Source organism: Melozone crissalis, unplaced genomic scaffold, assembly GCF_028551555.1.
Source record: "Melozone crissalis strain CALT ecotype California unplaced genomic scaffold, PUWL_Pcris_2 ptg000081l_1, whole genome shotgun sequence".
Classification (NCBI taxonomy): Eukaryota; Metazoa; Chordata; class Aves; order Passeriformes; family Passerellidae; genus Melozone; species Melozone crissalis.
This window is the reverse complement of record NW_026535858.1, coordinates 13,057,755-13,129,058: the sequence shown is the minus strand read 5'-3', so window position 1 is coordinate 13,129,058 and position 71,304 is coordinate 13,057,755. Positions and strand designations below refer to the sequence as shown.

The 71,304-nt window shown below is 45.7% G+C and overlaps 1 protein-coding gene across 1 annotated transcript; it reads left to right on the top strand.

The window, feature by feature from the left end:
* The first annotated feature begins 42,355 nt into the window (after positions 1–42,355).
* FOXN2 (forkhead box N2) lies at positions 42,356–71,021 on the top strand. The gene is made up of 6 exons (XM_054290260.1): positions 42,356–42,428; positions 54,181–54,731; positions 61,378–61,502; positions 65,060–65,124; positions 68,115–68,183; positions 69,194–71,021. Exons 2-6 carry the CDS (start codon positions 54,195–54,197, stop codon positions 69,718–69,720), a joined length of 1,323 nt encoding a protein of 440 aa, XP_054146235.1. The 5' UTR covers positions 42,356–42,428; positions 54,181–54,194; the 3' UTR covers positions 69,721–71,021.
* The last annotated feature ends 283 nt before the right edge of the window (positions 71,022–71,304 follow it).

Genomic DNA, 71,304 nt, shown 5'->3' with positions numbered 1-71,304 from the left:
CGCAGGCAGCGCCCAAATCCCTCCTGCCTCCTGCAGCACAGGTCAGGCTTTGCTGGCCCTGTCCCTCAAGCTGTTTACCAGATTGGATCCTTGGTTGCATTCCCTTAGCACGTGTTTTTTATGGGAAGAGGTTGGTGAGTGATTTCTTTGTTTCCATTGTGGGGCTGTTTTTCCTGGCATCTTCCCAAGCACCTGTCTGAGAGGGGCTGGCATGCGGATGCTCCGTTCCAGATCAGTGGCATCCCTAAAATCCTCCAGCCTGTGCCAGGAACAGAGACATTACATGGGAGAGATTTCCTGCAGGGAAAAATCCAAACCCCTCTATAAACCTTTATAAACCTTTATAAACATGGTAAATTTTTTTTTTGGTTGGTTTAGATACTTTTCCTCTGCAGAGGCTGGGAAGAAGCAGCCTCCTACCATGCCACCACTCTGGAGACATAGGCCCCAAAAAGATTCTTACACTTAAAAATATAAGATGAACTGCAGCTTTTTATTCAGAAACAGACCATCTAAATAGCAAGAAGCAGTTATGCTCTGGACATTTTGAAATCATCTCCTTCTGATCTAATTATGTGCTAGCAGTAAAACTGACACAGTTATGGTTATTAAGCACTTTTCCTATTTTCCTCCTTTTACCAGGAATCCTATCTTAGGATTAATAGGCACTTGCATAATTTCAGTCCTGTTTGCTGTACTAAGTAGCATCTACATCACCAGCAAATATTTTTATTGTGCTGACGCTGCACACAAAGTGAAATTTGAAGGTACAGAGCTTTGGTTTTTTTCCCCTCTGGACTCTCAACATAATTTGAATAGCTTATGCCTCATAAGTTCCTTCACTAAAGAAGGAAACCTAATTCTCATTTAATGAAATTAATAACTTCGAAGGAAGGGAATTAAAAATTACTTCTGTCCAACATAGCTGCACAGTTTTGTAGCAGGACCTGAATATTTGTATTCTAAGTACTGATGATGGGGAGAAACAGAAGGCAATATATTTAATAAGACTTTTGGCACTAATTCATACATACAAGCAAGCAAAAATGCAGTTTATATGAAATCATGATTATCAGTGTGTATACAAATAGATGAAAAAACTCTCAAAGCATTATTGCCAATGACTCAATGTCAAACTTGAAGGAAATTTCAAGAGAGCGTTCCAAGCAGATGTGCAGAGATCTTCAGAACTGATTTCAGTCAATATTTTTATTAGTGATTTTCAGGATAAATATAGAGTACTCTTGTAAATTTTGCTCAGTCTGGCAGGCAGGATCAGAATGCCAAATGCTAAATTGAAGAGATGGTCTCAGATCAACAAGATGAAGTTCACTAATGACAAGTATGAAGTGCTACACTGCAGAGGGAGATATCAAATGCATAAATATGAATTGGGAAATAATCAGCTCAGCGTCAATATGAGAAAATTATACTCTGTGTATAGTGGTTCATAAATTAAATATGACTCAACAATGTGATTATGCTGCAGAAATTGCTAATACCACCTGGAGTTCTGTTAATGGAAGCGTTGTATTTGGAAGAGGAGAGATTGTGCAGGCATCCTGCAGCTCCTTAATGACAATCTGGTCACCCACGTCAACCATGCTCCCTGAGTGCTTTCTGTCACCTCCCAGACCTTCCCTGAGCTCCCTCTCCAGGCCCTGTGCTCAGCCACAGCCATTCTCTGCTGCCTTCCTCTATGAAGGATCCTTAACCTCCTCTTCTCTTTGGAGACCTGCCCATGCTCCTGCTGCCTCACGTTGCTGCTCCTTATAAAAATAAATTACAGGTGATGCCAGGGGTGGTCTCCGTATGAGTCCTATAGGCACATCCTATATGGATCCACACAGGGAATGTGTGATGCTCAGAGGAAGCTTGTGAAAAATGTGTATTTTATGATTGGCTTTTCGCAAATATTAAAATTAATATTATATGTGTTATGTTAGAAAGTTATGCTGTATTAAATCTCTTTAGTAGTGTGTTAAATATAGTTTTAGGTTATAACAAAATGTTAAAATAGAAACTATGCTATGTACAATACTTTTTTTAAGATAGCAGCCCCAGGACACCTGAATCTTTCAGAGAAAGAGAATTTATTGTCCCATTATCAGAAGAAATGAACTTCTTCCTGCCTTGCTCAGGCTCAAAGGCGCCGTCAGGATTCAGAGGAAGAAGCTGACACTGACCAGACAGAATCCTGTGTTTGAATGGAATTTGTGCATCATGTATGAGGTGTATGAATATGCAACAGGCTGTTGCTTTTAAGGGTTAATCCTCTGTTAACGTGGGTCCTTTTTCAGGCTTATTTTGCCCAGAAAGAGGTACCCGGACTGTCCGTAACTCTTTGTTTCTATTGTCTCATATTGTCCTAATCCAAATTGTCCAGATTTGTATTACTCTAATTATATTGCTATTTTTATAACCATTCTATTACTATTAAACTTTAAAAGTTTAAAACCAAGGGGCTGGCGTTTTTCAGAGGCTGGCTCCTGGCAGCTCTGCTCTGGCGCACGGGAGCATCACCCGGAGCAGGGCACGGCTGTCGCTTCCAGGTGCGGCTCCTCCAACGGGAAACAAAACACTTGAAGGAAACAAAGGAGACTGTCCCCTGGGAGTTACCCCGGTGCGAGGCACGGCAAGAACGTGGAGGGAACTGACTGCATTTCACTGCATCGTCTTTTCATCCCAGAGAAATTTTTTGGAGGTGTTTGGCTGTGGGAGATTTTTAAACTCCCCAGGATTTAGTGCTGCCCGGAGCCGTCCCCATGCACCGCGGGACAGTGACAGCGCCACAGCCAGCAGCGACAGCGCTCCGAGCTCCATCCACCGCTCCTGCAGGCGCACCGGGATGGCGGCAGGCTCAGAAATCCTGTCTGGGTCAGAAATCATACACGGATCGCCCTAAAACCTGAATGGGGTGCGCGCTGCTCCCAGGAGCCCGAGGCTGCCGCTAGATGGCAAACGCTAATTTCCAATTCCTGGAGATGCCGGGATCCTGCCTGGGGCCGTGTGCGGCCAGGGATGGGATGGGATTGGATGGGGATGGGATGGGGATGGGGATGGGGATGGGAATGGGGATGGGATGGGGATGGGGATGGGATGGGGATGTGCATGGGGATGGGATGGGATGGGGATGGGGATGGGGATGGGAATGGGGATGGGATGGGATGGAGATGGGGATGGGGATGGGGATGGGATGGGATGGGGATGGGGATGGGGATGGGGATGGGGATGGGGATGGGATGGGGATGGGGATGGGATGGGATGGGGATGGGGATGGGGATGGGGATGGGATGGGGATGGGGATGGGATGGGGATGGGATGGGAATGGGGATGGGGATGGGATGGGATGGGAATGGGGATGGGGATGGGGATGGGAATGGGGATGGGATGGAAATGGGGATGGGATGGGATGGGTTGGGATGGGATGGAGATGGGGATGGGATGGGATGGGATGGGATGGGATGGGGATGGGATGGGATGGGAATGGGATGGGGATGGGATGGGATGGGATGGGGATGGGGATGGGGATGGGGATGGGATGGGGATGGGAATGGGATGGGGATGGGAATGGGGATGGGATGGGATGGGAATGGGGATTGGATGGGGATGGGGATGGGAATGGGGATGGGGATGGGATGGGATGGGATGGGATGGGGATGGGGATGGGATGGGATGGGGATGGGATGGGATGGGGATGGGGATTGGATGGGGATGGGGATGGGGATGGGAATGGGGATGGGATGAGGATGGGGATGGGAAAGGGTAAGGGGATGGGGATGGGATTGGGAGCCAGGTGCCAGCCCTGCACACACCCAGGTGCCCCCTGGCTTTCCAACTGCCCCACTCCTTCTGGGCACCCATCCCAAAGCTTTCCCCGGGAGTCTGTGCACAGGAAAGAGGTGGGAGATGCTTTGCCAGGTGTCTCCCTCCAAAGCAGGGAACCAGGGCTCTCTGCGCTGCCGTGTGGAGACTCCTGGTGATGCTCTGAGCAAGGCCAGGGGGGCAGAGGGGGTCAGAGGTCCAGCAGGTGGCTCAGTCAGGCTTGGGGCTCTGCAGGACCCCACCAGCAGCTGGACACTCTCCAGTGAGCCACTGCCCCTTCTCCTCCAGCTCCAGCTCTTCTCCCTCCTTGGCCCCAGCTGGCACTGGGTGCTCTGGAGAACAGAGGTGTTTTTCAAGGCTCAGGACATTGTACAGGATGGGAAAAAGCCTTCTGTGCACTTCCCTCCCTGATGGTTATCTTGGAAAGCATTACAAGGTAAGCTAAGAAAGCAGCTCTGCTGAACCTGGTCTTCTCCAGATCCCTATCAATCCCCGAGGAAATGGGCACAGACTGAAAATCAGAGTGGTGCCAGCATTGCAGCAACCTCAGTCTTGCCATATTGTGAGATGTGCACATAAAGTCTTAGATATATTTTAGGAAAGCCTAAAAATTGTCTAAATCAGCCTTTGTTTTCCTATGAACTTAATGAAAATATTCATCTTCCCCATTAGCCACGTGAGTTGCCTTATTTTAATCAGTTAATTTATCTCAGTGTGAGGATACTGGGAAGCTCCAGCCCAAGTGTGAGATTCGTGCTCCCCTGTACAGAAATAAACTGATTGATTGTGTTTCTCACAGCACAGGGTTTAGACCAAGAGCTGACCTCATGAACAGCAATGCTTCTAACATGGAAATGCCAAGATCCTTCCAGGGGATAAATCACATTTCCTCCACAAATACAGTTCACTATTCCATGTCACACTACCATGAAAAGCATTTCCTCACTACAGCAGGCAGTTTTTATGGCAAAGCACAGTGGTTAACATGGCAACTTCTGTGATCCTGAGGGCTGTGTACGGCTCCACATGGTTTTCCTTGCCTCTGCCAGTGGTGGCAGTCCTTTTACATCTTTTAAAATCTCACTTACTAAGTCATTCAATAGCCACCAGTTGTTCTCTACATGCTACAACTCTTGCAGAATTTTGCAATGTGTTATGAAAAATGGGGCTCAATTTTACTGACTCTTTTCAATTGCATGGCATGAGTGCTATGTGAGCTGTATTCTTCATCATTTGCATTTTAATTCTTTTTCAGTTGCCTGGCCCTACATCCAGTGTCATTAGCTGAAACAAAATCAGAGAATCAGAGCCATTCCAGATCCAGCTGATGAAGGGCTGTCTCCTCCCCATGGTATTCAGAGCCTCCATTCTGAAGCCCAAAGTTCCCAAAGTGGGGAATGATCTCCCCTGACTCCACACAACAGGGTTAATCACCTGATTTCAAAAGTAACCTCCTGCAAAAACACAGGTTTTTTTACCAACAAAAGCAATATCTTCTGTCTAGAATTCAGATGTTGCAACCAAGTGAGGAGTTCAAAATACCCTTGGGCTGGATGAGGGGTTTCTGCCTCCATCCTCTTGGTGAATCCCTTCCCCTGAGGCGTGGGCTGGTGTTCAGAAGGCAGCCCCTGCCTCCTATCTGCTTTCTCTGGGATTGGGATATGTGGGTCCTCATCTTTTTCTGCAAATGCCTGCCCAAACTCATGTTTTCCAGATCACAAATTACGAGGTCAAACTGAGCCCAGGCACCTCCTTCTCCTTTTCCTTCTCCCTCCTCCCATCTTGGGAACCCTAAGCTCCTTCCTGAGTTTTTCCTTTCTTCTGCTGACGTCTTGTCAGGACTGGGAAGAGAGATGTGATATCAATGATATTTATTAATGCGGAAATTCAGTTTTAGCTAACACAGAGAAAAGACAAATAATGAAGCATTTTTCAGAGTCTGGTTTCCCTGATGGATTCTTGCCTCAGTACCTTTCAGTAACAAGAATCACGGGCAGGTGAAAAGATCAATCTAGGGTCAAATAACAAATTAGTAATATCTTGTTAGATATTATTTCCTACAGGTGCAGGCTGAAAACTGTACAGAAAGTTTGTTATTGAAATATATGTTCATTTTTAACAGAGAAGAGGTAGCTTAGGGAAGGCTGAGGGTGTGTATCCTTCATTTTCTGAGTGGAGAAAACACCAGGTAGTTACAAAAGGGCAGGGATTTGGTTTGGTTTACTTTGTTAATGTCTCATTCCATGCCCTTGCCTGTGGTCAGGATGGACAGGAAGGAGTCACCATCCACCTGCAGTAACCTGGCACACAATGCCCACACACTGGAACACCAGGGGGAAAATTCTATTGGGATGCTGTTAGCACTCCCCCCAGCATCAAAAAAGCATTCCCTGATCTCACCAACATGAGGGACGTGCCCTGTGGCTCTGAGCAGTCAGAAATGCCCAAGGGGGAGAAACATTTCAGACTGCCCTCTTACACTTGAGCAAGGAAAGAAGAGCACAAGCCAGTTTTCAAAACAACCTTCCTTTTCAAAGTTAGCTGTGCTGTGAGAGGAGAAGGCAGCTGAAATGCAATCTGGCCATGGAAAAGTGCAGCCTTGAACAGTGAAAAAATGCCCAGGAAGACTAGATCATGTAGGGGGATGGAATATAAGAAAATAAAGATAGTGTAGAAAGTAATCTCACCCCTAAGGAGCTGCAGCTGGGCCAATTATCAAAGATTAGGAACAGGCCTGACTTTAGCAGGCCACAGCTGTGACCAAGGAGAAGAAGAGGCTATAAAAGAGTGGGGTGGCTGGGTGAGAAGGGCACTGGAGTCAGTGGCTGCTTTGTGAAGAGGAAAGAGGCAGTGCTCTGAGGAGCTGACCACGAGAAAACCCCAGGAAGGTATGGAACTTTTGTGATAAGGGGACAGCAGTGTGGAGCCCCTGCAAGAAGGTGACAGCAGGACCACACTTGATAGCATTTTTTGAGCTCAAAATTATATTGTTTACTCTTTTTTCTTGAGTTTCTAAAAAATAACTTTTTAGAACTTTTTGTTTTCTTGTGTGTTATGGTGCTGCCTGGTTGCCTGTTGCCCTACATATTATGCAAAGAAGTACCTAGGGTAATATAAACTCTGACATATTAAAAAAGAAATCAAGTGAGTACTGGATGGAGAGAAGGGGAATAATTCTTTGAATTTTTCAAATTATTTTCCTTACTGAGTATAAAGCAATGTTTAAAGCCTGCAAAATTTGTTGTGAAAGGGTTTTAATGTTTCCTTGTGTTTTTCCTGACACATCTCAGACATGTTTTGATTTTCATTAGCTATTTGATAGCAGATTCCTAAGGTAGTGGAGAAAAGTCAAGAAAACAAAAGAGTGATATTGGTAATTGCTTTTCAAAGGCCTCTGTTAGCATTTGAACTGTTCCTTTTATGCAGAAGGGTGAATAAAATGAATGAATGAAGAACTGGCTTTATTTAAAAGCATTAATTGCTCGTGCAAAAGGTGGATAGGGGAAGGCAATAAAAATCCTTTATTGTTAATTTTTAACTTTATATTTCCTCATCATGAGTCTGTAAAAATGCAACATGCTAATTTTTTTTTTTTCATGCCCTAAGTACAATGGGCTGCATTGAAGAAAATACAAAAGCTTTCTCTTTCTTCAGTAATATCGTCTAATTCTCCCTCTACCCCCAGGTAATAGTTAAATATAGAGCATGCAACAGTGAAGGTCTGTTCATGGTCTCAGACTTGTATGAACTGGGAGCTGATCCATAGTTGTGTGACAATGTGAGAAAATGGTTGGGAGATCAGAGTAAAGGCTCCTGTTTCTAGGAAGACTCATTGAAAGCATGCAGCCCTTTTCCTGGAGAGATGCTCTGGAGCCTTTCACATGCTTATTTTAATAATTTATGAAAAATACACTGAATAGAAAAAAAAAAAGTTGAAAAAAAAAAGATGTTTCTAATTCTAGTAATTCCAAGCGGCGTCTCAAGGTTGAGCACAAAACAAACCATACATAAATAGTAGAAAACAGTCTGCATCTTGTTGCCATGACAATGCCCTACTTATAGCACATTAAGCTGATTCATGTCTTTTCTCACCTCACTGTTAATAAATTATGGTGGCTGATGAGAATTAAGCCAGCTGGAAGAGCCAGTGAATGTAAGCAGCAAATTAATTTGCCACTTAAACGTGGTGTCCTTCAGGGGAATCGCCCTCTACACAGCAAATAATATCTTACTGTATATGTAAAGCAGTAGGAATAAGTTGAAACAGCTGATCTTTGTTTTCTTTGTGATATTGATGTGTCTCACAGCTTATTGCTGTCCCAGCAAGGGCTGGTGCAGCCCCTCTCCTGCTGTACTCCAACTGCGTGTGGTGGCAGACAAGGCTCCTGCACTCCATCAGTGAGGATTACAGGGATAAATCTTTAAGCCTTGATTCCCCAGGTCTGAGTCATGTTTTCTCATGGGGAGTGAGGGACACTTGGCCAGCAGCTGCTGGGGGATGTCACCTGCAGTGCAGCACCTTTGTGCTAAGCTGGTGCCCAGTGCCTGCACGTGCAGGGTGACAATGGGGACAGATGTGCCAGTGGGGTTTATATGCAGGTCACAGTGCAAGAATGCAGCTGAGAGCAGGCATTCATCAACTGTGAGCAGGATTTAGGCTTCTTGATTAATGTATGTTCGCACTGAAAAAGATTTTCTTCTTTTTCTTCAGGGAAAGGTTCGACAATGGTTATGGGAGAAGGGAATAAACTCTGTACAGCTCATAATGGCAGCCTTTAACAGAAACCAGCCACACTTCATTCAAACCTTTGTCTCTACACTCACTTCAATTCAATAAACTCTAACAGCTGGAGCTGGAGCTCCTGTATTGGAGGACTTTCCAAGTCACAAGTATAAATCCCCTTGAAAAATAGCAAATGCTTGCTCTTGGGGCCTGAAATCTGTGAAGCACTGACTGAATTCTAATAAATATTCTGCTAATAAATATTCTGTGATCTTCAAGCATTTGCTCAAGTGCAGGAGCACTTCCCTGTATTTTTTCTTCACTGACTTTCTTCTTGAATGGTTTCACTTCTCTCTCAGCTGTAAATCAAATGCAAATTTTCTTTGGCATTGTGCTTCAGTTCGAGTTAACCAAAGAAACCTGATCAGAATCACCTGAGGAAGCCAAATTAAACAGTTGTTCTGTATAGCTTGGCTAAGCTGAGCCCTCATCCTTTTGATTCCTAATTTCATCTGCTCCTTTCAATGAAAGATCACTGGAGGCTGGCACCTGCTCAGTTACCAAAATGCCACTATGGTGTATTGCACTTTTGCTGCTCCTTGTCAGCCCCTTCTGGTTCTTCAGCCTCCCTTAGCAAGGCTCAGCCAAGAGGGTGCCAAGCACTCCTATCCCTGCCCCTGCCCCACTGCATTAATTCAGACTGGGAGATAGGAAAGACCCCAAGCCCAGATCTTCTCAGCAAAATGATGTTTGGGACCACCTTGTTTCTTTCCCCTGCAGTGTTCAGAAGCAGAATCTCCCCTGCCCCATATTCCCTACACACAATCACAGAATCACAGAATAATGAGGTTGGAAGAGACCTCTGAGATCATCGAGTCCAACCCATGCCCTAACACCTCAACTAAACCAGAGCACCAAGTGCCATGCCCAGTCTTTTTTTAAACACATCCAGAGGTGGTGATTCTACCACCTCCCTGGGAAGAGCATTCCAGTACTTTATTGTAGGGGGATAGAATATAAGAAAATAAAGATAGTGTAGAAAGTAATCACACCCCTAAGGAGTTGCAGCTGGGCCAATTATCAAAGATTAGAAACAGGCTAAACAACCCCAATTCCTTCAAATGTTCCTCACAGGGCTTGTGTTCCAAGCCCCTCACCACCCTTGTTTCCTCCTCTGGATGCGCTCAAGCATCTCATTAAAGGGGGATGATTTGTTTTCCACACATTTTGGAATATTCTCCCCGAGAGGCTTTTGGAGAAGATCTTCTGCCTTGTGCTGGGGACCTGAAGAGGTGATTCCGCCCTGAAGCAGCTGAGTTCTCACCACGATCTGTGAGCCGTGATGAGTTTGGGGCAGCAGCAGCACAGCTGGAGAGCTGAGCCTGCAGCGGGATGGATCCTGCCAGCAGCAGCAGCATCGGCCTCGTGGTGTCCCAACACTCCTGCCCATCCTTTCACAGCTGAAGTGATTCCATGGATTTTGCACTCCAAAAGTGGGCCTGTGCACCTCACCCAATGGCTTTGGAGCCATAAGAACAGGCACGCATTGGGAGCTGGTGCTTTATATTGCATGCAGCCCTAAACTCTCATTCCTCCCATTCCTGTAGTGCTCATCAGCTCCGTAGCAGTGTTAAGCTTTCTTGCTTTTTATTTCTCCACCAGCAGATTTGGAGCTTGGTGAAGAAGATGAGCTGTTCTATTGTCACCACATTTCTCCTCACAGAGAAAAGCAAGGCACAATTCTTCCCAAGAATATTTCTGGGTTTCACATTCTCTGAACCTCAGAGAAAGAAAAAATAATTCTTATCTTATTTGCAGTGCCTCTGTTTGTGCCAAAGTAGAATGCAATATGGAGATTGTTTACTCAAAGTGATGGGGTTTTGTTTCCTTGGTCTGTCAGGACCAAGTGTGTGTGTGTTGGGACTGTTGGGTGACAGTCACAAGATTCTGTGCAGTGTGAGCAGAGCTGAGTGCTTGGCAGATTCAGTTTAGATGTAATGTAACATAGTGTAATATAATATAGAACAATATAGTGTAAGAAAGTAATTAATCAGTCTTCTGATAAGAGGGAGTCCTCCTCATCATTCTCTCCCCTTTGTCAGGGTTGCCTGCAAATAGTATATCCTTTTTTCCTTTTTTTTTTTGACTTTATAAAACAAGATGTGAGCACAGCTGAGAGATTTTCCTGAATGGATTCAGAACTATCAGCAGCTTTAAATCCACAAAACTAAAACTCCTAGACTTCTTGCAATTTCAAGGCACAACATAAAATTTTATTTTACATGAGATGAATTTATTACCAATTAATTTAGATCCCTACTCTGAATTATGGAAAAATTAGCCACATTAGCTAAATTGGAAAAATTAGCTAATATGGAAAAATTAGCACATGATTTGGAAAAATTAGCTGCAGGAATTGTGCATTGAAATCTGCTGAAGTCTTTCTGAAATTGCAGGAACTGATGTGAAGCTGACTTCCAGCCTCTCAAACAATGAGCCTTTGGGAAACAATGAGTTAATCTGTACCCTACTTTGAGTCTTCCCTCTCCTGTTTTGCCTTATGACCAAAGTATTAATGATCCAAATTGGCATCACACATGAAACCAATCCCCAAATCTCACGGAGGACAAATGAGCAGCACCTCCTGCCCTGAACTGCCATCACCCACCCTGCCCTGCCAGGGCATCAGCTGCTGCACAGCGGCTGCAAACCTCTCCCCTCCAGTGCAGCTGAGCACATTCATATCACATCTATGACCCTCCTTTGTAACTTGCTGTGTGTGGAGGCCTCTGGATTTCAGGGGCTGGAGCTGCAGAGAGGTGACAAGCCATTCCCATGTTTCCTTCTGATTGTTTTCCCTATTGGAAAAAATGAGAGAGAGGAGATTTGGTTACTTCTAAAGCAGGTACTGGGCAGCCACAGAGAAAGAGGATGTGCTTTCAGAGGATGTGCTTTTAGAGGATGTGCTTTCTGAGAATGTGCTTTTAGAGGATATGCTTTTAGAGGATGTCCATGCAGCTTCTGCTGGAGCCTTGCCATTTCTGGGTGCAAAAGCAATGGCAGAGAGGGCTTTGTAATGACAACTGTTGTGTTTCCTTCTGCATGCACTGAAAATATCAAAATCTCAAATCAGCCCATGCATGTGAAGGATCACAGCCTCCAAAATCTGCCATTACCTCCCTGCCCTCACCAAGAATGTTGATTTGAATTAAGATATGTCCCACTTAATGCATCTTGGATGCCTGGGAAGTTTTTCCTATTTTCTCTGCTTGTACCTCTGAAAAGAGGGAGGCATGGGGTGGAGAGCCTTTATAGATCAGCTTGCCATCTTCTCCATCTGTTCCAGTAAATAGTAGATAGAAATCATGAAAGGCAAAGCAAAAAATCAATGCATTCCTTTGCATGACACTTAGCACAAGGATGTCTGACTTATAGAGCCTCATTCTAAAAACCACTTTATAGATGAAAGATTTTTTTTTTTTCTCTTCTCCCTGGGTTATTCTAGTTCATCTTCCTCATAATGATTCTCTCCTTCATTTTCTATTGTGTGGCACATGATGTGATTCTTGGGGCTGCCCTGTGCAGGGCCAGGAGTTGGACTGTGAGTCTGTGATTTTATGTATTGCTATTTTAAATTAAAGTGAAACAATTTTGTACTGTAAGATCACAGAAACAGATTCACAGCTGCTATATTTTGGCTTTTCCTCATTTCCTCCAGCACAGCTATGTACAGTGATATCTTGGGGTCTGACTTCTTGTGTGCTTTCCTTAAAGCATGTTACATTAAAAAAAATCCATCAAGTGTAAGTCTAAACACAGCAGCAAATTGTTCATTAGAAGGTTTGAAGATAGGTAGCCTTCAACAACCTATGCTATTAATACGACTTAGAATCACCTTTGAGTAGTTGTGTTGTCAATAAAATGCAGAAGGAAAACCAGTTTCCAGTCAACTTTTCAGATGCAGCAACACCTGAACTCAAAATTACGAAACTGTGTGATTTTATATATATAAATGCCAGTGGTTTTATCTGAAAGTGCCAATATTACATGCTAATACCAGGATATAAATGATACTCTTGCTTGCTAGCTTTGAAAGTATTAATGCTTTGAAAGTATTAATGCTCCTGATGGCTTTTTGTTTTCTGGGATACAGAACTGAGGGGGTTCAGTTGCAATTTTTCAGACATGAGCACTCAGGTTGCAGTTGATTAGTTCAGCACTCAGAACAAATGGTCTCAACATTGCCCTAATTTCTAATTTTGTGTGCACCTTGTGTCAGAGGCAGATGTTGCTGATCAGCAGCTGATAATGCAGGCACCATATCAGCATGTCTGATCTTGCTTCCCCAGAAAATAAGTGGACATTTTTTTTCTTCAGTGGTTAGAAGCAGCCCAAATCTCCCTTCCCACACTTCAGTATCTTGTTCTGTGTGGTGAGGGGAGAGGGGAGGAGAACCTCTCACCAGTGTGATTTTTATGCTGTCTTTAGAGTGTCTGAGCCTTTGGTTTCTCTTATTTTCAGCCACATCTTGCACATGTGGCAATTACAGCTAAGACTTATTCTGCAGAAAGCTTGTTGGGGAGGTGTGTAATTTCTGACACCGTAAATATGGGGAGAACCATTACCAGAGGATGATCAGCTCCTCGAGGGTTAGGAGCCACCACAGGGTTTAACAATTCTGGATCCATGTCACTTTGCAATGCTTTTGCCTGGGGACTGTATGAGTGCTTTTCTTCATCTTTAAAGATTTTTTGCTTTGAAGTTAGTTGCATTAAGATAGTGAATGTCCAAAGCTGTGCACAGTGAGCTATGGCTCCACTTATTCCTTCTTTTTTTTTTTTTTTTTTTTTTTGAGGGGAGTGGTGTCTTTCCCCTGCAGAACAGAGGCAGAACCCAGGGAGAGATGCACGGCCAGAGCTCAGCATTTGGCCTCTGCTGAACAGCCCCTCTCTGTCTCAGGCTTCCTAAGCCAGCTCTTGCCTGGTGCTGAACCAGCAGAAGGGTTTGGACCCCTTGGACCCAAAGGAGGGTGTGAAGAGGGGTGGCACAGGGGGTGACAGCAGCAGGTGACAGCCCCATGTCCCAGCAGCTTCTGCCTCTGCTGATTTCTGCTCCTCTGGCCAGCTCCCAAATGGGTCAACCCCAGCCCTGGGGTGGATTTCAATAGCGCTGTTACCTAGAAACTGGCTCTGTCTCTTCCTTCCACTGCTCACTGGCTGGAGGATCAAGGGTGAAAGTTTTGCATGTGTTAGAAAACCTCAAAAAAAAAAAAAAGGAGAGAGAGAGAGAGGAAGGGATCCAGCTTGGTTAGCATTTCTAGACCACTGATAGTGCTGTCAACTGCTCTGCAACCTGCAAGGGGCCCCAAAATCTCCACTGAACAAACGTGGGCTCTGCAAGACACTGATAGCTGGTGTTTGAGTCAGCACTTCCCAGCGTGTCCTGCTTGTCCTCTCTTCCAGTGAAGCACACACTGAAATAGGAGCCCTGAATGTCTCCTTTCCTGATCTGAAGCAGTGGCAGAATACTGTCATTGACTGGCTTCTGTGACAAAATCTGCACTGTGGCTGACAGCCACGACACCAAATGCTATTTGCCCTTTTGTTGTTGTCAGCAGTATTAACTCCTAATGAGCAGAAAATGACAAAGTGTGTGTTCCCTTCCAGTGCACACATCCCTCTGCCTCTGCTGTGGGGTGAGCTGTGGTACCTATTGCTGTGAGCAATCCTGCCTGTGCTTCAGCTGCTTTTCAGCAGCAAAACCTTTAACAGGATGTTTTCTTTCAGACTTAAGGTGTTTGCTGCCCTTCTTGAAGGTAGATTAGGATCAATAGTGCCTGTGGTTACTTTAAAAAGTCCATTTATAGGTCAGGTCTGGGGTAGCTTTGGTCACAGTCTGTCCTTTGGCAGCAATCTGGTTTTGAAAAGTGGGATAGGGTCACACGAATATTTTCAAATGATTGTTTACTAAATCCTCTGGTCCAAGGTGTGTGTGTGTGTGTAAGAACTTTATTTCTAATAACCATGTCAGTTTATCTGTGCTTTCTGAACAGCTTGGTACGCTTGGCACAGTTTGACATGGCTTAAGTCTGTCTACAGCTGGCCTGTTGCTCAGTTTTTCCTTACACTAGAAAATATAAGGAAGTTCTTTTTCTCTCTGTGACAGTGCATGTCCTTAATTATCCAGAAATCATCTGAGAAATCTGAACACAGAAAAACACAGTTTGATATCTGTGTGCTTGAAACAACAGAGCTTCTGCAGAGACACTTAGCTTTTATGGAAAATCCATTATGGTCAATACATATCCTTCTAATTATATGATCAGGAGCCTGTACAAAGTGAAAGTTCCCCATCTGGTTCAGTCAGAGATGCTTTTTCTATTTTTTAAAAAAAATTTTTAACCTTGCTGCTATTTAATTTTCTATTGGTTTTCTCCCCACTGGACTCCTGTTTCCCTCTGCTGTTCCATTCCATGTCAGCTTGCTTCCCATCTTTTATTCCTTCCACAGTTACAAGAGGCTCTGTCCAGCAGGTCTTACATGGGTTCTGCCATGTGCTCATGTGCTGACACCAATGTCTCTGCTCCAGGAACTCTCCCTTTCCTGACCCTTCCTGGCCTGCCTTAAAAATTGCATATTGTTTTCCTGGGTTCTTCCTTTTTTCCCCTTTTTCCCCTTTTTTTTTCTTTTTTTTTCTTTTTTTTTTTTTTGTTGATTCAGTCATGATGGAGTAACGAACAAAGTTAAAGGATGCAGCTCCAGAAGTTGTTTGTTGATTTCTTAATTCTTGCGGGTTTAAAATTATTTTTTCCCCCATGCTTTGGATTTTATGCCTGACAACAGAATTGAAACAAATGAAGTGTTATAAATTTTGCTAAGCCCTCGCAGCATTTTGAGAGTAGCTCAGGAATCATGAGACTGTTTTTAAGAGATTAGAGCTCTTTTTATTTTGTCTGGGTTTTTGAGAAGTCCTTTGGCTATATTTGGGTCACATTCTCAAGCTTTGTTCTGCAACTGTGAAGGCTAAAACTTTATATTTTATAAAAAAATTGGAATTTAAGGGAGCATCACTTCAAACAACCAAATACTACAAGACATAATTTGAGAAATGCCAGTTCTTCTGATCTCCCAAAATGTGTTTTTACAGTGACCCCTTCACTCATTGGAGGTCTCTGGGTTTTTATTTATTCAAGCCATTTTATTTATTCAACCCATTTTTTCTGGGTATTTATTTATTCAAGGTTTTTTTTTTTTTTGTTTTCTGTTTGTCAGTTTTCATCCATTGCTTTTGAACACAGCACATGTGTGCAACATGGGACAACTGTAAATTTCGTGATGGATTGGGAATAAATATTTCCATACTTAGCAAGAACTGTTTCTTGCATTGACACTTCACCTCCCTTCCCTGGGGCTATAGGATCATTCCCAAATCCTCTCTGTGTGCAGCTGATCCAAATAGCACCTAATCCTCTTGATGCAGTTGGGTTCACTCTGAATCAGCATTTTCAGTGCTCTGAACCCCCACACTGCAGCCACACCTGTAGGGGGGCTGCTAATCTCATTTTGATCCACAGTGGTGGCAGCAAACAGGTCACTCAGGGAGTGAATGTCAGCTGCTCCTCTAATTACTGCAGGAAAGTGATCCCGTCATCCCGGATGGAAATGTCTCACTCCAGCCTGCAAAGCACTTTCAGCGCACTAATTCTGTTAATGCTCCATTACTGCTTCACTGGAGCTGTGTAGTCCATCTCCCAAAGTGAGGCAGTAAATCCCCAACCAATTCCAGGGAAAATGTACAGACTAAAACATCATTGACATTATTGGGCATTGTTTCCTGTCGGGCTTGCTCTGTTTCTTGAAGTTTATCTGGACAGATCTTCCCTGCTAACTCTTAGCTTTAGTAGTTTTCATCCTCAACTTCACCTTGAAGGGAGTGGGATGCCAAAAAATACCCTGTGGATGTGGATCTGATCTCTCTGCTCCTTAGATATCAAAATATAAAATAAGAATATAAAGCTACACAATTGCAATACCTTAAAGATTATCAGAGTCTCAGAAAACCTGACAGTGCCACGCTTATAAATATCTATAAACCAGGTTTATACATATATGTATACTAACTCCCTCTAACACAGAAGTCAAGAATGCCTTGAAATATCTGGGTAGGTATCCCTGAGCTTGATATCTTCCTTCTCATGGCATGAAAAGCTCCACAGCAGTCTCAGTCCATGAGAAATAACCCGGGCACTGCACAACAGCAAATGTTATAGGAATGACAGAGACAGGATTCCACGCTGCCCTTCATCCAAAGTCCCCACTAGCTATGTACAAAGGTGCTTATCTTCCTAAGTTTGGAAGACTTTAATTTTTATGGGTTTGTTTATGTAAGTGGGGATCCTCAAACTGGCATCTTTAGAGATTCCTTGGATTTCTTCCAATCATCCTCACTGCCATTCCTCCTGAAGCCCAATTGTGTGTCTCCTTTGAGATGTACAAATTGCTTAGGAATTTGTTGTCAGGAAAAGTGCTTTTGAAGAGCAGAAGAAAATGTGCTGGGAGCTGCTGACTGGCTTGGTTTTGAAAGGAGCTCTAAATAAGGTGTGCTCACTGTGACAGATCAATAAATGTGCCCAGATGCCTGAGCTGCCTCTAGGCATCCCCTGTTCACTTCTCAGCTGAACTGCAAGGACCCTTGAAAACTTCCTTGGAAGTTGTAAGTGGAAGGCAAAGTGAGAGCTGCTGAGCTCCTTGTAGCTCCTGGGATAGCAGGGGCTGGCTGATGGTGGCTCCTGCAAGCACTGCTTGACTGATACTCCCTGCATGCCCCGTGCCTGGGATCTCTGTTAGCCAAAATTCCCTTGCACTGAGTCTCATGGAGTTCATGCCTCAACAGTAACTCCAAGCTGCTTTTATATTTCTGCTCCTCTTGTTTTGAATGTATGAGCTGCATAACAGTGTTATAAATTGCGATATCGTGACTTAACTGCATTGCACATCCTGCAGAGAGCAGAACCTAATGATCAGAGCTCACTAATTCTGGCTATAGAAAAAAATGTTTCTTCAGCCCCTTTCAAGCTTAAAAAAACCCAACAAACCCTTATGGTTCTCAACAGGAGTCTAGTATATAAAATTGCTGTCTGAGAGGAACTTTTTTGTCAATGCTTAGGAACCAGTGAAGTGAATGGTTATAGATGAGGTTGGAATGTAACCTTAATGACAGGATGTGCTGCCACTGTGCATTATCCTGCTGTGGAGTGGCTTTATTTGTACAGACACAGTGGAAGCCCCTCATGTGAGAAGGTGAGGGAGTGTCAGAGTAAATCCTGTGACTTGGTCTGAAGGTGTGACTGCATCTGGTGGGGCAGTGCCTGATTATCCATAACACAAGGTGTTCACGTCTCCTGGGACTCGGATTGTGATAAACGCCCACATGGAAAACTGCATCTCTGTTTCCATAGGGAAGGACCCCCCTGATATAGGGAAACACCAGCCCAGCAGGTGACGCACACCTTCAAGGAGCCAGGGCTGACAAGGAGAGCATGGCACGGTGCTGTGTCCCCTCCTGCTGAACAAGGACTCGTGCCTTTATTCCTCAGTGCTTCCCAGAGCTCCTTGGCTGTGCTCTGCTGGCTCTGCCTTGGGCAGATGGCTGATTTCCACAAGGAGGGGCTGATTTCCACAAGGAGGGGCTGGCTGTTGTGGCCCCTGTGTGACCACCCTGGCACCAGGCACAGGCAGCTGTAGCAGAGCACGTGAGAGCCGCATTCGTCTTCCCACTGATGCCGGGTCCAACCTTTCCTGAGGAAAACTGGTGGTGTCCCTTGGAGCAGATGGTGAACAGGAGCTTGGTGAAACATCTGTGGTGTCGTTTTTAAAGAGTCCTGTCAGGCTGTTTGAGGGCTGGAACCAGGAGATGGCTGCTTCTCCTCATTCCAGAGGTGAGCTGCCGCTGAGGGCAGCGTGCAGCTGATATGGGATGGAAAATGTGACTGTGCCTCCGTGCAAGAAATTGCCAGCATTCCTTTGTGATGTCCTGAGCTAGGTGAAATATAGACTCTCATCTTCCACACTGTTGGACCTGGCCAAATTATCCAGCAGAAAATGTTCAAAGCCCAGTTGTCATGAGGGGTCTGTTGGACACACTCAGGGAAGAGGCTGCACGTGTGGATTGCTCGCTGGCCCTGGGACAGCTGTAGATGGAATTCTGACAAACCCACCCTTGTCAGCCCTGCAGCCATTCTCAGGAGCCTTTAAAATCCCTTTTGTTGTATTTAACTGGATATTTAGCAAATTCAGCCTGACTGAAGAATCAATGTTTCATCTCCCAGAGATAGGAGATGTCTAAAGAGAAAATGGGCACCCCTCTGTGATGGGCTGGGGAATTTGGGAATCCCAGCTGATGGGGTATGAGCCATTGCTGTGAAAACTGCTGTGTTAACCACCCATACCTGTCCAAGGACATTTCTGTGCACATCTGAGGTGAGTCCTGGCTCTATCAAGGCTCACAAAAGCAATGGTGGCAAGGGAAGGGGATGGGAGAGATCATGGACACAGATTGCCCAGAGGAGCTGATGGTGCCCTGTCTCTGGAAGTGTTCAGTGGATGGAGCTCTGAGCAACCTGGGCTAGTGAAAGGAGTTCCTGCCCATCACAGGGGGGATGAAACGAGATGTTCTTTAAGGTTCCTTCCAATCCAAACCATTCTATGAAATTTTGAGCAGCAGAAGTGACTGAGGGGAGTGTTTAGAAGGGTTATGGGGAAAGGCTGAAAGCAATGGGAAGTTTTCATCAGTGCAGAGTGTTTCACGTTGCTGGGATAACTGGGCAAGGTGAGAGAAAACAATCTCTGTGCTCAACATCCCTAGGCACTGTGAATTACCAGAGCCAACATGCACTTAGATTTAGGGTGTTTGTGCTTCTGTTGGTGCTTTCTGAGCCTGCACTGATTTCCCAGCTGTGCAATCTGCTTTGTGTGCTGTTTGCAGCTGACATACAGCTCCTGATGTGTCAAGCCTCTTTTAGGAAGCTCAGATGCTTTGGGTTATCACTTCTACCAATAATCTTATATCCTCCAATATTTCCTGGAAACCTGACAGATTACTGGAAATTTTGGCTTCCAAAACAAGAGTGCCTCTTCATTTTGTGTGTGGTGAACCTGGCCTGCTGAGAGTACAGGAGATGGGCAGTGCCCCATAGATGTAGGAGGTTTCTGTGCACATCCAGGGGGTGCTGCTTTTTTGTGTGCAGAGTTTAAGAGTTGTGCCATAGGTGGGTGCCTGGAAGAAACCCCATTTCAACTTCAGAGAATACTTTGGAACTGAGGGAAGTGGTGACAGACAGGCTTGTCACCAGCAAGTGTCCTGACAGGGACAGTGTTGGCAAGGGCAGGTGTTCCTCCCAGCAAACCATGTGAACCATGTGAGAGGCTGAGGAGGAGCCAACAAAAAGCATGAGGTAATTGCTATTCCTGTCAGCTGGTTTATTTCTCAGTATAACCACCCAGTGTTTACCTGTGATATCCACACAGCACCTCTGTGTGCTCAATTGTGGCAACAAAAAAATGACACAGGGATGTGCCCATTTTCCCCTTCCCCTGGGCATAAAGGGAAATCAAAGCTGGCAAACAGGTCCCTAAGAGGTATTCCTTCCCTTCAGAGGCTCCCTGGGACTGGCCCAGGTCGAATATACATGTGGCTGTACAAATGTGAAAGAAAAGAAGTGAAACATTGTGACAGCAATTCAAACCCTGGATTGTCTCTGTGAGGAGTAGGATAAATGTAGGGGGATAGAATATAAGAAAATAAAGATAGTGTAGAAAGTAATCTCAGCCCTAAGGAGTTGCAGCTGGGCCAATTATCAAAGATTAGGAACAGGCCTGACTTTAGCAGGCCACAGCTGTAAGCAAGGAGAAGAAGAGGCTATAAAAGAGTGGGGTGGCTGGGTGAGAAGGGAACTGGGGCCAGTGGCTGCTTTGTGAAGAAGAAAGAGTCAGTGCTCTGAAGAGATGCCCATGAGAAACCCCAGGAAAGTTTGAAACTTTTGTGATAAGGGGACAGCAGTATGGAACCCCTGCAATGAGATGACAACAGATAAAGGGTGACTGGCTGGTTTGGCTGCAGTAGCAGCTGTCTGCAGCAGTGGGAAGGGGATTGCAATGGAGTTAGTTCACTGAGTGAATCACACATCCCCAGAGACCTGCGTGGATTCTCCCCAGTGGATAGTGTGAGCATCCAGGACAGTTTATTCTCTTTGGAATCTCTGAGCATCACTCTCATAGCAAAAGCTCCTTTCTCACACATTGCTGGTGCTTCTGCTGCCTTCCTCAGTGGGGACTGGTTTGTGTCCCCCAAGAAGCAGCAACATGTGCTGAGGACTTTGCCTGTGCCTGAGTTCACACATCCCCAAGCCTGCACCCAAACTGCCATGTTCCCTTTGCAGTGTCTCTCTGCCCCACATGTGCTTCTCTCTTCTTTGTCTGCTGCCTCTTGGCTCCTCCACACTCAGGGGATGTCTGCCCCTTAAAACACTGAGCCCTAAAAACCTGCTGGAACAGCTGAAATACAGCAGTGGAACACCATGCTCAGCAGACTCCCTGCTTTTTTGCCTGTTTTGTTCTTCATCACCAGCTCTGCTGTGTGCCTTCAGGATAAAGCTGTTTGTGTCTCCAGCATTAACTGTGGCTGTGAAACACCATCCTCACGCTGCTCAAATGACAAATTCTTGTCCTTAGGATGAGTTGGCCATAGCAGGGTCTGCCAGAGCCCAAACCCACCAGGCACAGGCACTGCTGGGAGTGCTGCTGCTGCTCCAGGTGCCACAGGTACTGGACTGCAAGCGATCACTTTTGTTATCAAACACAAGGCATCCAGGCTGACTGTTAAGTTTCATCTGATCACAAGGCAGGCTTTTATTAATCCCTTATCAATGTAGTGCTTTTGATTGAAATCTGTCTCTCTCTTTCAGTCTCCTCCCCCCTTTTCCTTGCAGGACATAAAAGACAATGGAAGGGAGAGGGCCAAACTGCTCTTCTGCAGACAAGAAGCCAATTGTCTAAAAACAACACTTCATTCAAGACCACGGGAGACTGAGGACAGTGGCAGGAGCATGAATATACAAAAGTGCCTACTGTTAAGGCCACAGCTTTAAGTGTTTAAATTCAAATCACATTTCCATTTGAGGTTTGAATTTATGGCAAGAACGTACACACAAGGGTTTCAGTGTTCTAAATAAATCTCATCTGACTTCTCAGGGTATTCCTCATGGCAACACATCAGAGCTGAGTGCAAGGGAGACTCGCTCTCCTTGCTCTATGAAGGAAAAATATTGAAGGAGGTTATTTTGGTTTGGTTTGGGTTTGTGTGCTCTGTGTTAGTAAATAACACAGCCTGTCATATCTAGGCTCTGGTTTTCTGATTGTGAGGTTAGTCCTTTGCTTGGAACACTGTTGTTCTTGGACCTTTGCCTTGAGCTGGAGGGCTTATATGTGTGGAGGAAGAGGAGGGACCGAGCTAAAAATAAAGTGGAACAAAACTCTGCTTATTGCCATGGAGTAGATAATGTTTTCCTAGATGTCTCAGCAGCCCTGTCCTTGCAGGCAGTGGGGACTGGCACAGCCTGCTTTCATCACATATGAGGTGTGATTATCTGTGTCCCATATCGCCCTGCGCACATTCTGCTTTGTGCTCTATCTAATATTTTGCTCATGCTGGTCACAGCAGCAGCAAGAGAAACAGGCTCCACTTTCCATTACACATCCAGCAAGGGGCATTTGCATTGCAGATGTAAGAGGCAGGTCAAGTTCCTTGGCTCCTTGGTGTCCCTCAGTGTGACCCTGTGGTGTCTGCTCCTGCCACAGCTCTGAACTGATGGCAGATGCTGAGAGCTGCAGGGAATGCAGCACAAAAATACCTGTGTGTTCACAGAACCTGGGCCAAAAGCACTCTCTGTGTCTCTCTGTGGAGAAGCACCGAAGGCAGGGAAGGAGGGACTTCTTGCACAGCACTCTCTGGGACAGGACTTGGCACACACAGGAGCTGAGCAGATGTTAGATTGCTTATGGGAGCCATGAGAATATCCCAAATTACATCAGATCAGCTGCAACCCCCCAGATGTGAGACTACTGCCCTTAGTCAGGATTTAGAAGAAAGCTTCTGTTGGACTGGACATTCCCTCCTTGCTAGTTTTTGTGCTTTCAATGCATGACCCTAAACCCTCACCTGTGAAACCCTGTTGGTGCTGGGTGTTTGGCTGAAAGCACAGGATTGATTCAGTGCACAAATGGCTCTGTTCAGTATAGATGTCAGAGAGGCAGGTAAAATATTCAGATGTTCAAATATTTTCCATGAAATCTCCCAGCTGAGGTTATCTTTGACCAGTGTATCAACATCCACCATCACACAGATAAACAGTGACCAAGGAAAGATCACAGAGGCCACATCCTCTGCCTGCCCAGCCACACTCCTCTTGCACTGATAAAACATTCCTGCAGCCTTACAAGTTCAAAGAAATGGGAAAAGGGCTTCTATCAGCAGTGTGGTTTTAGTCAGGTTGTTGTGAATGGTTTATGCACAGTATCACAAGGTGCTCAGTTTCTGAAATATTGGTACAAGCAGAATATCATTTAGAATTTGAGTTTAGTGTCTCAGTACTGAGGCAAGGTGTATTTTTAGATGTTTTAGAAACCAAACCATAATGATATTTCTCTGTGTGAGTAGAGCAGAGCTCCGATGATGCCTCTGGTGTTCTTTCCCAACATGTACTCCCTGTGCTCCCTGGGCCAGTGGCTATCTCCAAGGATCAAACCAGAGTATTCTCACACAAAATTCCCAGGTCTGGCATTCAAGTTTGGTTATATTATTAGCACACACGGTTTCTTCTTTTAGGGCAGCTAATTGAGAAGCCGCAGCAGAACTGTCTTTTCCTGAATCCCCAAAACCATGGAGGTCCCTTTTCCTTCACAGCACTATTTGAGAACATGTAGTCAGATTGCCTCTGGGAGTGGTGAGTTATTAAAAATCAGGCACTTGAGTACTGGTTTTGTGAGCTGGAATGATGGTAGAGAGCAGACAGGCAAATCCCTTGTGCAGAAAGCTCAGGCAGGCCATGACCTCTTGCCAAATGCAGCTGTGTGGTGCTTCAAGTCTTACTCTAAAGTCCTCTTCATGCTTAGGAAAGGGGTTTGTGCACCCAAAGGGGTGGATAATTTTCTTCCTGTGTGGGCAGTTGCTTTAATAAAAGATGTAATCTCTTCTCACAAACCTTGTTTCATTTAGTGGGGAACAGTAATTTGAGTGTCATGTGAGTTGTGAAGTGCAGGAATTGTCCATTTGCATCCCAGTCCTGTGTCTGTGCCTTAGCTCTCTAGGAAATGAGTGGTGAAAGAGACCCTGAAGCACCCTCTACCATCATGTTTTTCCATAATTAAGGCATTCTCTTTTTCTCTTCTTAGTACATTTAATGCCTCACAGATTACTAACCCTTAAATCACTTCCCTCCCCTTGGCTGCTGTGCATTCCATCTGTGCTGGCTGCAGAAGGAGCAGGGTGCCCAGGTGGAGCTCCCATGTCAGCTCCATCCCTGCAGCCACTGGAAATCCAGGCTGTGTGGACAGTGTCATCATGGAGTCATGGAATGTCCTGAGCTGGAAGTGACCCACAAGGACCACTGACTCCAACTCTGGCCCTGCCCAGAACAAACCCCAAGAGCCACGCCAAGTGCCTGTGAGCATTTTCCAAATGCTTCTTGAACTCTGCCAGGCTTGGTGCTGTGAGCACTGCCCTGGGGAGGCTGTTCCAATGCCCAGCCACCCTCTGGGTGAAGAAACTTTCCCTGATATCCAAATATCCAAACTAAAGCTCCCCTGGCACAGCTTCAGGCCATTCCTGCTCACCAGAGAGAGGAGATCAGTGCCTGCTCCACCTCTTCCCCTCACGAGGAAGTTGTGTTGTTGGCACATGACCTGGGACAACTCTCCCAAGGCTCCTCTGGATGTAGGACAAGGATGAGGCCTGTGCCCCAGCCTTGCTCCCCACTGCAGTGAGGCTGGAGTGACTCACTCTTCCAACCACCACTGCAACAGAGCTGGGTTTTGGTTAGCCCTCACCTTGTCATTTGAGGGTTGTGGAATAAAAAACAAGAAAGAAAACAGCAGCAAGGCAGCCTGGCAGTGCCATCTGTGCTGAACACTTGCCACCCCTCACCAGCTGGGATCTGCACTAGAATCTGCAGCCAGCATCTGCTGGGGAAGCTGCTGAGCCCCACCTTCATTATTAATGGGAGCAAATTACCATTGGAAGGGGAAAATCCTATACCAAAGCAACCTCAAAACCAAAACAGGAAGCAGGGTGTCACCTGGAAGCACATCCTGAGCCTGAGTGGGCTGGACATGGACCATCCAAGGTGAATGGGTGGAAGCTGGAAATGCTGCCTTTTTTGTGTCAGCTGAGGGTCTTGCCTTGTCTCCTGAAAATTCAAATACTCAGCTCAAAGTGTCCAAGGTGTGACTCTTGAAAAATAAAGACAGCAGGGTTTGTTCCTTCCATGGTAGCTCAGTGTCTTCATGGCCCCTCTGGAGGTACACCATGGGTGAAGCTGGCTCTTTTGTCTGAAGTCTCCACCACTTTGCCATTAACATTGTTCTAAATCTCAGTGCTAAATTGTGTTGTGCTACTCTTATTCTGATTTGGTCTCCTCCAATGGCTGCTTATTAAAAAAAAGAAATGAAAAAGAGAAATGTGTTATAATTCTCCTTGCTCACCATTGTGACATGAAATCAAATCCAGCTCTTTCCTCTGGTTTATTACTGAGCACCACTACAGGAGGTGGTTAAGGGTTTTTTAACTGGCTGCTACACAAGTATCACTTTAATTGCACAAAATGTGTGCTGGATATTGAGAACACTTTCAACCAGTTGTTTGCCTTGCTTGATTTGTGTGGCACCACTAATGTAATACCATCATTACAAATTAGTTTAATTATGACTTCCCCTGTGTTATAGAAACAGAATGGAGAGCGTTTTCAAAATTTAACAACCACACATTCTCATGTCCCATAATTTGCAATATTCAAACCAATTATCACATCAGTAAAAGCATGAAAAACAGTTTCACTGTTACAGTCATTATTGAGAATACATGGCTGTAGTTGTTGAAAATGTGCTATCTACATCTACATACATCTTAGTGAGTGCCAAAAGACTTAAAAGAATCTTATATTTTTCAAGCAACCACAGTGCTACAAATAACCACAGTGGTGATAAACAAGTGCACTTGCTTGTGTGGTCATGGCTCAAATTGTGCTTTCAAGATGAATGTCTAATACTATCAGATTGATACAGATTTTAAATCTCTGTTGTCATAAGTGTGAATAAGGTTTGCTTTAGCAGCTGGGAAAACATATTTAAAGCTGGGAATAAATTAATATGAATAAGAGGATGTGTGGGGAGCTGTTCAATACTGCTGGGAGCAGAAAGACCAGATTTTTTCAGTTAATACAAACAGAATATTTACATCCACATCTTAAGATGTGCACCCAGGAGTGACTGAAGGCTGCTGTATAGATGTTTTTGTTGGTAGGATTTTGTCAGCAAAGACTGCACTTGTAATGATAAAACTTACCTTCTTCCTAGACAGATAAAATTCCCCAATTAATGTGATTAATACAGTAAAAAGACTCTGCTGCTGCTGTTGGTTCTGCATATGCTGGTGGCTTATTTTGCCACTGTTGCTTCCTCAGTGGGAGAGCATTTTTCTTGTCCTTGTGACCATGGATGGAAGCCTTCACCTGAGCAGCCTGGAGGTGGCTGTGTGGAGTTCATGCATGGTCACATAACTTGTAGGAAAATATCCCTTTGAGTCTGCAATATTATTTCCAATGCAATAAAGCATTCGGTTTTGATTTAGTTATAAAACTTAATGAAACACTGAAACACTGCTACAGAGGTGTTTCAGGAGCCCTGCTGGCTTCCCTTGCTCTTCATAAAGATGCTGAACAACCTTCTGCTGTGTTTTGGTTTAATTCTCATGGGAAAGGTTTACCCTTTTGTTTCTTTGTAGCTCACTAGATGCTGACAGCCAGCACAACATTGTGCAAGACATGGGAAAAGGGAAAGGAGGGCAGGGAAAACAACAGAGGATGTACCCACCAAGGTAACCTGAAAGCAGCTGTAAGTAGCAAAACCATGGGACTTGCACCAGCCTGATGTTCTGTGGATAAATAAAGTGAAGCTGATTTACACAGATGACTTCATTGCATTTTTGCGGAGCCCAACTGCAAAGTTCCCATTTGCCATCGAGTTCAGCACCTTGGATTTGCACATGTGGCACTCCTTGAAGAGAGACTATCAGGGATGAAGCACAGCAAGTTCAGCCCTGTGAGCTGCCAGCCTGCTGTCTCCCTCACTGCCAGTGCTGCTGCTGAGGCTGTGATGGCTCAGGGAGCTGAAAGCAGACCCAACACACATCAATAGTGGCCATGTTATGCCTGGTTTGTCCCACACAAGTGCCTCTGCACCAAAACAGTCACTTGGAGTGAGATCTGGGGCTCTTTTTCAGACCCCTCCATCCATGGAAGGAGCAAGCAAAGGAAGAAGGAGATAGATGTGCAGCTGCTGCAAACACAAATCCTCCTAATGAGCTCAGTGGGGCTGAACCAGTTCCATCAGCAGAAGAAATTCCCCTCTTTTCCCTGGTTTAAAATGGTGGCCTGCACCTGGCCCACCCATGCCCAGCCTGAGCACTGTCACTTGCTCCCAGGAATGGTCCCTGAATTTTCAGGAAGGGATGGTGATGGCCCAAAGGAGGGGCTGAGGGCACAGAGCTGGAGCACCAGACAGTGTTTTTTGGTTCATCACCCTGGTGGCTGCTGGGTTTCTTCTTGGGTGGCTCAGTTTGGCAGAGTATGAGGCACTGAGCTGGTGTCCTTCTGTGTGGCAAGGATGTGTTGTATCAGTCAGCTGTAATCCTCTACAGCTCATCCACCCTCTCCTTAACAGACACTTTGCTTTTTTGTTACAGGGGGTAATAAATAAATAAATGTATATTTTTTGCATAATCAGCAACAACAAAGCTCTAGGGACTTCCTGATAATCTGAAAATCTGGTTGCAAAAACAAGCAAAAAGTCTTCTCCAGCATTTAAAACTCAGGGTTGTGCTTTGAACTTTCGCCACGTTTTTTAAACAAAGTCATCAGCAGTGATTGCATCCAGTTTGAGATCATTGCCATAATTAATTTTAATTACAGTATACTGAATTTAAACCTTGTGAAGGTTTCTTTTGTGTCCTTGTATAGCACCAATATTCACGTAAGAAAGGACATCACTCACATGCAATTTTGCAGTTTGATGTTGACTCACACAGCACCTGCCAGCTTAGCCATGCTTTGAAAATTCAAAATATGCTCCTGAAAGCAGGTTGTAGTGAATGCCAATACAATGATTACATAAACAGAGGAATCTACTGTCATGTGTAAATGCAATTTTGTAAATACCACATCACACATGTCCTCACACGTGCCCATAGGTTTTTTAGCATTCAGAGGATTGATTTTGCTGTGCCCTCATCAATCTATTCCATGTGATGATCTCAGTTTGAGGTGAGGATGCACCGTGGACAGGGATTTGATCCACACTTCCCAAATCTCTGTTAACTCTGGCTGCTTGACTGACAAATTAATCTCCTGCTCCCCCAAACTGGAGCCAGCCCCAGCTGCTGTGCCATTCAATTTTGGGAAGCTGTGAAAAACAATGAGGGCAGCTACAACTGACTTGAGGGTGAGCAACATTTGGTATGGATATAAAAGTGCTCCTGGCAGAGCAGGAGAGGCCATCTTAATACCTAATTGGCTTTATTCTCACTATACATTCCTTTGGCAACTGCCTGCAGGGTTGAAGCAAGTGATATTATTCCCTTCAGACCTCATATAAAGAGATTCTGACACAGAAATCAGAAAACCAGCAAGTATAATAAGGTGTGATACAGTTCATTTGCTTATGAGAATACAATTTGGATTTAGTAGAAAATTAAAGTATTTCTTTCCTATATTTGAAACAAATGTATGGAAAAAGTAAATTATTTACCATACAAATCTCCATATAAGCAGGTCCCTGTGTATAAGGGAGGCTGGAAAAAATTAATTGAAAGAATGTTGGTTGAAAAATGCTTGTCTTCCTGAAATTTACTGCCACCTTGAATTAGTATTCCTCATGTTAAGTGCTTGTCAAGCACATGGCCAGTAAATAACGCGGGTGGTGTAAACAGAGCTGTGTGATCAGGAAGTTTAAAAAGGTTTGCTAATGCCTTTTGGGGGGTCTTCCTGTTTCCCAGATGAAAAGCTTTCCTGCCCAGAACACTCTCAGATGTCTGTATGAGCCTGTGTTGGCTCAGCCAACAGTTCACCTCTGTTCTGCAGATTCGAGCCACAGGATTTGTTTCCAGTTCCGCTTCCCCATTGCCTCCCGTTCTCAAAGGGGAGCAGGCACAATCAGGAGTGCCCAGTGTCACCATTGTCACTGCTAAACCAAATGAGAATAAAGTTGGAAAAGCTCTTGAATGGCCTCCTGGAAGCCAGTGTTTAACTCCTGGTGTTGGGATGAAAAACACAGGTTTTTCTCTGCCCTGGGAAGCGTCCAACACTAGTCTGCATCAGAATTGCTGAACAGACTGGACTTTGAGATTGAGCCAGGAGATTAATTCCTACTTTCCTGTCACAGCCTCCTTCCTCTTGAAGGTGGAAAACAAGCCAAAAACCCCTAGAGCAGAATGTCTGCCCTTTGGTGTTGGCTGCCAGGGCCCTGAGTGCACCCGTTGCCTGGCTCCTGGGATCCCCAGGCACCCCATTCCCACCCCTGGCTGTGCCTGCTGGATGTCCCCATCTGGTCATGGACTCACTGCTAGGTCATCAAGCTGCTCCTTGACATGGCCACCACCCTTCACCTCTTGGGCAATCCATCCATCTATCCTTGCTCCCCTTTGTTAAAGGGCAAAAATTTGTCCTGGACCAAAATACTTTATTGTCAGTACGCTTGGGGAGCTGGGCTTTACGAAGAGAGGTGTTGGAATTTCCTACAGGGAATTGGGAGACCTCTCCTTGACTGCTACCAAATTACAGGGAGGCAAACAAGTAAACCCGGGCCAAAAGGAGGTGGTGCTCCATGGAAGCAGTGGTGGAGCTTAGGAGCTCAGGAAGTCTTTTCCAGAGGGTGGTGTTTGGATGGTGTTTCAGGAGTTCAAAGGGAAGGTGGCAAAGGGCCAGGAGGAGAGGCCCTTTGATTGCTGAATGACAAAGTGCAGCAGGCTCTGGGAGCTCCTGAGCTGAACATAAGGAGAGGTTGGGAGAATATTGGGACAGAAGGATCATGTTACACTCATGCTGCTCCTGCCCTCCCCTTGCCGTCCACCTCGGGCCATGGCTGGGCACGGAATGATGGGCCTGAAGGGTCCTTGTCTGGAATGGCCACCTTGTCACCTGATCAGTGGCTTTCAGGAATAAAACACAGCCTCTGAATGATGGTTCACAGAGATCACATCTTGCTGAGGTCCTGCCTCTGCATAATTAATGATTCAGTCTTCAGAACAGGAGGGTTTGGGACAACACTGCTGCCTTCTTGTGTGGATCCTTGGCAACATGTAGTGCTTTTTTGGTGATCAGTTTGAATGGATTGCCCTATTGGTGTCTCAAACATAGGAACAGTGAATAACACCAAATATAAGTTTTAACATTATTTGACTGACTTTTTTTTCTTAAACATTAAGTAAATTCATCATCTTAATCAAGCAGATGTGATCTTTCAAAGTTAACAGAGCACAATTGCTTGTTGTGCAGATTTTGCTGGCAGATTTAGTTATAGATCTGTGACCAAAGTTCTACATGAAAGCCTTGCCCTATATTAATTTTAATTGTACTTGTGCAATGTTCTCTAGGTTAGAAGCTATAAAATATAAACTTGGTTTGTCTAACTTAACCTTTCATGAGTTCCTACAATAACCAAATGAACCCTCAAGTAAGGAGTAGCAGTTTCTACGCTTCATTCTGATCCACTGAAGCTGCAGTGAAGAGGAAAAACAACAGCATGGTTCCATACCACCTCAGACATGCCAGTGGAATAATTAATTTGGTCTTCTTGATGATCTTCTTCCATGTTTCCAAGTCAAAACTGATTTGAGCAAAACATCAGTTCAGAGAGAATTAAATTCAGTTTTTGTTCATTGTGATAATTAAAAAAACTTTGTTTTTCTCTCAGTCCCCTGAGTTTTTCTGATGTTTTCCTCTCAGACAAAGGGGTCAGTGCCAGAACGGATGTCAAACAACGTAACATGAAACGTTAACGGTGATTTGCATTTTATTTTGTTTCTCATCAGGTTCCCATCTCCCCACTGACTCTCTCTCAGGATGAGTGTGTGCTTTCCACGTGGGTTGGAGGCTTTCCTCCACCCCCAGGTTTTGGCCAAGGCACCTGTCTGGAGGCCCTAGTTCTCTTAAGAAAGGCAAACAATGCAATTTTGTTAACACAAGATCCTTTGTGTGGATTTAACAGAAATAGATGGATCCTCAGCTATGGCAGAGGCTATCCCCACGCAGATGCCAGAATAGATGAGTCCACTGGACAGCTGTAATCAGGTCCAGGCAGTAATCCCTGCCAGCTGTTGCACAGATGTGCATGTCAGAAGCATTTCTATTTCGGGAAGGCCATCAGGCACCATCTAAGTGCTCCTCTCTTTGCCCACAGCACAGCCCCTCCAGTGGGATGTAGTGACAAGGTCTGTTGGTTTCTAAATAACTCTCCAAATCATTTGAATCTAAAGATTTCTGGCGATAAAGTGTAATGGTCTATGGAAGTGAATAGCTGGCGCACACCTCAGAGCCTGATTTTGATCTAAGTTACCCTGTCCAAATCAGACTGCTGTAAATCAGGAGTGGCTTTCAGAAGAGAGATACAACAAAATGTATGAGAAATGAGGCAGGGAACAATGCTCAGAAGAGGCAGAGCTTGCAGGTTTGCCAGCAGGATTGCCAGGAGGTGCAGGTGCTCTGCAGAGTGGGGTCGCAGTGGCAGCTGCCTCTCTGCAGATGAGTTACAGTGGGTTTCACAGCAACTGCTCCAGCCCCAGGGGAGAGAGCCCTCCAAAGGCTCTCCAGTAACCATCCTGGCACCACAACCTTGGGCTGACTGGGAGAAAAGGTGCTGGAGCCTGAGCTCTGGTCTCTTCTGCCTCCTTGGAAGGGCAGGGAAAGCTCCTCATGTTGCATTGGCAGAGGCAGTGCCCATCAAATATGGGAAATAGGAGTGCAGAAGGTGCTTTTGGCTTTGTGCACCCAACTGGAGAGGTTCTCACGGACTCCAGAAAGGAAAGAAATTGCTCTGAGGCAGATTCTGTCATCCTAAACCAAGCAAGATGCCCAGGAAAATCCCAGGAAATTTAATGAAATGATGATTACTGTGCTAGAGCCCAGCCATTTGTCACTACTCTTCTTCACCTTATTGAAATCCCAGATATTCCAACTTGAACATAGTCCATTCTTTTGCTGAACTCCCATGCACACCTATAACAAAGTGCGTTTATATTGAATATTTAGTATAATCTTACAGTTCAATTATATCAATTATACATATACAGTTAAATTATTTATATACTAAATACACATATATTCACACATATAAAGAAAATACATATATATACACACACACACACACACACACACACATATAAACACGTATATACACACATATATACAATAATCTCAGCTTCAAAAGACAAAGAAAATGTACAGGTAGCATACAACCAGTAACTCATGGTGTTTCTGAAATCCTTTTATGAGGGTAACCCTGAATAAGTTAAACAGTCCAGTTCAGGAACACCAGCTTGGAAATTTTCAGGGGCATATGGAGAAAATTCCTTGCAATAATTACAGAGCTGTAAACTGCTGCTGAGTGGTAACCAATGCTACATGCAAATGTGGAAATTGCTTGTTAAGTGTAATGTTCAGTGATAAGTGTTTTGATTACAGTCACTTTAGGGAAATCTGATATATGGCAGCAGGGAGATTGAAGGAATATTAATTCCACCTTGGATCATCTCAAGCCTTGGGACTGGCAGAAGACAGAGAAAACTTTTCTCTCCTGGATAGCTTTAAGTTATAGATGGTTGTGAATTATTTGGGTTTTCACAGGTGAAAGAAAGAGCAGGACATTATAGCCTGTCAGAGTGCAGAACCACCCCACTGGCATCCCCAGGTACAGAACACACCCTGCCAGCTCTCCAAAGCTCAGCAGGCAGCTTCACTGGCCAAAACATAATCTTGCACTGGAAAAAAGAAAACGAAATCCTGGTCATAAAACCACAACTTTTCCCCAAGGAGGTAGGAACAATATTTGTCATGAAACTAATTTTTTTTTCTGAAGACATTGGAAATAAGATGTGGAGAAATGCCTTCTGGTGAGGGCTCCATAGCTCAGACACTGAGCTCACTGGGATGCAGTGTTGTGTCTTCCTCCTCAGCACCAACTCTGTACAAAGTGGCCTCTTAAAACTGACTCTGCTTACAGATTATGCCCTGGAGGAGGCCATTATGTGTCTTCCCACCCTGTTCCCTCTCTCACCTTGGATTTGGGAGCCCCTCATCAGGCATATCTAGGTTATCAGGTGCATTTGCATCTGAGCTCTGATTTTTTTTATTTGCCTCTGATCTCTGATTCAATCCTCTTATTTTTTTCCCCTGATGGATTCATATGAGGGCAAACCACTTCATTTTTGAAAAGCACAAATGAAAAGTAACAGAATGTGGGGAATACACACTGCTAATTCCTGACATTTTAATGAACTCTGTGGTCTCATTCCGGCACCGAGCACGTCTGGCCAAAGCAGCCCCCTTAGGGCAATGACAGGCTCATAAATGAATCTCAGACAGCATTTTTGTGGATTTTCCCCATTGCATATTCAACACAGACTTGTGCTTGGTGAATAAAACAAAGAGTTTAAGGACTATCTTTAACTGGACACCAAAATTTTGTTTGTCCCAAAAGAGAGCCAACAACAATAATCTGGGGAAGGAGAGGGAGGATGACTATCCTTTGGTTCCTGACTAAACCCAGCCTCAGAAGGGGATCAGGACATTTTCTAGACATACATGTGCAGACACATGATTTTGCACAGAATTGCTTTTTGTCCTTACAGCATTCAGCCCATCCTCTATTTTATCTGCTTTTTATCAGTTTGTAAATTCCCATTCACAAACGGAAACATCCCTGGGGAGCTTCCATCCTTGCAGCTGGATGCCATGGTGATATGAGCCTGAGAGGTGCTGTGCTGCACGTTCCTGTGCTGAGAGGGACCTGCCAGCCCTGCTTGGGCTGTGGCAGCTGCCAAAGCCACCCAGCTGAAGGGCTGGAGATGCCACTTGAGCATCTCAAGGGCCATTCCCCAGCAGGATGTGTCAGCTTGTGTAGAGGGCTACACCCCCAGTCATTATTGGCACAGCTACCTCAATACCTGGCAGATCCAGGATCCGCAGGATTAATGCTGGCAAGCCAGCTGTTGGCACTTTGATAGTGAAGTGGATTAAAACCTTGATAATCTGTGAGTGATGGGTATTGTGAAGGTGCCTAAAAGGACTGGCTTGCAGAGAAAAGGCTTCCCACACTCTGCCAGGACCATTAGTGGCATATGGTTCGCTGGCTGCAGTAAGCACATGAATATGTCAACCAAACAAAACGCTGCATGATCATTATGCTGCCCTTAATCAAGTGGAAGGCACCTTCCTGAATGCCACAGAGAAATGCACCAGCTGCTGTTGAATAGGCTTCCTTGCCTCCAAATATGACCATAACCAACAGGACATCTGAGTCCAGATTGTTTTCCAACACCTCATCCATCTCCTGCTCTGACCCATGAGATTACATCCAGCATCAGTGCACTGAACAGGACAAATCTTATTCCATATCCAGTAGTTCCAACACAGTTGATCCTTCTGCCCAGCACATCCTGCCCAGGCAATGAGAGAATGAAATAGTATTTTTTGTCTCCAGAATAAAGAAGGTATTTCAATCACCCTTCTCTCCTGAGCCTTTTATACTCTGAGTGATGGCAATGTCACAGGTCAATATCCTTATCTGCTTGGTATGCCTTCACTCCATTTCTCCAAGCCAGCCCCTCAGAAACAGCCAGCAGGAGCCATACCAGCCCCCAGCATGTGGGGATAAGGGATTCAGTGCTCAGCCCCTGAAAAAGAATGTTTAACAAAAGTGCAGTTCTGACTGTCAGAGACTGTGCAGCAACCAGACTCAGGGTCCTTGACCATTATCTCTCTAACATTTCCAGACAGGGAGCCTGTCTGAAATCATTGACTGGAACAGGCTGTGACTTTTCACTTTGTGATGGAATATCATCCATGTGAGAGTGAATTTCTTAGCTTGCTTGAAAAATTCATTGGGAATTGGTTTGTACCAAACCAGCCATTGGTTTTTGCCTCACACAAGGACCACATTTCCCGAGTTTCTCTTTCATGGAGAAATTCTCAAGAAACTTCAGGAATGGGGGGAGATTCAAACAAAGGGTACATTCCCTGCTGAAGCAGGCTGCAAACCCACAATTTTCAATGTACCTGGAGTCTGAAACCATGTTTGCCATAGACAGGAAGGACCAGAACTCCACACTGCTCTTCTTAGGAGCTCACATCATATCCTGAAGTCACTGTAACTGGAAGATTGTACTGCCTGAATCAACACTTTGATACCAGTGATGGCATAACTCTACAGCAATCTCTTGACATAAAAGCTTTGGTTGTGGATTAAGCCCAGCTGGACATTAAGCCACTCTCACACAGCTGCTCTCTCAACCCCCTCCTCTTCCCCCTCCCCACCCCACTGGAATGGGAAGGAGAATCAAAATAAACCTCATAGGTTAGAGAGATTGAGAACAGTTTAATAGAGAGATAGGAACAGTTTAATGATGGAAAATAAAGTAAAATTCAGTAATTATGGTGAATAAGAATGATAATTAAAAGGGAAAAAAACAAGTGATGTGGAACACAATTGCTCCTTACCTGCTGACAGATGCCAGACCCTCCCCTTCCTGAACCCAGATCATCCCCTCTTCCAGGTAACTCCCCCCAGTTTATATACTGGGAATAATGTTCCCTGGTGTGGAATATCCAGTTCAGGTCACCTGTCCCAGCTATGCTCCCTCTCAGGTTTTTTGGGTACCTCCTCACTGACAGAATGTGAGACAAGGAAAAAGTCCTTGCCTTAGGATGAAGACGACTTAGCAAAACCCAAAACATCGGTGTGCTATCAACACCATTCTTATTCCAAATCCAAAACACAGCACTGTGACAGCTACTGAGAAGAAATTAACTCTGTCCTGGCTGAAACCACTGCCCAAAGTACCCAGGAAGACATAAGAGTTGGTAGGCTGATCATTGCCTTGCCTTGTCCTGAGCCAGGTGCTCCTTGGTTTGTAAGTGCCATGTGCAAAGGAAACATTCAGACAGCATGTCCCAGACCTGTCCTCCCAGCCCTGGAAAGCTTGTGCATTCCTCTTGCTGAACATGAGGATGGCATCACCTGTAACATGAGCCCAAAAACACCCAACAGCACAGTGCTGTTCCTAATTCAGCCTAACACATCCTGATGGCAGGATGAAAGCAAATCTCTGGGGATTATTTCAGAGATGTGAACCCCAGCCCACCACTGCAGAATGATGAGATGCTGCTCCCCTACCAGGCCCCCCCTGTATGAACTCATCTGTATTAGAGGAGATTATAATAACCAGCTGCCTCAGTTGGTGTTTTGAAGCTAAGCGCTTGTAAATGCTTGAAGATATTTGTATTAAAGACAGGCTAAGCAAAAGCTGGTATGAGAAGTAAAGCTTATAATGTGCAGAAAGATTGGGGGGTAGCTTTCAGGTTTTTCATTGGGCTTTAAATCATACCTTTTCTTTTGAACAATAATGTAAAACCATAAAACTTTGTTACTAAGAGGCACAACAATGAATATTTTGCATTGAAATCAAAATAGTTTCTTTTGAAAGTACTCAGGCTGTCTTCAAGCTACCAAGTCCTCAGTCAGATATTTAACCTCAAATCAGAATTTGAACTACTGCCATTTGTCCTAAAATTTAAAGCATCAGCACAATAATGAACCACAAGTAAATTCATTTCAAGTGCTGCCGAAGACAAGTTGAAAGCCAACTGTTAAACAAGCAACTACTCTCCTAATCACAACAAAAAGAGAGTGCCATAACACAAGGTGAAAATAAGCAGAAAGCAAACAGAACACACCATTGATTGAGTCCTTCATTATCTAGGATAGCTTTTAATGGAGGAACCTGCCTGTGTGTCACTGCTCTTATCTCTCCAAAGGCAGTATGCACACACTGTAAAAATCAGTCTCTTCATTTTCTGCTTGAAAAGATCATTGTGAAAAAAAGGTGTCAGGGACTGTAGGTCATGCTGATTTATTGGCAATTAAACCTGCAGGATTTCTGCACTCTTTTCAAAACAAAGTATCTCTGGGTAATTCAGCCTGGCACATTACACAGAGGGCTAGATACTAAAAGGCATGAATCTTTTTGTTTGTGCACAACAAAAACAATTGACTTGGTCTTATTTAGGAAATTGCTACTATTTTCTGTCAGGTATTTGTATTACCCATAAGGAGAGGGAGGTAAATTACCTCTCAGCACTGCATGATTCTTTCCAATAATGAAGATGCTGATTTTATTCCTCATCTTTTGTTGAGGATAGCAAGTCTACAGACAAACTTCCCCTGCTTAAGAGTAAATAGATGACAGTGCTAAATATATGATGTCTTGCTAAGGTAGACCACATTTGCTTTGCTCCATGATTGATTTGTCCATTCTTCAATAAGTTCTTCTGCACAAGCTTTCAAATGAGACTGCATCTTATCTGGTCTCCTTGCGTGTATTTTCCAGCTGTATTATTTAGAAGATTAAAACAAAAAAAAAAAAACCCAAAAAACAAAACCAAAACAAAACAAAAAAGTTACCCTCAAGTTACACAGCTAAACTGGAAAAGAATTTCACTATTCTGTTTTTGCAAAACCATTTCATGCAGGTTTAGGTTTACATCATTTGCTGAGCTGGCATAAGCTATACCATACAAACAGGTGCAATTAGGACTGATATTCCCAAAGTGTTTCCCAGGGCAGAAATATTCTCAGTTTCTTTCTGATAAAGGTAACTTCTTAACTCTACAAACATTTTTGGAGATTTGATATTGAAAAGTCCTAATATTTTGATACATTTAATCCAGTTCTCGGACGTATGCCATACTGCAACCAACACTGTATATTTTTTTAATCAGTGGTTGTATGGTTAAGAAATCATCTAAATATTAGTTTTTAGAGGTAACATTCCCCCTACAGCTTCCTTTATAGTTTACCTGCTTGTCTGAGGTCTGGATTTACACTGGTGAGATGTTCATAGAAAGGTGGATCTTGGCAGATGCTAACAGACCCTCAGTCCTAGGAGGAGCTGCTAAGGGGAAGAAGAAAAATCTGAGGACATATTCAGTCCCTAAAATGAGTAGCTGTGGACCTGTCAGTACAACAAGAACAAGAATTTCAGCACTGACTCCCATTCAGGACACAGAGTTGAGAGAGAGCAAACGAGGCAGGCAGCAGGGTGGTGGAAGAAGAAATGCTGTGAGCCACAAACTGCACCATGTCCCTTGTGGCTTTGCCTAGGGCCAGGGAAGAGATCAAATGCTAAACTAGGCTGGTGGTAGGAGACAGCAAAGCAGGAGCCAGATGGAAACCACAAGCAGAGAGTTATGGTGTGGGAGCTGAATAGGCAGACACACCAACCTGGAGTCACAGGAAGTGCCTTTGAAGTTATTTCTTCAAACAGGGCTGTCAATGCAAATCAGAGATGCCACCTGCAACAAGAATTCCTAGAAGAAGCAGGTGTCCAGCCAGTGCTGGGCCAGCATTTCTCTCACAGCATCCCTGAGCAGAAAGAAAAGCTCGCCAGAGCTGTGAACAGCAGGCTGGTGTGCTCCCATGGAAGAGACAATGCTGCTCCCAGATGGATTAACCTGTTAACTCTTATGCCAGCTCTTTACAGGGTGATACACCAGGTGCAGGTCACCAGGATCAAAGGGCTTGTGCTTTCATGAGGAGAAGTGCTGAGACACCATGAAGCCTGGCTGACTGCTCACACGTGTGGCAGAAATCCCAGCACAATATCTGGGGCTCACTGGCTCTTGGAGCACACACCCATGGCATTGCACCTCCAGCACTGCCCCTCTGCTTTGCAGCAGTTCCCTTCTTGCCCTTCCCTGCTCTCCACACTCTTGGGAGCAGTCTGGGAGCACGGAACATGCTCTGTGCTTTAGATGACAGCTCGGGAGAGGAGGTGCTTTCGTGGTGCTGGGTGGTACAGGTCAGCAATGCATCCCTTGGAGGGTCCCTGCTGTGTCCTCTCCTCTCAGGAGAAGGAAATTGCAGCTGCCAGGAGGCAGGGGTTATCCTCCCAGCGGGCTTGTCCTCCACAGGACAGCTTTGGACGGCTGTGCTCCATGAAGGCTCAGAGACCCTTCTCCCAGGATGCCCCTTCTCCATCCATATCTTGCATTGAAATGAGAGGAAATCAGAGGATATTGACCCTGACATGGGAGAGGTGTAAAGCCTGACTTTCTGCCCAAACAACAAAAATTCTTCATGTTTTTCTAAGCTTTTTCCTGCATTCAACCACCTGTGGTGATGGCAAATCACCCAGAACCATGGCAGTGCCCGGAAGGGGAGAGGACAGCCAGAGGCTGGTAGAACCCAGGCAGGAGGCAGGAAGGAGGGCTGCAGGGATGACAGCTGCCTTGGCAAAGCAGGCACGGCTGTCCTTCAGTGGGCAGGACATTCGAGGACAGCCTGGAGCTGGGCCAGGAGGCACCAGCAGCCTCTGGGAGTCTGTCTTGGCTCAAAGCAGGAGGTGACAAGGGCAGGGTGGAGGGCACCTCCTGCCACCTCCTCAGCACCTGCCTCAGCTCCTGCAGCCCATCTTCCCCACACCTCCTCCTTAGGGGGGCTGCAGGACGTGCTGGGGAACCGTGCAGGGACCCACACAGAGCACCATGACTAATGTCTGTCCCACCTATTTTAAAGGTCTGTGCTGGAAAATAGCACCATGTCCTTGTCATATTTATTGGATGAGTTTTGCTTTACATGGCGGCTGTCCCCCTGTAGGTTTCCCTCTGTAGCTCTGAGTGGAAAACTAATTTGGCACAAGAGGGAGACCAAGGTGGCCTGTGGGTTCAGACTGTCAGCAGCCATTCTGGGACAGGGGACACTGCAGGAAAAAATGAGTTAATGCCTTCAGGCTGAAATGTGGGAGAAAGCAGCTTTCAGCTTCTCGGAGGTGATATAATGCACACCGATGGCCTTGGCTCTGCCCATGGCCTCCGTCCCCTGCTCCCTCCTGCTCTCACTAATCACATGCAGAATTTAGCAGGAAAATGGATTGTGGTGAGAGGAAGCAGGGATCAAATGTGGAGCAGACACTGAGCAGAGACAAACACAGTTCCCTTGATCATCTGCCTGCTGCCTGGGCACTAACTGAGGCATCCTGATGCTGACTGAGGTTGCCGGTCAGGAAATCAGTACAGGCAGGGACAAACATCAGGAGAGGTGTGAGTGTAGCCCTGATGACCCAAAAATTCTCTGCACCCCACTAGGCCAGGCCAGCTACAGTTCCTCTAACCCTGCACAGACAGGCTGGTGGAACACTGCAAGTGTCCATGCATGGCTGGGAGGCTTAGCTCTGCCTGCTGAGCCTTACAGGGATGAGCAGGACATGAAGCAGAGAGTTTAAGCTTCTCTAAGAGGCTGGACTTTCTTTTGTTCCCTGTCTCAGATGCACTGCTGCAGCCACCAGTGAGTCCGTGGGCTGCCAAAGAGTGAAGGTGACTGTGGTTGGAGCTGGAGATGAAGGGGAGATGCAGAGGGTGCTCCAGAAAACCTCAAATCTTAGTTACTGTCTTCATTGATGAAAAACTGGTAGATTTGGGAAAACATAGTATGGCTTAAAGCCAAAAAGACCTAGCTTGGGGATGCTGAGGAATAGGGAGGACTGAGGAAGATAAAGATGATAATGTTTTTCAGGAGGTGTAGAAACACTTTATTTTATTTGAAGTGTTGTGCTCCAAGTTGGTTCCAATAAAATGCCAGTTCAAAGGCCAAGTTTCATTTTTGTTTCTTTGAGGGGGTGTCGACTTCAGGGCACTTACAGCTTTTATCTTATTAATTATTGTTTGGTTTTATGGTGTTTTTTCCCACTAAAGGGGGAGAGAGTGTGCATTCCTATTGAAGTCAGATTGCATTTTTAAGGGGTTGAGCAGACCCACTTTCAATTGCACATAAATGCAACCAAAGGCTGAGAACAGACACCACCTTTGCTGGCCCAAACTCGACCTTCCACCTAATAAATTGAAGCTGGAGGGATCCTGGAGTCAAACGTTTCTCTTTCAGGTTGCCGCCCAGCCGGGCAAAAGTCAGAGCAGCACACCCTGATCCCAACGGGCAAACAGTGCTGGGCCCTGCTCCTGCCTCTGCCAAGGCAGCTGAGGGGTGCAGGGCACACAAGGCACGCTGGTGTGCACCTTCAGAGGGACAGCAATTCAGGCAAAAGAGCCTCTTACGGGCAAAGCATTGCTGGTACCAGCAGTGGTAGGTCTATTTTTAATGATTTGGGAATGGAGGATGCTTTCAGCAATACATAATTAATACAAGTGCACTTCTGTTGTCTGCCGAGAGGGTGGGAAGGCCCTGGCGAACTTCTGAGGCTGTGAAAGGAAAAAGAAAAGGATGAAAGAATCATAATGCAATCAATCAGTGGAAATTAGGTAGGAGCTAAATGAAAGTTGCTGAGAATAATTTATTGTGATCAGAAATCTGTGGTTGGGCTCTGTTTCTGAAGATGGCCATGCTTCACGGTGCAGTGGAAGGAGCCTCCCTGTCACTGGATTCGATCCTCTGCCCTTGGGAGAATATTCCACCTGCTATAACCCTGAGCCTGATATATCCTTACTCTTAAAAAACCCAAGAGGTTGCTGTCTGAAACTGTTTCAAATAAAAAAAAGAAACAACCCAACCAGTAGTTCCTCCCAAGGTAGAGTGGAGGAATTTCCTCGAAACTCATTCCCATCCTTCCTTAGAAATAAAATTATCACGAGGTAAGCTTCAGCTGTATCCTTCAGAAGGCGAGGAAACCTTGAGAAAGTGATTAAACCTTTTTAAAATTTTTTTTTGCAGTGGAAGATCAGCTCCGAAACAAGACAAGGAACTTCCCGGGGTCCTTCCTCTTTATGATGCTGTAAAAACTGCAAGTGCGTGCAGGGCTGTCCAAGCCCGGGGAGCGAACAGCAGAGCCCTTGCCCTGGAAAGCCGAAAGCACGAGCGGACGGCAACGCGCTGCAAGGCAGGGCAAACACGGCGGCTTCATTTTTGTCAAGAGGATAAAAAAAAAAAAAAAGTATACATATATGTATAAATAAAGAAGGGAAGTGAAACTAAAAGGAGGGTTTCTGCACTTCTATTTTAAAATTTTTAAAATTTAGAAAGCGTGGTATTTCTGGGGGGGAAAGGGGAACTTTTCCGAGGCGGGGCGCGCAGCCCCTCAGCCGCTCCCAGCCCTCACGGCCCCGGCAGCGCCGGCGGCGGTGCCAGAGGCGGTGCCGGCGGCGGGGGAGGGCGGGAGCGAGGGAAGGCGGCCGGGAAGGAGGAGGCGGTGGCGGCGGCGGGAGGCCGTGCTTGCTCGCGGTTGCCATGGGGAGCGGGAGGGCGGCGCCGCCGCCGCTGCGCAGGGAGCAGCTGCTCCCTGACACATCCCCCCGCTGCCATATTGTGTCCGCCGCCGGCCGCGCGGCTTCATGACCGCGGTGAGTGCCGCCCGCGCCCGCCGCCCCCGCGGCCCCACGCCTGCCCGGGCTGCCCCCGCGCCTCCCTCGGGTTTAGCTCTCGCCTTTCCCTTGGGTTTGGGGGGTGAGTTTTTTTTGTTCCCGACGCTCCGCGAGGGTTTCGTGGGGGAAGGGGGAAAGCGCGGGGAGTGTGGCGGCGGGTCCCGCTGGTGCCGGGGAAGCGGGGCGGGGGAGGGCGGTGTGGCCGGTGTGTCTCCTCATTCCCCGCGTGGGGACAACGCGCGGAGGCGGCGCTTCCCCTCTCCAGCCGCTCCCGGTGCCGGTGCGTGGGAACGGGGGGGTCCCCGTGCACCCGCGGCTCCTCCTCCTCCCGGCGCGGCCCCGCGGAGCTTCCGCCCTCCCTCCCGCGGGGTGTACGCGGGTGATCCCCCCCGCCTTCAGCGCTGCCCGGCGGGGCCAGCCCGCGCTCCTTGCGCGCTTCCAGCTGCGGGCATGGAAAGCGCGGCCGGCACCTGGGAGCGCGGCCCCGCCGTGCCCCTCGCCGCCGGGTCACCCCCGTCAGACCCAGGCGCTTCCTCCGGTGAAATAAAGGCGCGTTCGGCCTCGTTCCCCCGAGCGGCGGGAAGCCCCCGGGGATGTGCGGAGCGTCCGTGGCTTGCGGAGCTGGGGGCAGCGTGGGAGAGGCGCTCCGGGGTTCCCGCGTTTTGGGGTAAAAATCCAGGAAACTGCTGGCGGAGTGCTCGAGGTCAGGCTGGGATCTGCACGTGGCCCTTCGGAGTTTTCCCGTCTTTTTCGAGGTTTTTTGGTGAAGTTGGGAGATGAGTTGGTGGCGGCAGCAGCGGAGCAGCATCCCACTGCCTTCCTGCCTTGCTCTGCTTGGACACACCGGCGTGCTTGTGCTCAGGTTCTGTGCGAGCGGAAACTGGCTTTTGTTGGTGAGGGTTTGGATTGTGACAGGGCCCAAACAAAGAGTAAAAGGAACAAAGAAATAAAATAAACCTTGAAGAGGACCAGATAAACTCATGTTCCTGCCGAGGTGCCTGCCTGTGGATGGATGCTGTGTTCTCAATGTGGAGTTAAACGTGCTGAATTATGGTAGACTTAAATGCTGAGAAAGCATTTTGATTAGCTTTGTGCCTAATCTATGAAATCAAGATAACTTTATATATAATTTACCATATATATGTGTGTGTATATGTGCACACAGACACTCTCCAAATCTTGTTATTGGTGGGCTTACATTCAGACAAATTTAGTAATAGGTGGGTTGTAATATATTGACATATGAATCATTTAACTTCAGTTGTGTTTCTTGGATTGGGGTCTTTTTTCTCCTCCTTAAAGTCTGGTGTGATGCTACATCTATGCAAGAAAACTTACGTCAGGAAACTTGAAGTAGTTTGAAGGTTGCTTTTTTTTTTTTTTTTTTTTCCCCTTGACAGGTGCCTGCTCACATTTCCCAAGCTCTGCAGAAGGTAGCTGGAGCTCTGTAGTGGCAATTAGTGCAGCCCAGGGCTCGAGCTGGTGAACTTAGCCGTGTGCCAGGGTGTGTTATCTCTGAGCTCAGCCATGCTGCTGCAGCAGATCAGTTTCTGCTGGGGGCTCACTTGTGTCCAGCTGTGCCACTTAACTTTTGTAGAAACAGAGAGGAGGTGGTGATTCTCGCTTCGTGTGTTTGAGTTGCCTGAAATACGTATAGGACTTTTCTGTGCTTTTGTTTGTTATCAGATGTGCCCATGAGCTGGGCAGTGCTGCTGTGCTGCTACACTTGCAGACTGTGGTGGAGATGCTGCCCTGCAGGTCCTGAAGGGCGCTGGAGGCACTGGCCCTGTATCAATCCAGGCTTGTGGCCCTGAGCACTCTCAGGGACCTTGCTGGGATAAAACTTGGTTGATGTCTTTGTTGGGAGTGTCTGGACCAGAGGATGAAGTTGTGACTGCTGGGGCTGCTGTGCTGAAGGACCTCCTCAGGGATATTTCAGCCCAGAAGTAAGGTATTTTTTGTCTAAAAGGGGCACCAGTTAAGGAGTGTGCTGCCTCAACAGTTCCAGCTCCCACAGAATTTCTGCTTGAGGAGCCTTTCAGTGTCCTCCAGAGAGCTCAGGATTGAGGCCACCAGCATTGCCAGCATGTGTCAGGATGTGCCAGTCCAGTAAGTAATGGAGCAGCTAGAGGTGTGTGTAATGGTCCTGCTGAAGGAGAAGTACTGCCTGGCAAGTGAGTGGAGTGCCTTGGAAACAAGACAGAGGCTTAGGGACATGTCAGGCTGATTTTTGCCATCTTTATTAGTCACAGACTCTGTTCCACTCAGTGCAATAGACTTGAAAACCTGACACATTGAGCAAAAGCAAACTCCCCTGGTGAATGAGGTAGTTTGGCATCTGAAGATGGCTCTGCATGGGTATGGTGCAAACTGGTGAGAAAGCCATGCAGAGCTGTTGGTTCCCATAACAGCAGAACAAGTTTTCATGTTGGTTTCACTGGGGTTATAATTCCACCTTCCTGCTCTGTCAATTCCACCCTGCCTACTCGTTGTTGGGGTTAAAAGGAGCTGGTATTTACGAGGAAGTACCCCAGGCTCTCAGAAGGCTTTTTCCATGTGCAGGTTTGTGATACCTTATCAGAAAGAGCTGCACAGAGGGATTATAGCCAGCGAGGTGGCAGAAAGGATGGGCTTTGGGAGGAGGGATAGTGTGCCCACAGCCACTGCTGCCATGCACCTCTTGATGCTGTTCCCTGCTCTGGGATAGTCTTACTGCACTGCTGTGGTGCAAAACAACCTGGGATGGAAATGGATGGATGGAAATGGATGGAAAGCAGCCTCTAGTTCCCATTAGTAAATGGCTGTCAGCAGTCTCTATGAATGCTCACGACCTTTTAGCAACTTCTGGGTTATTCCCTTTGGCTCCTTGTGCATTTGCCATTCCTCCCCTCCTGGTAAATGAGTGCATTTTGTGTAAGGGTGTCACTGCACTGATGGTAACTTTTCCTGAGGGAAGTGGATGGAGGCAGTGAGTGCCCCATCCCGGTGTGCGTGTGCTGCCATTCCACCACTGAAACGGTGTTGGGCAACTTCCTGCAGCTCGGGGTGACTCATGGTGGAGCCCAGCTCTGCTCTCAACAAGTGCCTGCTTGCAAACCCTGTCCACATGGGGAGGCTCCCTGTGCCTGCATCTGGGCTCTTTCCAGATCCAGTGTCTGCCAAAGAGGACACAAGAGACCTCTGGGATGCTGCTTCACTTTTTTCCTGGCTCAGTCTTTATGTGTGATAGGTGTGTGTTTGTTCCCTGGCACATTGCACCTGCTGATTTGGGGATGGTGCTGGGTGATGGTGAGCTCTCCATCTCATCCTCACCACATGGGTAAAGGCACCAGTTCCATGAGCTCTCCATCTCATCCTCACCATGCTGGCTAAAGGCACCAGTTCCATGAGCTCTCCATCTCACTGTGCTGGGTAAGGGCACCAGTTCCATGAGCTCTCCATCTCATTCTCACCACATTGGGTAAAGGCACACAGTGATGTTCCGTGGTGGTTCCAAAATACAATTTAGGTCAGCAAGAAGAGACAGCTCACAATGCTTGGGTAATAAATGACATGGAATGAAAGAAGTACTGCCTGATGCCAGCCAGCATCTTTATGACCCCTGGTGCTCTGCCTGCTCCCTGTAAAACATTATGGCTGTGGGAGCACAAGGGTTGGTCACTCCAGGCTGGGAGGGTGCTGTTGAGTGCTCAGTGCTGGTCTGTATGATCAGCAGCTGGGAAACATGGCAGCTGTGTTTGGGGCAGGAATACCCACCCATTTCATTGAGTGGTTGCTCAGGGGCACCAGGACCATTTTAAGATAAGCCTGTAATTTGTGCAAATAGGAATACTTATACTGAAAGTCAGTGATGTGAATTTTGACTTTTTTGTTCTTTTTGCTGAGTGCGTTCAAAATGTTTTCTTGAAATGTTCAGACTAGACTTAGTGCTCCCTTCTTTTTCCTCAAGGGTTGGAGAATGTTAGGGACTCCATTAAATTGACTACTGCAGGCATCATCACCCACCCCTACTCTTCTGCACACTCAGTCTTGGTGTCTTCTCTCAGGTTATTTTCAGTGCACTCCCATCTTGCAGTTTGTCACTACTTTTAGTTTCCCAGTTTAAGTGTGGTGCCTTGCTTTCTTTTCAGCAGTGTCACTGGGTTTTGTTGTGCTAAGATTTGGGGCAAGTACGTGGTTGCCTAAAAGCTGAGTACTGGGTATGAAGAGAGCTCAGCACCTGGAGAAGTTTCATGAAGTAGAGCTGAAGGAGTGGGAATTGGGAAGCTTCCTGCTAAGCAGCATCCACTCATCATCCCTTGTCCCCTGGTGAGTGGGGATCATCCCCACACCAGTTATCAGCCAATCTGGTTTGGTTTAGGGATGTTGAGTAGTCAAAAGTAGGAGGGTTTTTTGTTTGCTTTCTTCTTTGTTTAAACAGGAAGCCAAATTCCACACTGGTGGAATAAAACTAAAAGCAGGTTGGCCAGGGAGGTCAGCACAGTGAGGAGCATTGCCTTCCCTGGGCTCTGGAGGAAATCTTGCACTTTGTGAGCAGGAGCTGGGAAGTGGCAAGTGGGGACAGCTTTGCAGTCACCAAGTTGTCCTGATTATGTGGTTTTGTGATACAGCTCCAGTGGGGCTTTCCAGTTAAATCTTGCAGAAGGGTCACTTGGGGTGAAGCTTCAGGTTGTTGGTTTTCCACTGGAAATTGGGAGTTTTGGTACTTTAAAGGCAGAAAAGCTGTGTGGAAAAGATAGCTTCATGTTTTCTAGCATTGGTACATTGGTACTGACACCAGCTGAAATGTAGCTGTGTTCACTTCTGTTTCAAGAGGATGGTAGGGAAACACACAGAAAGGTTACCCTGAAAAGGGAATTAGCATCAGAATTATTCCGCAAGTCATTTGCTCAAATGGCTCACTTGTGAACATGTCAGTGGTTTACATTTTATTTTTTTTGCATTTTAGTCCACTTAGCAAGCGCAGTATTGAATTTGAGGAGAATGACCCATAAGCATCTCTTGAAAAGCCATTGGCTGTAAAGCATTTTTCTTGAAAGCACTTATTTCCCTCCTCACCCCTATTTGTGTCTTACCAAAGGTTTTTCTTAATGGTTAAATTTCACTGCTTGTTTGGGTTTCTTATTTTTTAATATTATTTTCATGTCCCAGTTTCTCTGTTATGCTGTTATTATGTGCATATTTTAAATCTGAGGCACGGGGAGCCAGGTCCAACAGTGACTGCAGCCTTTGGAAAAGCTTCACATTTGCAAAGTGGAATAAATGTCCCAGAGACTCTGGGTCATGTACACGGTCTGGATTGGGATCAGGGCATGTCTGAGCTCACATACCATCTTCCTTTCAGGTATTTGTTTCAAACACAAACCACTTATGTGTGTGCATATGTGTGTATTTAATTTTAAAAATGCAAGCTTTTATGAAAAAAGTTAGATGAAATCTTCCTCTTGCTCCCTGTCCTTTCCTGGGCTATGATAAGGGTTTGTTTAATCCCTTGCCTGTTGCAGTATTTCTTAATTTTTCTTAATATTGAACCTTTGAATTGGTTTTTGTTACTTTTTTTCCCCACCCTGCCTTTAATTATATCACAGGGTGTGGGAGAACACTGACATGGGAGTCTTGGAAATATTTCTGCAAATCCCTGGAAAACCTCTCTTCCTCTTTGAGCCCACCAATGCCAAGGTTCAAATGAAGCCCCTGAGCTTCTGGCTTGTCCAGTTCTTTGGTTGATGGGCTTTATTTTCAGGCTGGATTTGAGAAGGTGATAAGTGCCCTTTTTAATATTTTTTTTAAACCCATTGTTTTTAATTTTCCTCAGCTTTGCAGGCCAGGAGGAGCAGGGAGTGCCCTGCCTGCTGCAGGTGCTGCCCCTGGGAGCATCTCTATGTGTCCTTTGTCACCCAGGGGTTCATCTCTTCCACAGACACTGGGTCCCAGCTTGCTGAAATCTGTGCCTGAGAGGTGGTTTTATCCTCAGAAGACTGTAATGCCTTTAGTTGTCTTGGATACAGACATCATACAGTGTTATAATCAAATACAGGCCTTTCTCAGGGCTGGGGGAGGGTCTCAGCTGACATCCAGCAGGGCTGGGGGTGTGCAGGGCATGGGCAGCCCCAGACAAGGGAGGTAATGGGGTGAAAGGCTGAATTAGTGGGGGGCAAAGTGGTTTGGTGTCATCCTTTTAATGCTCCTGGTCAGGCAGATGGGTGCTTTTTATTGATGGGTTTGCATTAGTGTGAGGGGGGTTTTTTGTTTATTTATTTGTGTGGGTCATTTTACTTGTTTGTTTTTGTTGGGTTTTTTGTTGCTCTTCCCTCCAACATGCAAAGACTTGTAGCTGGTCCTGTGCTATGTGCCTGATGGCTTGGAAGTTTATTCTCAGCTTGGGTAGGTGAGCAGTGCCAGTCATTTATGTGTGTAATTCTTGGGCTGTTTTGACAACACATATTGATGTATTTGAGGCAGGACAAGCCCTGATGCATGTTGTAGATGCAAGGGAATATGAAAAATCAATAGAGGAGTTTGCTGTTGGTGTAGTTGTTTGCATGCAAAAGCAGGTACCAATTGTCTTAAATCCTCTCACAGAGCCTGTTTGTGTCAGGGCAGAAGTTGTGTGTAAAGCACACCTGCCTGGCTCTGTGACTGAGGGTGCACACCCTGAGCTTGGTGTGCAAAGAGTGGGTGCAGAGCTGCTGTCATTGAGTGTGATGTGGCTGAAAATATTTTTTCTTGGATTAAAATTATGTTCCACTCCTCAGACTTGGGCAATGCATGGTAAGATTTTATTTTTATTTTTAAACCTGGAGGGAAATCTCTGCGCTATTGGCAGGCTCCAGGTCTTCCCACTATTAGCAGGGGTGACCTAGTTGCTTGGCTGGTCCTGCAGAAACAAAAAGGTGCATTTAGTTGTGGAGAAGGTTGTCCTAACCTGGGGCACTGATGCTGTGCAGGTGCCAAAAGGGCACCTTTCATCTGATGCCACTGTAAAGAAGGATCAAGCAGCAAGAGCAGCTCTGTTTTCATGCTAACTTGGTGTGGACAAGGCTGTGGCACCTTCTGACAAAAAGGCTGAATTCTTTCTTGCCAGTTCAGTGAGTCCAAGCATGGTGACCATTGAAATTATACTGCACACTTATACCTGCAATGCTGCTGAGTTTGGAGGGTGTCACCTTTGGTGGGATGGTGGCATCTGCCACAGCTTTGGCCTGGATTCTGCTGGAGCTGAGACTTCTCCCAAGAAGGGCTGCTGCAAAGTGAACATGCTTCCCTGCTTTCCTGAGGATCTGCTCAAGTGGACTACCAGTTTTGTTAAGTGGTTGGCCTTTATTAAAGCAGCTTTGTCTTCATTGAATGCTCACACATCAAAGCATTTGCTCCTGTGGCAGAACACAGCAGTGCTGAAGCTCTTCCATCAAAATTCAGTCATAGCTGGGGTCTTTGTGGGAGCACACAAACCTGGTTTAACCCAGGTGTGCTCTGCTAGGCTGAGGAGCTTTCAGTGCTCATCACCTGTCCCAAACTTAGCTCTCCAGTGAGTTTGGGAGAGGGCTGCAAAAAATATTACCAAAAATGGAGCTCCCTCTGATCTGTTTGTGCTTCTCTGGGCTGCTGCCTTGGTGCACCTGCAGCCTTAATCAGCCCCTTCAGACCTGGGCTCTGCTGCTTGGGTTGTGAGTGCTCTGGAAGAGCAGGTCTTCACTGGGCTCTGGGTGCTGCACTGGCGTGGATTAGCAGGGAGGTCTGCTCCTGGCTTTTATGTGATGCCAAAAATCACACTGCTGGAAGAAGGTTGTGTCTCTCACCTCTTTTCTGATGCATCCTAACTTTTATTTGAGCAGCCTCAGTTGACTTGGCAGCCTTTTAATCTTCTTGCCCTGGAATCATAGTCCTCTGTCTGTAATTACCAATGCAAGATGATGTGCACCTCCATTGTGAGGAGCATTTGAGGAGTAAATGCTTTGTTTGGCCTTTCTTTTGAAGGTACCAACATGGATGGAACTCCCAAGGAACTCAAGGAGATGCATCCTTGGGTTCCTTAGGATTGGGATGCATGAGGTTCTGCTTCCAGCTGGAAGTGTTAATACCAGTGAAGAGCAATGTGCTGTGTCACTCTGTACTCTTGGGTAGGGTAAAGCACATGGGCAGAGCACAAACTCTTCCATGTTTTTCAGAGGCGTGCTTAAATCATATTGATTCTGCATTTGCCTGGCTGGAGGTTGCCTTCTTGGCTCTGCTTACCGGGCTGGGGCTGTCCCCATGGGAATTATCCAAACATCTGCACTGGAGAGCTGCTGCTGTGCTCTTTCCTTCTCACACTTTGCTGTCTTTGCTCTCCTTGCTCTCACTGTGGTTTTTCTGCTGGGTCATCCCTGAGCACAAAACCCTGCCAGCTTACAGCAGAGATGGCTTTGGTGGATTCCGTGACCCTTATGTAAACCATTAAACCCCAAATATTGGAAGTGGTAATCTTGAAAATGGCATCTTGGAAGCTGTGTTCTCACAGTTGTGCCTGTTTATAGGCAGTCAGAACACACATGGAGGAAAAAATTGTGGATTTTGGATGTCCTTAAGGGTCTGTGTGAATGAAGAAGGGTTCTGGAGAGCTCACAAGCTGACCACTTATGTGCCTTCACATATGCTCCAGTGGCATGGGTGTTGCTCCTGTGATTATATTTTTTCTTATTTATTAGTTGATAATAGTCTAATAATAATAATTTCTAGAAAAAATAAAATAATTTCTGATGTGTTCATGTAGAAGGTGTGTGAGGTGGTGAACTAGGAAAGGAAGGTAATGAGATGTGGATTTTTGTAATGCATCTAAGAAACGTGACACTAATCTATATTATTTACTTTTAATAATATTTATAAGTTTATAATATTTACTAATATTATTTTTATTAAGTATGTTACCTGCAAATAATTTTTATTTTCATGTAGGGCATTAGAAATGCTAATGATTGTCTTCTGTAATACAGTAGCATGCAAACAAATAGTGCATTGAACCACAAAGTCTGCCTGATTATAAGTGCCAGCTTCATCACTTTTTTGATTTTTTCCCTTATATTTTTGACCACTCTGAGTGTGCCCAGGCCATTTTTGTGTTGAAAACAGACTTCATTGCCCCCTTTCCCCTAAGAAAAGAATACAGTGACCTCAGTGTGTGTGTGTGTCAGCATGTGTGTGCTCCTGATCTGCCGCGCTGACGGGAGATTTGTAAAGGGAGATTTCGTGCAACATGAACCCGGAGCTAAAATTACCAAAACACGGCTGGGAGGTGTGAGCTCCTGTGTAGCTGCCTAAAGAGGTGCTCAACCAGGGGGCAAAGTTAATCATTAGAAAGAGAGCAGAGCAGCTCACGTTGCAGCAGAGTTGGGGTTTGTCTCACTGTATGAATTTTATCACTAAGCTCTTTGTTTGTTTCTTTTTTTCCTTAATTTAAGAAAGGATTGAAGCAGTGACATGAGCATATGTATATATGGCTGTGTTTAAAGGCAGCCATCTCTGACTGCCAATATGAATCTGCTCTGGTGCCTTGGGGGAGAAGTAAATCGTAGGGAGAGCAAAGCTATTTTTGACCAGCTATTTGAGCAGCTCACTTTGCTTTAATTTTTTTTTTCTTTTTATAATACTGACTGAGCTGGTAGCTAATCATACCCATCCCTGCACTTAATAGAAATAAGAAACAGAAGGTAAAAAATTTATGCATGTTTTCCAGCACTGCTGCTGGTAAGCATGAGTTCAGGTGCTGTTGTCAACACAGCTTTGCAATGGCTGGTGCAAGAGTGCATGAGCAGATGAAGAGAGGAACAGAAATTGCTGGTGGGAGACATGGTGTGTTTCCCGGGGGAGGCCAAAATTCTGCACCTCATGACTGCCTGGCACCAGGCAGGGGCTGGCAGGGCTGGGGAGCATAACATGGATTGTCCTGTTGCCTTTCTGTCACTCCTCCATTGTTCCCCTTCTCCAAAACAAGGGGCTGGGCACTGTTCTGCCAGGGACACGGTGAGGCTGCCAGGCTGGAGCTGCCTGGGGCTGGGGGTAGCACAGCCAGGCAGTGGGCCCTTGGTAGGAGGAGATGGAAGAGCAAGGAGACAAGTGTTTACTGCTAACTGGTGTAAGAAAATGTGCAGTAACTGTGTAGAGCTGTCTGGTGAGATGTGATATGGGAAATGTCCTCATCTTGAGCTCTGGCACTGGGAGCTGGAGCATGGAACCAGAATGATAGTGCTTACAGGGACAAGGAATGGGGTTTGGGTTTTTCTTTGTTTGTTTTATTGGATCTGTTTACAGTTAATACAAACCTCAGCTTTGCTCTGTGCTATTTACAACAATGAGCTGGATCCATAGTTGGGGTGTCTTATGTCTGTATGGTACATGTGTGTGTAAAAGTACACCCCCCACATCTGTACAGTGCTCACATCAGCAGGAAGAAAGCAGCTGTTCCCATAACACAGTTTGCTAGAAGGCCCCTTTTGAAACTCTACAAGCAAGGTGGTGTCTGTTGGTGTAATGCCTCTGAAGCATGGGTGGCCTGTTAGACCTTGCATGGAGTGGCAGTGTTTTATAGATAATAATGTTATGATTAGGGTTTTAGTGCTTTGTTCTTTTGGGATTTTTTTATCTAAGTGGTGAGCCATTGCTCCTGCAGGTCTGAGCTGCCCCCCCAGTGTTTTGTCCCTTTCTGTTGAGAACTGGTCCCAGCACACTCTGCTCTGCAGGGAAACCCAGGTTAGGGCAGGAGGGGAAAAAGATCTTGTGGGCCCAGGCAGCTCTGTGGGACACAGGTGATGAACAGATAGGCTGGCCAGGTCTTCCCCTGGTAGAAACAGGCAGCAGCACCTGGGAATGACTGTGACTTGTAGGGGTTATAAAGATTTCATTGGCACCGAGACCACAAATAGATTTTATGCTGATTTAAGTTTTGCAATTCCTTTTTCACTCTTTGGACACCAAAGGCAAATACTTCTAAACAGGGTCAGCTTACAATATAATGAGTAACTTTAAGAGTTAGTGTGAGATCTGAATGGATTAGATACTACGTGTTAAAGGTTTTTTTGAGGTTTCAGGTGTTGCCATGAAAATAGCTATTATTTCTATGTCTGAATTGGTGTTTCTAGATAGATACAGCAGTTTCCAAGTGCTACCTGTAAGTTCTGTTATAAACCAAGGGGAATTTATGCTCATGAGTTTACTGGGAGGCTCCTGTTGGACCCTGGCCCTCACCAGTGGGTTCAGTGTTCGTGCATGAGTGTCGCAGACATCTTTTCATGAAAAATCCTTTCCTTAGGATTTTTCTTCCTGAGAAGCTGGGAGGCCTCAGGAACAAAATGTAAACATTGATTATCTGCTGCTGTGGAATGCAACAGGTGCATCTGTGATTGGCCCATATTGGTTTGTTTGTAATTAATGGCCAATCACAGCCCAGCTGGCTTGGACTCTCTGTCCGAGACAGAAGCTTTGTTATCATTCTTTCAGATTCTATTCTTAGCTTAGCTAACCTTGTGATGGAACCTTCTATTCTTTTAGTATAGTTTTAATGTAATATATATCATAAAATAGTAAATCAAGCCTTCTGAAACATAGAGTCAGATGCTCGTCACTTCCCTCATCCAAGAGCCCCTGTGAACACGGTCACACATGGGGATGATGCAGCTCTGTGCTTGGGTTTGGTGGGCTCCTGCTGAGCATGGCTGTGGTAGTTTGCAGTGATTTCTGACCATCTCCTTTGTTGCAGACCAGTCAAGCTAAATGGGTCCAGTCACTGGGATGACTCCGGATAAGAAAGCTGAAACGCCGGGAGCAGAGAAAGCCGCGGGACTACGGCAGTGCCATGGGATGGGCAGCCTGCCCGATGCCGGCCACGCCGGCAAGCCAAAGGCCACCGTGGTGGACAGAGATTCAGCAGATGATGAGCTCACAAATTTGAACTGGCTGCACGAAAGCACTAACCTGCTAACAAACTTCAGCCTCGGCAGCGAGGGCCTGCCCATTGTTAGCCCCTTGTACGACATCGAGGGGGACAGCGTGCCATCCTTCTCGCCGTCCTGCTACCAGAACCCTGAGAAAAAATCCTCCACTTCCAAACCCCCTTACTCTTTCAGCCTTCTCATTTACATGGCGATTGAGCAGTCCCCCAACAAGAGCTTGCCAGTCAAGGAAATCTACAGCTGGATCCTGGAGCGCTTCCCCTACTTCGCCACGGCCCCCACCGGCTGGAAGAACTCGGTCCGACACAACCTCTCCTTGAACAAGTGTTTCCGAAAGGTGGAGAAAAGCCATGGCAAGGTGAGGCCTGGCAGGAGGGAGGGGGAGCAGGCTGGAAATGGATAAGGTTCTGTTGTTCTTGAGCACAGTTTTGTTTGGGTTGTTTTCGCCCCACCGTGTCCTCTTAACGCTTTATTTGCAGATGGAGGTGGTTTGGAAATGCTGCTTCTGTGGAATCACAGGATGACAAAAGCCACTGGGTTTTGTTATTTATTGTTCAGCTAGGTACACCCAGCTGTGGTGCATCCTTTTGAAATGTGGCACACATACAATTGCAAAGGACTCTTGTTTCCATTTCCTTAAAATTTTATTAGCCTGCAATAACCAGCCTGAAATTTCAGATAACTCTCTGAGGATTTCTTCTTGGTGAAGAAATCTTAAAGTAGTGCTTTCTCTATTTTTTCCTCTATTTTCCAGTGCTGAAATTCTGGGGTGTGTTCCTCCTTCCCTGCTTTTCCAGCATGGCCATGGCTGCAGTTGCACTGGCAAGCAGAGGAGATTATGGGATGCCAACCAGCTTCCCTGCTTGGCTAGCAGGGATGTTGCCCCTCTGGGTGCAGATGTGGTCCCCTGCAAGGTGCCCTGGCTTGTGGGCACACTGGATGTGTGTGGTTGGGTGTTCCTCAGTCCAACAGCTTTCTCAGATATTAAATTGACTCTTCCACTTGTGATCTTCTGTTACACTTAGCACAGCTCTAGCTTTCCAATAACCATATTAATTCCTGCATTTAATGGACTGTAATGCTTTAACACCTGTCATAAGATAAGATGTGTGTCTCTGTGTGGTGCACACAGTCTTCTTAAAGTCAAGGATACTCTTTTCTGTACAAGATCTTTCTTCTGATTTATATGATTTTACTAGTGGCTGTCTTTCTCCCTCCCTCATTCCCCATCTTGTTCCTCAAAGAGCTGGCTGTGACTTAAATAAACTAACAAACCACATACTGAAAGTCAACAAACAAGTCCTGTGCTTGGAGGTCAGACTCGGTGGTAGCAGGCTTGTTATCAGAAATGCCTGCAATGCTTGGAGTGCTTGACAGCTTCTCACTGTAGAGAGGGGTCCTGGAGCTGAGTGGGCATTGGGGAGGACTGCCTTGTACACCACTGCTGCTCAATATTCCTGCTTCTGCATTAAATTGTTAGGGTGTTGTTGTCACAAGCAGCAACAGGCCGTGTTGTTGCCCTGAAAAAAAATTGACTTTTTATTGCCATGTGGCAAGTCCATTGACTACCCAGTGCTGAATCCTGCTGAGTGTTAGGATGGGCTCTTAACGTGGCCCAAGGTGCTGTGATGGGGTAACTGAGATGCTCAAGCTGTCCCTGTGTGGAGTACTGGACCTGAGCAGGGACTGCACAACTGCTTTAGGTGACAGAAGTGCTGTTAAAGGCTCTGTCCAAGGAGTGTGACACGAGCTTCAGAAAAATTAGGGCAGGAAAAGGAAATCTTAACTGGTATGAGTTCCTTCTGTCTGTGGATCTGCCCTTAAATGCTCTGATGTTTTCCAGACTCGTGGGTTAGGAGTTACCAGTCAGACTTGTTGTCTTGGCATTTGGGTGGCAGGAGCTTGACACTGCCTGGTCCCCTGCTTACCCTGGCATCTCCATGGGTACTGCTGGGCTCAGAGGATGGCTTGCTGCTCAATGTGACATCTCTAGTAGGAAGAGCAAAATGCACAATGTCTCCCACTGCTACCAGCAAGGTGATGCTGATGTGCTCTGTCAGTGGTTTGCCAGGGCTCCATAAACTGCACTGCTCTGTAATTCTAAAGAACAGAAACTGTGCTTACCAAAAAACACCACCCCAAAAAAGCCCCTCCAGAAACTTTGCTGAAGCTTCCTCATTTCCAACAAACAGCAGTTCAGTCTTTACCCTCTGCCCCCCTAGAAAAGGACCAGATGAGGGTACTGCTCCAAATTCTTCCTGCAAAATAACTCTGTGGCACACAGCAGCATGCCTGGACCCTGTGGGAGTTGATCTGGCAGGTGATGGAAATGCTACAGACCCCTTTGGATGAGCTGCTCAGGTGTCACTTCTTGGAGCAAGCAGCAGCTGCTCACAAGCTCATTTTGCTGATCCTATTGCATGTACCCATGTTCTATCCATGCCTCTGGGTGCTTCCCTGAAAGGGCAAGATAATTTTGTATTTTTTTTCCATTTTTTTCTTTGTTGATGGCATTTTGTACTTCAAAGGAGCAGGCAATCAGCTTCCTTCTATGCCAAGTGCCTGTGGAAGCAGAAAGGTCCATGGCATGTGGTATCAGAGGAGCCTGGTTTATTTGCTAACATCAGGGTATGAAGGGTTTTACAGCCTTTCAAATGAACCTGAGCTCTTGTGTTGGAAGAGTCCAAGATGTCTGACAGTAGGGGATGGATGCTCTGTGCCCCTGCATCCCAGGGCAGGCTCTACTCTGGCACTCCCTGGCTATTGCTGCAGCTGTCAGCTGTGAAATCACCTCTTTGAGGTCAGGCAGCAAAAGGAGGAAGAGTCCATCCTCATCTTTGCCATAATGCACTTCCAATCCAAAACAAAATACCAGCATGTTAAAGGAAAGCTGATTTTTTCCCCACTTCCCCCCCATAGCTGCCACTGCAGGGCGGTTTCAGGATCTTGCCCTGGACTCATTTTGCCTGGTGCAGAGCTGGAAGAGTTGCTGCAGGAGCATGCTTGCTGTGCCCTGATGGCTCTGGGCATTGTCCACAAGGCCCTGCTAGAGCAGATCTGAGCAGAACACCCAAGGCACAAAGAGGTGACCCCTCAGCACCAACTCCCTTATTCTGCAGGGCTGTATATTCTGCAGGGCTCCCTTATTCAGCTGTGGTTGTGATTGTTCTGTGTGTGTATTTGCATCAGCCAGCTGGATACCTGCAGGCTGCAGGGCTTCAGGGGTCTAGGGCAGCATCCAACAGAGACTGGGGGAACACTGTCCTTGCTTGGACCACTGGAAAAAATGACATATTGTGGTTTTCTTTTAATGAGTGGTGCTGAAGGGAAAGTGCCTTGAGATGCCTCATGAGCCAGCATTGCAGTCAACAGGAGGAACTTGTGCCCTGGGATCAGGATGGATGGGCATCCTCACCTTGCCAAAATACCATTGCCTGCTCTGTGTGCACATAGCACACTGCTGCTGTACCCAAGTGGTGTGTCAGGGTTTACCCCATGAGCTGAAACACCTTTTCTTTTAGAGCTGCAGCAGAGAAGATGTGTGCATTCAGCCAGGCAGGTGTGATTCCCACCTGGTTATGGTGGTGGTGAACATCAAGGGGGAGATGCTGGAGCAGTCCCAGGGACACCTGCTTGCCTTGCAGTGTTGCTGCTGTGGCCCTGGTGCCCCTGAAGGTGTGGAGGTGTGACTGTGAGTCAGTGATGCTCAGCAGACACAGCTGAAGCTCCTTGCATCTTAAGCGCTGTGGTGCTGCCTTGGGCTTGGGGAGAGGCGCCTACGCTGTGACGTAGCTTTTTCTGAGGGAACAGCATCTGATCTACAGCACAGGAGGACCTCAAGTGAAAAAGGGTTTGGGGCTGAAAGCCATGGAGAGTCCCCCTGCTCTTTGTTTAGATTTGTTTTTATGATTATGGCATTGGGAGTTATTAATTAATTGATGCTGAGGAGAAAAGGTGGGAGGAGGCAGGATCAGCATCCACATCAAACATTAACTTGGCAGGCTCCTGCTTGCATGGATGTGGCCCTGCCGCTGCTTTCTCTAGAAGCTGGGGGTTACAGGGCTTGAATATCTTCAGCAAACATCCTTTTCTTGGTAAATATCTGGTTTGGGTGTTTGTGGTAGGTTATTTTTTTTGTCAAGAGATGGTGATAAACAACCTGTAGCTTTTCAAGTAATTGGGCAAAGAGCAGGGCAGGTAGCATCCATAAGCCTGGGGAGATAGGAGAGAGATGCCTTTTCTGTGGTTAACCTTTTGGTGGGTGTATTTTATGCCTCCTTGCACACAGTATTTTTCTGCCATTCACCTTGCTCAGGTGGATGCAGCTGGTGACCCCTGTCCATCCCTGGTGGAGCCAGGACTGCTCCCAGGTGTGAAGCTGATGGAGAGCTCTCTGCAGCACAGGGACATGTGCCTGCTGCAGGGAGCCCGAGCCACCAGCACCAGCTGAGCTCTGCTTTGGTTGCTCCTCACACTGGTGGGGTGGTGGTAAAGGATAAGGCTGGATCATGGGAGGCATTTTGTCTCCAGCCCACATTTCTGTAATCCAGCCCTGAAATACTGGGAGCTGGAAACTTACTATCTTTACAAAATAGCTCCAATACTTCAATATGCAGGAATTCTTTTCTTTCCTTTATTTTTGCCTAGATAAAATCCTGCAAGTCAAATTAGAAACATTAGAAAGATGCAGAAGAGGTGATAGACCAGAAACTAATCTCAGAACTCTGTGATTGCCCCTGTTTTGAGTTGCAGAGTAAGAAGAGCCTGGTGGCCTCTTTTCACTGACTCTGGAGGGATTTTTCTCTAGATCTTAAGTACAAGTTACACCTACATTTCATTCCAACACTTGCCTCAGTGTTGAAGTGAAATACTAACCTCCAAAGGCAGTTTAGCATTTTAGAGTGTCCTGAATTGCTGGGAGAAATGGCACAGTCTTGTTTAAAAGCTGGACGTTGATTCTGTGGCATTTCCAGCTCCAGCTGTGGCAGGCTGTCCCCTGGCATGTGACACTTGATTTCAGACCTGGGCTGGACTTTTCTGCCCCTGTCTTTGCTAAGCAGAGGGTGCAAGCAAAGCACAGGAGCAGCTCCATCATCTCTTCAGCTCAGTGTCTACTTTTAGCATCTCCCAAGGTGGGTGGAAGTGTGGTTTCACATTACACATGACCCAAAGAAGGAGTCACCCTGTTTACTGCCTGTTGCATTGGATCTGTCAGTATCTGGATGGCTTCAGGGTGTGCCCAGGTTCAGCTTGCTGTTGCAACACCCACCCAAAATCCTCCTGTTATGTTGTCAGGGCAGCAAACTGGAGGAGTATCTTGCTGGGAAGATCAAAGAGGGAAACTAACCCCCAGCAGCTGAGCTGCATGAGGCATGAAGCAAAAGTGCTCACCTAAAGTAGCAGATAAGGTAGCAGATAAACAGTGTGGAGAAGTGGTTTGCTGCTCAGGGGACTTTCTGCTGCTCCCTGGGGGCAACAACCTCCAAACTGGGAGGGGGGGGGGGGGAAAAGGCAGCTGGGCATGGTTGGGGCACTGGGGAAAGGGGTCTGGGAGAAATAAAGGATCAGGGTGTAAGTCTGTCACTGAGATGACGCATACAGCCAGCTGGGAGGATGCCTACTGTTAGTATCTGGGTGGTTAAATCATCCTGCCAGCCACCATGGCTGTTTATTAATTAAAAGTAAGCTCATTGATAAGTATCTTACAGGCTGTGCTCACTTTTAGCATGAAAAGGTAAGTATAAGGAAGATTCAGGTTAAAAAAAATAACTTGGAGAGATGCAGCAGCTCAGAGATCTTTGTTAAAGGCAGTGGCTTTAGCTGCAATTGCAGCTGCATCTCTTTCTTAGCTGGGACTCTCCCTGGCTTGATTTTTCTCTCTTGATAGCAAGGTATTTCCTCCTCTCAGAAAACCCCTATAACTTAAATAGAACCACAGATTTAAATGTTTTGTAAGTCTTTTTTAGTCTGGAGTAAATCATGGAGATATATCCATAAATTGGAATTATTGCCCCCCATGATTCTGGCAGGAGGAGGCCAGCTGGCCACGGTGGGCTCACAGGAGCTTCTCCATGAAGTTTGGGTTTCTGCTCTGATATTCAGCCCCCAGAAATCCTTTAGAAGGATCTTACTGTTCAGGTGTACAGCTGCCCCATCCTTCAGCCGTGTACATTTCCATTTCTGTAGCATCTGTTTTCCCAAAAAAAACTGGTGCTGCTACGTGCAGAGCTTTTAGCTGATCTGTCAGGTCAGTGATTATAGAATTTCTATTATAGAATACAACTATTTAATTAAGTTGCAAGAAGTAGCAGGCTCAAAAAAATAGGTCCTTTATTTAGTACATTTGTGAAGAAAGCTTTGATTAAGACAAGCAAGAGGTGCTTTATCTTCCTTAAGTTTCAATATACCACATTTAATATCAAGAATGACTAGCACAGGGGTGCTTACATTGTGCATCAAAAATACTTTCATTAGGTGTTCAGATTCTGAGAAGATGGGAATAATCCATTTTGTAGCTGCACATTGAACAAGATCCTTTTCCAGGGTGGTGTAAAGTTAAATGAGTATGGATCTATATCTAAACCAAGGGGAAGGTGCTTTGGTTTCTTACCTAGAAACATGTTAAAGAAAAGATTGCTGATCAGTTTACTGATGCCTGGACAGGTCCCTAAACTCATAGCTGTGTTTATTAAGTGTTAAAATAAAGTTTACAGCATTTAGGGGACAAATGGGAATGGGACTTCAGAGAAGAGGTTTTGGAGATGCTATCATGACCTACATGAAGGTGGGTGTTTCCATAGTGTGTAATGAGGGTCTCTGGGCCATTTTCTCAATTTTGGGACTATCCAGGATGGACCTGCCTGTGGATTTTGTGTGTCAGCTGTGCAGTGGTGTGTGCCTACATACAATCATTGCACTGTGCTGCAGCTTGGGGATATTAAATCAGAAAGGACTGTACCAGCCTGGTCCTGGATTTTCTAATTTGCTGTGTTTCTTCATTGCAGGTGAATGGAAAAGGGTCCTTGTGGTGCGTTGACCCAAAATACAAACCTAACCTTGTCCAAGCACTGAAAAAACAGCCTTTTTCCTCAGCACTTGCATTTTATACTCCACCAGCATCACCACCCAGGTAGGTGGAGTTCCTATCCCAGCAGGACACGCTGCTCCATGCAGGTGGCACAGGGTGTTGAAGTGCTGTTACCTGCTGCCACCTGAGAGCAGAGTTTGAGTGGGCTTAGGTGGGACCAGCTGGGTGAGGTGGGGAGGTGCAGTGAGCTCAGGATTCCCAGACAGCACATCTGGGGTGTGTTCAAGGCTCTTATTAACTGTGGGAGAGTTTAAAAGAAGGTGGTCAGGGATGTGCTGGGTGCTTTCTGGAGAATTTCTGCATTTGAAATTTCTGCAAATGAAATTTCAATTTCTGCAAAGAGAGCAGGCAGTCCTGGGAACTGGAGCAAAATCCTCTTTCAAGCACAGTCCATCAGGACTCCTGTTGTGGAGGAGGTGGGTGTCTTTTCCTGTAAGTCACTTGTATGGTTATAAAATGTATCTATTCTGTGCTTTTGTGGAAAACATTCAACTTTTCCACAGTCTGAAGGGCTGAGATGCTGCCCTGAGAGGGTTGTTTTTCTCTGAGGCTGTTTAAAAGCATTTTGCAGCAGGGATGGAAAAGAGCTTTTGCCATACGTGTAGTTTGGGGTGGGGCATGCAAGACTTCTGAAACCAGGACTTCCTTACCAACACAGTTTAAGATTGGGCACTAGATTTTGGGGAGTTTGGAGTCAAACTCATGTAGAGTTTGACTCAGAGTTCCTGAGCAGAGGGAGAGGAGCAGCAGCTGTGGAGGCAGGAGGACGGAACGCAGCGCAGCACGTTGGGTGAGCTGGGTTCTGAGCAAGGCATGTGGCTGGTTTGTCAAGTCCAGGAAAGAATTTGGGTGAGATAAGAGGTCATTAAGGTGTTTGTACATTGCCCTATGCCTTAACCTTACTGCAAGGAGTTTCCTGAACAAGCAGGAGGAGCTGGGATTCCTGGAGCAGGGTGTGAGACTGATAGCACTGAGCAGACATTTCTCAGGGTCCAAAAGGACACTGACCCTGGGCATGGCACCCCTGTGCAAGCCTTAGGGGCTCAGGAGTTTTGTGTGGGCTTGTCCAGTGGGGTTTGCAGCCCACAAGATAGAACCAGTTGTCTCTGGGCCATCCTGGGCTGGAACAAGCCTGGTAGAAGTGTCCTGTTTTCCATCTTTCTCTTGGAATTGGGAGCACTATTAAAATAACCCTGAAACATTGAAATATTAAGAAATAGATTAGAAGCAATGAGATGACTGGCGGTACTGCTTGGGGTTTATGGGAATAAAGGTTATTGAAATGTCTGTAATTGGGCTCTGGAGGATAATGCTTTCACAGGCTGTAATGTCTCTGTGTAAGGGTATGGACCTCTGGTTTTGGGTACAACTCAAGTGGAGGTTTGGTCCCTGAAAGCTTTAATGCTCTGTCTGTGTTAGCACAGCCAGACTTTAAAATGTAGACAATAATACAGATGGGAAGTTGTCTGTCCTGCCAGAGGTGCAGAGGACTGACAGACTCAGCCTAGGGCAGGGTGTTCAGAGCCTTGACCAGTTAAGCTTTTAAAATCTCCAGGGTCTCCAAGATCCGTGCAGCTCAAGTTGTGTTAAGTGTGGTTTACTTAGCTTGGATAAATGCAACATACCAAAATTAGGTGTGAGGAAGGAGACATTTCATCTGCATGCTTAAGTACTTGGAAGAGCAGGACTTCAATTTGAAGCTGTTGTTTTTGGTAAGTTTTTTTTTCCCTTTACTGAAGGACTAGTCTCACTTGCCAACAATTACAAGGAAATCCTGCATCTAATGAAGCCACATGGCAAAATTCCCACTGACTTCAACACGAGAAGAGTTTTGCAGTGCTTGTATTTATGAGTACAAGAAAATAAGAAACAACATATTAAGATAGCAAACTGTTCCCTAATGAAAGCTGGTTTATTTTCCTTCAATAATAAAAAACATTTATGTGACTTTCCATCACACCCAGAAAAACAGATTTATTTTTTTCCCGTTCTGTGTTTAGATTTGATTTAAATTTTGGCCTAATTTTGGGGAAGGGCCCCCAAGGATCTGATTTGTTGTAGAGAGGGAGGAAGCCCAGAGGTTCAGCTGGAGAGAGGCTGAAATACTGTCCAAATTTATCTTCAGAGTGATCCTAAAATTCAGCTGTGGCAGTCTCTGAATTTTCCAGTGGGAAGACTGGAAATCATTTTACAGTGTGTTTGTGGGGAGTCTGCCTATCATTCAGCACAATTTTAAAATAAAATTTAGGCTGTTGCTTTGAGCAGAAGCTTTCCAAAACTGTAATCTGTGTCTAGTGACACTGAAATTTGTATTATCATAGATGATTGGCATGCCTGATGCATTTTATTTCTGCACAGCTTGTTCAACAAGTCCTTGTGAAGCCCCTGGCTGCATTCTGGTTCTAGTGCCACACGAGTGACAGCCCTGGGGACAGCCACAGTCCTCCTCTTGCTCATACCTTATGCATGGCTTGTCTTAATCAATACCAGGCATTAATTTACTTTGGGGGAGCTCTGTGTGGACATGATTTTTGAAGGGTCTGAGCTTAGACAAAAGGATGATGATGATGTTTAGCATCTCTCTGTGCAATGGGTCTGAGGGCTGCAAAGCCAGCCATTTGGGGTCAGACCATTGCTTTCCTTTATTTTTAATTTTTTTTCCCCCCACCCATTTTTGGATCTGTTCCCTTTGCACTCTGTGTCTGTTACAAGAAGAGATACCAGACAGTGAACCGTATTTTTGCACATTTTTCCCATTCAGCTGAAGTTTCTCTTGCACATTGGGTTTGAAAATTCTGTCATCACCCTTCAGATTGTTCTAGCAGCACTATAAAAGATGCACATTGCTACACTTCATGCAATTTTAATAGTGTGTACTATTTTTGTTGTAGTTACTTGTAAGTGCTCACTTATATATTTATAATAAACTGAATAATTAGGGCTGGGTGTGTAGCAGAAAAAAACATGTGAAAGCTTTAACTTGCCCTTTATTTTGTGAGGGATTTAAGGGTACCTTGGGGCAAAGCTAGTCTGATTATGAAAAACTACCCTGGATAGCATCAACTTTAAAATCAGCAGTTGTCTTGATTTGGTTTTTAATTCAGTATTACTTTTTGTTTTTGTTAATTGCCCATCACTGCTTGGAAAAGCAAATGATCACAACTGGTCCTTACCTGTCCTTTTTAGTACATAAAACCTACATATGTACAAAACATTAGCTCATCCCTGTATGAGCTAATGTTTTGTACATATGTAGGTTTTATGTACTAAAAAATACATATCTTTGTTTAAAATCCAGCCTTTAGGCAGGTATAGAAAATCTGTAGAAGTCAGTGACTGTTGCCCAACAGTGTTTTTGCTTAGTGTGTGTATTTGGAGGTGTTTTCCACGTGCTGGGGATGGCTTAAATAGTGCCACACAAACTATGAACCAGTGCTGAGCCATCTACTGAGGGCAGCAGAAATCACTTGCCTTCCTGTGGTGAATAGGGTTGGTTTTGTTGTTAGCCTTCTGTGATCATCATATTGTGTCTGCTGTACTTTGCACAAATCATTTGCCTGGTCAGGGCTTGCCTTTGAGCTGTTGAATTTCTTTTTCAGTCGGTCGTCATCCCCTCACTACCTGACTTCAGTCCTTCAGCAGAACCACGGCCGAGCTCTCAAAGGTAAACTTGGAATTTCCTTTCACTCTCCTCCCCTGGTTTTGGTCATAGTCATGGACTGCACCCCAGCTGATGCTGTCTCTGTCCCTGCTCTGAAGGGTTTGCTGGATGACAAAAGAACCCAGATGTAGTACAATGTGTGTGTTATATTAGCTACTCCTGTGTTAATTTTAAATCCACGAGGTGAAGTTCAAGGTGTAATTGGGGCCGTCTTGTTCTGACAGCAAAATATTCAGCACATGCATCACTCCCAAGTATGACCTACTTAATGAATAGTTCAGCAGAAAACTAATCTGAAAGCTGCACATTTCTTTATCAGTTTTATTGGCCAAGAACTGAGAACCAAAGGTAGCAAATGTTAGTGTATAAAACTTGTTGGTACCAAGAGGGAGCTAGAAAGTGTGCTGGGGCTTGCAGCATTTCTTTTGAAGAAGCCAGTTGAGCACAGCTCTTGCACCTCACTAATAAAGCTTAATTAGGCTTGTCCTAGACAAAAATAATAATAATAATTTTGGGTTTTAAAGTGCTGAAAATTTCACAGTACTCATTTTTTAAAGGGTTGAGTCAAACAGTGTTGCAGAGGGGTGTTGTTACAGCCCTTTCAGCAGGATAGTGAAAGGCACTGCCCAGGTGGAACCTGAGCACACACCCAGCTCCCTGATGTGCTGGCTCAGTAGGCTTAGAGGTGAGAAGGTTGCTTTTAGGTTTTGGCCACAAACAAGGAGCTTGATTAGGCAGCAAAGCCAAAGCTTTTTGGAGACCAAGCACCTGGCCCACAGGTGATGATGGCCATGCACCCCAGAGGTGGCACCTGGGTGCCAAGGAAACATCCCTTGGCTGGCTACTGCAGGGTGCTGGATCTGGGGTTCCCAGGGCTTGCTGGAGAACACAGGAAATCCCTCTCCTCCTAAGGATTTTGCTGATGTGTCCTGTGACAGGTTTGGAGGTTGCCAGTCTGATGTTGCCTCATCCATTTAGCTACACCAGAGGTGCCAAAATAATGACAGGGATCTGGTATCATTTGGTTTCTGCTTGTGGGGGAGCCTGTTCAGCATTTTTTTTGGCATTAGAGGCAAGCCATTCATGTTCCTGGGATCCCACAGAGCAGCTCTTGTGCAGATGAACAGAATTCCTTGCAATAAGGTGCATCCTCAGCCATTCTGCTGGAGAAGTGTAAATTTGGGAAATACTGCACTGTTGAGAAGAGCAATCACAAATGAAGCCAAAGCACATTGTCAGTGACACAGAGCACTGCTAAGAAGCCACTGCAGAAGTGCCTCTCCTCATTCTTTGGGAGTGTTAAGGTGCAGAAATGCTCTTTGTAGGTAGTAATCCTGCATTGCATTAATGCCTCTGATTACTTGTCATTTTAATAAGGTGGTGCTTATATACCAGCATAGATGATAGAATAAAATATCTGGCATAGCAAGTGAGGAATGGGAATATTTCACTTCCTGATTACACTAGTGGAGCGAAGCAATTCTTCATGTTTTATTTTTCTATTTCTTTTTGTTAATTGAGTGCATATAACCTATGAGTTCAGGGGCTCTGTTTCTGCCAAAGAAAGCCAAAGCTTTCTTTGGAAGGAAAACAAAATCATATGAGTACAATGGGGTAGAGCCTAAAGTATGCTGGATTTAAAATGAAAGGCATGGAAAACAAGGGGGGAAATGTGTATGTTTTATAACCTGTATTGGGAACAGTAGCTCAGTCCCCTTGTCATCTTGGTACAACATTCCCAAGGTGTCATGTTCTTCAGATTTCTCCTTGACCACAGGTGAAGTTAGGGAGGATTATCAAGATAAGGAAGCCACACTGACAAACTCTGCAGTCCCCCTCCCATACTACCCTCCCCTTAAAATCAGTAATACAGTTAATGCTGTAATATGGGGAAGAAAGCAAATGCTGTCAGAAATGGCACTGCTGATGTTGTGCTTTAGCAGTTCCCCCCACAGCTGCAGTTCAGCAGCACTGAGAGCCTGTTCTGCTGCTGCTGCTCCCCTCCAGCCCTGTTCTCCACTCACTGCTCATGCATATGTACACAGCTACCTACACCTCAGATGAGATCTTCTGCTCTCAGACACCCAGCTCTTGTGAGAGCTCCCTGTCTCTGTGCTCCTCTTTGCCTGGCTAGTCCCCCATAGCTGTTTCTGTTCTGTGTAAGGAATATCCATCCTCCATTGCAGAAGTGAGCCAGAGAATGGGTTGGATTTCCTCTTCTTTAAAGGGCACGAGTGTGTCCTGAAATGAGTGGGAAAGGCGTGCTTGTTTCTTTTCCCTTTCACCTTGTTCTGGTTAGAAATGTCACTCTCTGCCCTGTTACCCTCAAGGTGCCTTTCAGAAATGTAAGCAATCCACTCTGCAAAGGATGGCATTTGCAGCAGTGCTTCTCACTGCAGCTGACAGTGCCACAATTCACCTTATCCTTTCCTGTGTGCCTATTTATTATTTAGATCTCCCTGCTCTCTAGATTGAGCAGTTCACTGCCCTTTTCCCCCTTGTGGTCTCAATTTCTTCCGTTTGACTTATTAGTGTGGAAAATTCTGCTGGAGGAGGGAGGTGTGCTGAATTAGTGCTGCATTAATGGGCCCTGCACATGCACACAGCCAGGCTGTGGAGCTGCTGAGGTGCTTTGCTGTGCCATGGGTCTAATCTTTCTCTCCCAACTGGTACAAACAAAAGACACTTGTTAAGTATAGCAACAGCATTGTCACATGAAAGTCTAATTGTGTCACTGATTCTTGGCTTCGGTGAGTGCAACGTGAGAGCTCGGCCTTTGAATGTCATAGTTAAGGTATGAGGCTGATCTGGAACAGGATTGAGCTGTACAAGGGTCATGCTTTGTCTGAGTTTGTACATTCCCCCCACCCTTGCTCTTTGGTGTAGGCCAGTACAGGCAAATGTATATATATTTGTATTTTTTGTCTATTTTAGAGGCTTCATCTTGTTCAGGCTTACCTGAGTTCTAACATTTTGCTGCTTGTGCTTCACAGAATCTGATATTGATGCTGCTACTGCAATGATGCTGTTAAATACTTCCATTCAGCAAGGGATGCTGGACTGTAAGCATTTTACTCTTGTTTTTCTTCTCTACTCACTAACTAAATACTTTCTCTATAAAATTTCAGGAAACAAGTATGGTCTAGTTTCCAAACAGTAAGACTTGTCAAGAAACAATTCTGGTTTAATTATTCTTTCAGCTAGCATCGCAAGAGTTTTATTAGAAGCAGCCTTTTTTTTCTTTTCCCTATTAATTTAGATTTTTTTCTGCAAGTTCTATCCCTGCCCTCTCTGTGCTAGATAGTAAGAAGAGTTTCTTGGCTGCTTTGATGCCTTGTGAAGGCTGACCTAGAACAGAGGCTAGATGGAGTCAAAGAATAAAGTAGGAGTTTATGAGAAGGCCTCAGTAGATGCACCTCAAGATAGAGGTGTATGGATAGATATAGATAGAGGTGTATAGGTAGATATAGATAGAACAGAGAGTTGATGGAGTTAAAGAATAAAGTAGGTATTTATTAGAAGGCCTCAGTAGATACACCTTAAGAGTCCAGCCAGGGCTACACCCAAGATGAACTCAAAATGGTCACAAAATGCCTGACTGGTCACAGGATCTCTCACTTTTATAAGGTTTGGTCCATTAGCATATTGGAGTTAATTGTCCAATTAGAGCTTTAGGTTATGAAGTCCCATCCTTCTTGTTTTTCTCTCTTCAGTCCACCATTGTTTACGCTCTTGGGCCTGAGATTTGGATCATTTGTCCTTGGTCCCCAGCTAGAGAAGGAATTATTTTGTCTAAATACTTTGTGAAGAGAGGTTACTATCCCCCAAGATGAGGCTCAGAACTACATACCAAAGCAGCACAGAATCTGAAAAATATAAAAGCTAAGATCAGAGGCATCATTTCCCCCTCTGCTTCTCTAGCTCTCAGCTGAGATTAGGTGGTGACAGTCGTCCTCTGTGGGTGACAGTAAACGGGCACGTTGTGACTTTAAGTGCTGGAATTCAGTTTCCCTTGCAGCCAGCCCGGCACAGGTGATCTCGCTGGCCCACTGACACATCTCATTCCTCACAGGTGAGAAACCTCAGCCTCTGAAGACACCCAAGAAGAGGAGCTACGGCAGCGCCTTCGACGCCCCCAGCTCCATCAGCCTGCCCGAGGGCGACTCCGCGGCCGCCAACATCGACCCGAGCGAGGACCACAACTACAGCGCCAGCTCCGTGGGCTCCGTGGGCTCCCAGCGCTGCGCCTCCCGCTCCAGCGTGTCCTCCCTGTCCTCCCTGGACGAGGTGTACGAGTTCATCTCCAAGGCCAGCCACGAGGGCAGCGACGGCAGCGAGGGCTTCCACAGCGAGGTGGACACGGACGGCGACTACGAGGACGATCCCCTGGGGGACAGCGGCTACGCGGCCCAGCCGTGTGGAGATGGCTCCAAGGAGAGCCAGCCCAGCCAGAAAGTACTCGAGGAGCTGTGCCAGGAGATCGACGAGGAGCTGAAGGAGGCGGCGGGGTCTCTGCTCCACCTCGCTGGCATCCAAACGTGCTTGAGTTCCTTAATAAGTACTGCAAAGACCCACTGTCACAAGCAGAGGAAAAAATAGTGCGTTTGTCAGTGTTGAATATATACATATATTTTTTTTAATTGTGGCAATACTCTTCTACTTTTGCCCTTCACAAGGGAGATCAAAGCCATAAGAGGACTCACTGCTTTTTTTTTTTTTTTTAATTTTTGGCGCAAACTATAATTTAGCCATTTATTTTTAAATCACCACCTAAAAAGAAAATATTTAATCTTCTCAGATTAGAAGATATGCATGACTTGTGAAAACCCAAAAGCATACTTCTTAATGATCAATTCTTTTTTTTTTTTTCTTTTCAATAGTTGACTTTATTTTTTTTCAGAGATGTGTTTGTTCAGATGCACACTGTGGATCATATTTACATCTCTGCTGGCCCCATCTGCAGAGGTGAATTTTGTTCTGTCTAAGGGCTCTGACTTCCATGTAAAGGATTCAAATTCATTTTGCAATAAGAGAATCTCTTTATAGTTCCTAGACATCCTTCAGCCAAAAAATGTTTTTTTTTTGTGGTATGTTGAACCTTATCCCTATTTTTCTTTTAAAATCAGTGGTGATTACTTACATCTTCCTGTAGATTATGCCTTTTTTTAAAATTTTCTGTTCAAAAATGGGTAAGCAGTTCTGTTGGAGTGGGTTTTAACAGTACTGTACATACAAGGATGCCTTAAGTATGTTGCAGAATTGTATACAGCTATCCAAGGTCATCTTTCCTGTTGCTGAAAGGTAGCATGATGTGCCATAAACGTTCTACCAACGTGAAGCTACTGCTTCCACCAGGTGTTGGGCAAGCTGGGTGAAAATTAGGAGCAGAGCCACTTAGGAAGCCAATGTCCACTGTTAGAAACAGTGCTGGATTCAGCCAAAAGTTAACCTTTCCCTAAGGGAGTATTTTCCTGGCTATTTGAATGCCTTTCTTAGACTAGTGTGGGTTTTTTGCCCCTTTTTTCTTTTTTTTTTTCCCTTATTTGTCAGTCTCTTCACAATTCCTGAGCTGTCTACTTCCAATGCAAACACAGCCATGCTGCTGAAGGTCTGTTGCTCTGAGGGCCCATTCCAGTGCCTCTTGAAGACAACGGTGGTGCTCCTGCTGACTCAATGGCTGTTGGATCAAGCCTGAAATTTTTGAGGTTCTTGGTGTTTTGGAATTTAAAGCACAAACACTAGGAGAGAAAAAAAAGGTTTTTGCGGGTTTTTTTTTGGTTTGGTTTGGTTTTTTTTTTCTTTTTCCAATTCAGTTATAAGAATGATTTGTTTTATTTCTTGAAAGGGAAGGAAAATACTCTGCATCATTCCTGTTAGCCTACACCTGTAACAGGGCAATGTGTGTGTTCTGGCTATCACAAGTGCTGCATTAGCCAATTAGATCTGGTATTGGATGTAGTACTGATGGGTAGTAGGGGTAAAACTTGCTATTTAAAGGAAAATTAAGTACCAACAGCAGTGGTTCTTAGGATTTCAGGAGCTGATGTGAATGCTTGGTGGAACTGCTTCTTCTTGCTCATGGGTTGCTTTTGAACTCTCATGGAAAACTGTGAAGGGCAGAGCTTGTGTCAGTGTGAAAGGGAGGGTTCAGATACACAGAAATACTGTGGGCAGCCTGAGGTT

Bases quoted from the DNA above. Each gene is read 5' to 3' on its own strand.
- FOXN2 (XM_054290260.1), top strand. From the start codon at position 54,195: ATGGGTCCAGTCACTGGGATGACTCCGGATAAGAAAGCTGAAACGCCG. The intron at 61,503-65,059 runs GTAGGTGGAGTT...TTTCTTTTTCAG, and splicing joins CCACCAGCATCACCACCCAG to TCGGTCGTCATCCCCTCACT. The intron at 68,184-69,193 runs GTAAGCATTTTA...CATTCCTCACAG, and splicing joins TCAGCAAGGGATGCTGGACT to GTGAGAAACCTCAGCCTCTG.